Raw genomic sequence first — 72,089 nt, forward strand, 5'->3', positions numbered from 1 at the left:
TCCATGTACTGGGATAGGTTATCTACTGATTGTAATGGCCCTGGAAAATTATTACTGCACGATATGAAATGGAAGATTATTGATTTGGTTAATTTGAGATAGAAGTATAATTCACCTTCTAATGTGAATGACAGTTAATGAAGACTGAATGCTATGCTGCTTTCATAGTCAATTCAGGCACGGTGCAGTTGTTTGTAATATTTTATCTTAAAATCAATTCATCTCGATGGCGTATTGAATTCCCAGCGTTTTCGTGGTACACTTGTTTTTACACATGCTTATCTTTTGCCACAGCTTCCTAATCCTTCCCTCCTCCCTCTTCTCCCTCGTGGACCACTACGGTTAACTCTTCCTTCACGCTCCTCACCATTGCCCCTTCTAGACCAACACGAGCTGCCCTCTCCTTCCCTTTCACCAAACCGACAAATTCCTCCCCAACCTCTTCTCCTGAACACGCAAACATACCTCTCCACCCACCCACACGAGGCTTTCCCTCCCTCCCTCCATCTTTCTCAAACATCGCCGCAAAACTCCACTCCACCTTTTCAACTTACTGCTCGTGAAACCTTTGGGGCACTTTAGCAGTCCATCCATCACCCCTTCTCTCTCCCCTGGACAGCCGACTAGGGGTAGAGAGAGCGCAAGATGTTCGTCTCTTACCATCACATCGCAAGGGTGTGGGCTTGTGGCAGCTTTGGTTGGGAGAGGAAGGCTTTTGTACGGTGGGGACGGGGGCCGGCTGCGCTACTATTGCGGTACGTGGTGTGGGATACGTGTTCTCGCGGCGGGGATGAGGGATGGTTGAACGGTGGATATTTAGTTGCTCCCTGTATATATTTTCCCCTATGAGGAGCGGGAGAGGCTTTGAAAAGAGGTGGATATCCGTGGTTTTTTTCTATCAGGAGTATTAAGGGTAGACGGTTACGAAGCGATCCCTGAGTAGGTACTTCCAGTCAAGTAAAGTGCATCGGAGCTGGCATTCCAAAGACTTTCGGGCATAAAAAGACTCAAGAGGTCCATGTTTGGAGACTTCTCGTCTTTTTTCTCATCTTTCCTCCCATCTCAAAACCACCCCCAATGTAAGAAGAAGTCTTGCCCCTATTTATTTCCATAATTTTTCTGGTGTTCGTGATGGAAGTATATTTTTTGGGGAGCTCCTCCTCCTTGGGAAGACTGCGTTGCCGTTGGGAGTGAGATTTTGAGTTATTCATTCTTATTTTCTTTCCTGATTCTTTTTAATTGGCTGGGAAGTCCTTTTTAATTTTAGTTTCTCTTCCCTTGTAGGATAAAGTAACTGATTTGCCATTTCCATATTTCCTGGGCCATTTGGCAGTTTTGGCACTCACTTCCGCCGTCGGTATATTTTCTTTCTTTTCAAAATTTCCAACCTTATATTTAATTATCTCTTCGGCAGAGTTCGCGTATTTTTTTTAGAATCTTTTAATGGAAAATACAGGTACTGGAAATGACTTGTGACTCAATTTTTTCGTTGAAGCTATGTGGCACGTGTCTTTCGAAAACACTTGGCCGAAATCATTATGAATATGTATAATGCAATTACATGTTTGACTAGAGTTTATTTTGGAGTATGAATTACACTGCTCATAGTAATAGGAGGTAAATTCCAGATAATATGCTCTTATTCTAACGAATATTTTCAGGAAAAAATAATTTGAATAATGAATGGACATGATGCATAATTAATTTGCTGGCACCAGACAAAAATTTCAATACTGAATCGATAACTTGGCAATAGCTTCAGGGAGATTATGCTCTTAAGTGATAATCCTGTGAAAATCAACGAAATTTAATGAAAAGGAAAGAAGAGCCGAAGGAAATATCAACTGTGAATAAATGGTAGCTATATAAATCAATGAAAAAAAGCCTAGCTAGAAATTCCAGTTGCTGATGAAATTCATGGAAATTTTGGGCTAGTATGGTATCTTGAATATTTCGGTAAGAAAGACCAAATCAGTTTGTTAATATAGTTCTATTAATCCTACCAAAATGGTTACAGCATTTTGATAAAAACTACTAAGATCAAAAGGATACTGTAACCGGGGAAGCGTGTGCATATGAAAGATTTTCCACCCAGAAAAACATTGCACTGATTGAAAATCATAAAATTAGTTTAACGTATGTTTCCCAAAATTAATGACAAAAATGTGGAGAAAAAGTTCGCCTTCGGGGCTCTTTCATAAAATTGATCAAATTATTAATGTCGAAATCTTCGATAAAATTTATCAAGAACAGTTGATAAAATTAATCAAGTGCATTATCACTTCCATCGAAGTTTAACTATGTTTAGAAAAACTACTCACTAACATACCAGTTTAATAGTTTATAACAAATATTTATTTCCGTATAGAATAGGTAAGGAAAATGAGAAAGAGTGATGGATCGGAATGAATTACTTTTGCCGAAGCACCCTATAAATCGACACGTCTATGACTACTCAAGGAGACAGACTTTTTTGAAGAAAGCTATTTATCAATTATAATGCCTTTTTCCCTAGCAAATATTCTTGAAAAGATTGAATTGGCGGAAAAAGCTACGCAGTATTATTATCTATTATGATGACATATAATTTTTTATTTTTAGCTTTGATCACAGAATTTTGTGTAGCCTAATAGAATAAATACTGTATTGAAATTATATCCTAATTAAAGCTGATTTATCTTATCATTAATGGCAGAGCTGTTAAAGTGATGCCTTTCCTGAAGGAGTTAGATTTTAATGTTGATGTAGTCAATCGCATTACCTGACAAACATGACTTTTATCAAGAAAATTCCATTAAGGTGTACTTCGGAATGAATTATTTTTGTCGAAGCACCCGAAGTCTACGACTACTCAAGGAATCAAAATGTGGATAGAGAACCGTTATCAGCGATGAAAACTGATAAGATGGAGCAATTTCAAGCAAATAATTAGTGAAGTAATGGAGAAAGCGAAGAGAACTTGTGGGCATATCTTAGGACTTACTTAGCTAATTCAAATCTTGTGAGTTTTAGAATATCGTAATGTTTTTTTTTTTTAAACGCTTAATTACCAGAATTGTGGGCTGAAGGTAGATGTATGAATAATTATCTACGCCAACAGGAACGATTCAAAGCTTCGGGTGTAGTTAATTATATTTTTTAATGTATTCATTGGGTCACTTTGGGTTTTTACTGGGTAATCGCTTACGTGTATTATCTCTCCAAAGCTATTGGTACTTAAAAATGAAGCCTATTGCGTGGCTAAAATCCTAGTCACATCTTATCGATGAGTGATTTATCTCGAATAAGAATCATCGTTGAATTTTAAAATTTTTATCAAATGCTTTTTTTGTAGTCCGCTGCTCAAGGTTAGTTATGAGGAATTTTACTGGCCCATACACATTGATGGATTTTTTTTTCGCTTTGCAAGGCATGGGTGACTGAGGGATTCAATGAATATAAATTCTTTGCATAAGTTGTTAGTAATTATCTGGAAGTTTTTTATTACACACTAGGTGCACTCGACAGGTATGCATTGCAATTTCGGCCTGTTTTATCATTTGTTTTTATTTTAGTTACTTAAATGCCCGGGAGAGGTGATCAGGAATTCGAATTGTTTAATAGAAACTCACGCACCTGGTGATTCATGATGGTTCAATTACTGCCACACGCATAATGTACTCCTCTGAAGTGTTTTTAATTATGAGCCAGTCCATTTTTGCGCTTATATCTCCAATAAATCCATGAGTGAATAAATGGTCGTGGTAAAAATTTCGCCGAGCTAAATCAAAACGGACTCATTCCCTTGGGTAATTTGCCCTAAGAAAATTTATGCCAAAGAATTTTAGAGATCCAAAAAATATTTTGAATTAATGCGTACACAACCACGTTGTGTTTTTACTTTTTCAACGGAAGTAAATGTTAGGAAGATGATTGATCCTTTGCATGTATCTATAAAAACTTTGTCATAATCAATATAAGTTAGCAATAAATGGTAGGTTATAGAATAATTTATCTTAGAGGTCAGAGGTTGCCACTTATTATAAAACAAGATATTCATCTACTCGAAACTACTTTATGCTTAGAGAAGTTGAGGAGTTGACAACCCTGGCATAATGATGATGATGCAACCAGGGAATAGTTCTAGGTTAATGTGAGATATGAATGAGATATAGTTAAATATTTTTCTAAGCATATGAGTATAATGAGCAATAATTGATCGTTAAGTTTTTAAGACAGCTATTTATAAATTACAATGCCTTTTTGCTGAGCAAATATTTTTGAACAGATTGAATTGGCGGAAAATGCCTCATAGTAGTACTAAGTATTATGATGACATATTATTTTTCTTTCTTAGCTTTGATCATAGAATATTGTCTAACCTAATAAATAAATATTGCTTCGAAATTATAGCCTAATTAAAGATGATTTATTTTATCATGAACGATAATATATATCAGTGCTGTTATAGTGATGCCTTTTCTAAAGGAGATAAATTTTAATCTTGATGTAGTCAAGAGCATAACATGACAAACATGACTTTTATCAAGAAAATTCCAATTAGAGTGTTCACCTGGATGAATAGTATTGCAATATATCTCAGAGCGACGAATTCAGTACGGCATAATATAGTGTGTTTTGGCATCCTGTGTGCTAAAAATAAAATGTAAGCAATCCTTCAGGTTATTGTGGAGTTGTGTGAGGCTTCAAACTGGTACTTGTCTCGCTATTCTAGTTAATTTTCCATGTTGACAATCTTGTTCTCGTCTTGCAATTTCCTCGAAATATAAAACTTTGACATCATCTGAACTCATTTTGTTTGCTGATTTCGTGTATGTGATCATGTCTCCTGTTGGAATTATCTCGGATTTTGAGAATTTATTTGCAAAAAATCTTCTTTAGTTTTCCATTACATTTTAACACAACTATTCTAGCAAGGTTTGAATAACCAAATTTATTGAAATTATGTATATGTATACATTCATATACGTTCTTTAGAAGTAGTTTATATAAAAGAAAAAATATGTATTTTTGTTAGTGAGGAGGAAGTTGATAATATGTAATGGATACAATCCGATTATTCAAGTGAGATGGAGTTGAATTTTTCCATATTTAAATTAATACTGGCAATTGCAGTTGAACAGAGAATAGTGCAGTTTAGCTTCCTATCGGCTAAAAATCAATTGTAAGCTATTCTTAACCCTAGTATGAAGTCAGGCTTCAGACTGTCGCAAGGTGAAAATCGTGGAAAATTGCAAGTATTGATTTCAATAAAAATATGTAATGGATTTAATATGAGGATACCTATGCTATTCAGTTCATTTCCACGCATAATAACCGTATGGATTGTCATGTCATTAGGTACTTTTGGAAACGGGAATTTAATCAATTATTATATTTGTTTTACATCATTTAGTAGAAGAGCCTTGCCGTATCTAATTAATGTTTAATTTATTAGTAAACTTAATTCAGTGCTTATCTTTCACGTTTTCCTATTTTTTTGGTATGTTTTCAAAGGTAATTAGAGTTCCGAAGTTCAACTTGACATATTGATTTGAGAAAGGTATTTGCTTAAAATTAAAATTTCAATGATTCATCCGAATGCATTCCACTACCGGCAATTTAGCCTTATGCGTTTTCCAGGACTGTGGGATGTACTTTTGCTACAAAGAAACATTTTACTCTAATAGCATGAATTTTTCAGCAGAATCCATTGCTAATTATTCAGTGCTGCTATTACCGTGATGGGTAGGAATAAAATTCCTAGAACTAATTGCTAAATGGATTCGAAATCAATGAATATTCAGCATGAAAATTTAATGATAAAATTTTCAGCCCCCTGTGGACATTCTCTTCTTTACAACGTAGGAAAAATCTTGGTCTCCTCTTTTTTTTCGTGTAATTTTTTTCAGCATAGAATCCACATTTTTCTGGCGAAAAAAAGTCGTAAAATTCAATTTGAGTCAAAACGATTCTTTCTTCCAGCCCATTCAAGCAAACCAACTGTAGCGGAAGCTCTCCATAATGCATGAAGGACTGAAAAAAAATGACTAAAGGTTGAGGGAGTAGGGGTTGGAAACTTTTTTATACATATATGTTCCTTTCCTTTTCATTTTGACACGCATATTTTGATGCGAGGGTTTTTTTCTTGGTAGTCTGCGTGGAGTTTGCATTCCCTTCGGAAAGGATAACACTGGTATCACTTGGTCGCCTAAATTTTTTTTCCCCGTACATGTTATTCCACTCGCATTGAGTTCTTCGCGAGTGTGGTCAAGGAGATTGCATGAAGCACCGCTATTTGACGTTGAGGATAAAAATTGACCTTTTTTATCCCTCCTTCCTATTCGTCTCTCTCCCGACCAAAATCCTTGACATGAGCAGCTGAAATCGAAAGGGCATAAAAATTTATATATGGATTCAAACCAGTCCTCATTCTTCTTTTCCCTTCGCGCCACCCACTCTTCATCTTTTTTTTTCATTATATAAACTCTAGGGATGGGTGTGGGACGTCCCCAATGCATATTCATTGGCTCTTTGCATCAGAAACCAACGGGAATGGGAAGAATAGAGGGGGTAAGAGGGTGGCGTGGGAATTGGAGCAAAAGTGGAAGGTTTTGCCATAGTAATAAGCGGAGAGATGAAGCGTAATCATTAAATGATTAATTAAAAGGGTTTTTCGCTCCGACGAGGAAATTTTTAAAACTTAATTAGTTTTTCCATTTATTTACTTTTCCTCAAACGTCATTTCATCCCGTAGCGTTGATAATGTAATTTATGGCTGAAGTTTTCGAAGGTTAATGGCAATTTTATTTTAAATTTTTATTGTTTAAAAAAATAATATTTTTGGTTTCCTAATTCCTTTTAATTGTGAAAATATCACTTGTGTCAAAGGTCAATGAGTGCTTGTGGATTGTAATTATTCCGTGCGAAATATATTTGGACTTGAGGAAGTGACTATGTGCCTTTTTTGTCAAATCGTACGCAGCGATATAGTTTGCGATATTTTCTACATATATTATTTTATATTAGGATGCGAAAAAAGCTTCAATGTATTTTATCAAACTCTATCAAACTATTAAAATTCGCTTATTATTAATTCTTTTTCTTACTTCTCCTTATGCCCCCTAGTACGTTTTGCTCAATGTCTTTTAATTAAAGTAGAATTGGTCCATTGGTGATCTTATTAATTACTCCTGAGGTATCGTATGTGTCTCTTTGCGTTTTATTCTTTTTGTCGATCTTTCTAGTATTGCGTATTATAATTCCAGAATGAATAAAAAAAAAGAGTTCGGCCACTTTAAACTTTTAATTAAAACTTTTTTTTTAGTTTAATTTAGTCTTTTCCAAAGTTGTAATCAGCTGTGTCCTTTAAAATGTCACTGTAACTCCAAAAAATCACATTTTCGCGTGCGATTTATAATATACGGTTCTAAGAATTGGAATATTAAGCTCTTATTTTTTAAATAGGAATCGCAGTAGTTACATCTGGTTGTCCCATAGCCTCTACAAGACAGTTGAAAAAGTTTTCCTCAAACGCCCCTTCCTAAACTTCTTGAAACTCTCTCTTGCCTCTATCTATTCCTTCCGCCTTGTCCCTCCTGTAGATCTTTGATCTCACCGTTGAGGATGCCATGTCCCCTTGCACGATTTATGTGAAAATCTTAAAGTGGTAGACCAGGCGTTCTTCCTTGAAACTTTAACTTACTCCTTAAATTCCTTCCGACCCTCTTTTTGGCCTGACACTAGGTTTCTGGTTTGTTCAGCATCTTTGTTCGTCATTTTACTTCACTGCTGTCACCTTTTTTCTATTATCATTTTCTTCTTTGAGGCATTTTAAATTGTTAGCTCTAAATGTCAAGACGAATGTAAATGTAGTAACTTGTTTACGTGACCTCGTACCCTGGCTTAAATTAGAGTAAAAATTCTTAATTGATAGCAAAATGTATCAGTGCTGAGACAGTGAAAATATGTTCCAGAGAACCGGGGTGCTCATGAGGTCTGAATAACCTCCCCAACTGGTGTTAGAAAGAAGTGTAAAGGAGTCAGTGCTTCGTATATAACTCCATTTATCTCTCTCTACAGGTAAGAGGAAGTTAGTAAGCATTTATTGATTTGTCTCATTACAAGGTATTGAGAACAAACCTACAAATGAATGAACCTTACAATTATATTACGAATTAAAATATTTAAAAAATTATAATAATTAAATTACAATAATATTGTCATCGTAAAATTTGAGAATATCATAGAAATAATACATACTGAAATCGAACAATATTACTCAAATGTGTTTGACGCAGAATTATTGAAAAAGAAAAGGTGGAAAAAAACTCATAGGTGTTAATTTATGTTCTTTATTGAGTTGGCAATGAGTTCCATAATCTCGTGGGAATAACTGCAAAAGGAGTAACTGATTTAGGAGGTATGGTGTGTGGGAAAATATAATTTTGAAGTGTTGCTCCTGATTTACACCCTACGAGAACTGGGAAGAGTCTTGAAAAATTAATTTAGATAGGCTCCATACGTGAAAACAGTTGGTGAAGACATGCACTCTACGGATACAATCTTCAATTTTTAGTTATTAACCGCTTGAATTGATCTCTGAAAGTAGAGATAAGAGGGTTATTCCAAAATTGAGGTCCGGTTAAGAAAAATAATCAAAAATAAATTTTTTAAACAACTGTTTTATTTATATTAATTGCATCTTCCTCTATTTTTCTACATAATTTTCATTCTTATTTAAACAGTTGTCACGCTGTTCAACAAGCTTTTGAATGCTTAAGTTGTAGAAACCGGCCGCCTGCGAAGATGACCAGTCTCTAACCGCTTTTTTCACTTCGTCATCGCGCTCAAAGCTCGCAACCACTTGCACAATTTACTGTCATTTCTTATATCAGGACAGTCTTCTTCTAAGTAGTCAACCCTTGGGTTGATTTTCAGTAGTCATTCCATCTCCGTCTATCTTACTCCAGCCTCTTCAGCTCCAGGTAGCTGTTGCAGCCCTTGTCCCTCATCACTTGGGTAATGTAACTCAACCTCGGCCTTCCTCTGCCGCTCTTCCCCTCCACGGTGCCCTCTATAACTGTCTTTACCAATCCATCATGTCTCAGTAAATGACCAACCTATTTATTTCTCCTTGCAGTTAAAATATTCCACAGGTCTGCTTTCACTCCCAGTCTGTCCAGTATTTCTTCATTCGTAACCCGGTCTACCCATGAAACTTTTAACAATCTACGGTAGCACCATAGTTCAAAAGCATCTATTCTTTTTTCATCAGGACAGTAAACTTCAGTAATCTGCAGATGAATTTCTGCCGCTTAAATGTTTCTTGGAGATAAAAACCGTATCAATACGCTTTCTTCACAATCGGCGGGCCGATCACTTAAAATTTATGAACTGACACTCTAAACAGCACACAGCAACAGTAATAACGCTAACGGCGACGCTTTAAGCGCAAGGCATGCTGGGAGTGGGCGCGCATACGATTTTAGTCCTCTGCGCCAAATTCAAGTAGTTACGTCGAATCGGACGTTACATTTGGAATAAACCTTTTTGGTTACTGTATAAGTTTATGGTTTGATCTCTGCATTTCTTCCGGGTTTCCTTCCGTGTCAGATTGTTCGTAGACAACAGTTTCGCTGGCTATCCTGCCAGCGTCTTCAGGTCGAAGGTGTCGGCTGTCGGTTTCTGCCTCGCTTATATACCGTAGGCTGGATGGGAGCTGCATTGTGATTGGCTGTTTGACTGGGCGCTTCTATCTGATTGGCCAAAGGTAATTCTGTCAATGGTATTCCAATCATCAGCCGACAGAGTGGCGCCCAACCTCAAGTGAGCGGATCCATCACGCACGGCGGAACCTACATCAATGCTCCGTGGAACTTTACTGCGCTCACTTGAGGTTGGGCGCCACTCTGTCGGCTGATGATTGGAATACCATTGACAGAATTACCTTTGGCCAATCAGATAGAAGCGCCCAGTCAAACAGCCAATCACAATGCAGCTCCCATCCAGCCTACGGTATATAAGCGAGGCAGAAACCGACAGCCGACACCTTCGACCTGAAGACGCTGGCAGGATAGCCAGCGAAACTGTTGTCTACGAACAATCTGACGCGGAAGGAAACCCGGAAGAAATGCAGAGATCAAACCATCGCCGCGGAAACCTACGTTCTAACATACGTTTATGGCGCACAAATTTTGGGCCAAAAATAAACCTCACACATAAGTTTTGTGCACGTTGTAAAGTTATGTATAATCGGTCGGGTTGTCGTTAAATACTGCTTAACAATGGATTATATGAGTCAAAATTAGTGTTGGTAATAATAATTGCTTAACTTTGGCCGAGTTTACACTTCTTATTTGTATTAGCTGATAAAATATACTCTTAATGTTTTAAAAAAGGAAAAAATGTCTGCCCCGTGACAGGCGAGGGTGGAATATCACAACAAGATTTCTTTCTATTTGCGAGTAGGTCATAATAACATCACCCGTTACAATATGCGGCGCAATGCCATTGAATCACAAGTTGGGGATTTTCAATTATATTGCCGTTCGTTTTAGAGTTGCTTATGGTGAGATAATGGAATAAATCGGAAACGCCGTTATTGATCAATTCAGTACTTAGCATCGTTCAGTTTTTGTGAATGTGGCTGCTGTAGTATATTTCGAAATCATCGGCACAGAATATATATTTATATATGATCAACAGATTCAGGCTTCAATTGGTGGAAGTTAGACATATTTAAATAAATAAAAGATAAAATAAATAAGGAAATAAATTAATAAATTTATACATGTTTTATGATTTTAGACAAGTCTAAAAGGGAGAATAATGTAGGACCAAGGACATAGCCATTTGAAGTAATATTATGTGCAAGTGCCAATATTATACTGTAAATGTTGAGAACAAAGATTTCGCTCGATGCTATCCATCGCGCTTAGGAAACTTTTGAATCCCAATTGAAATGCACCCAAGGTTGCAAAATGTATTTATTCAGCTTAATGATAGCCTTCCTATATGCAGTCTCCTTAGTACCTGTAATAGTTCGCAGAGTCATATATTGGCATCCAGAAGCCAAGGACGGCATATCAAGCACTGGAAGATTATTAATACATTCCGTCCGGTCACCTTGGAGAAAAGACCAGGACCCTTTTTCTTGCGCGTGGCCGGGAATTTTATGAATAGTGTGAGGGATAGGGCGGAGGCAATGGTTTGGAGTGGGACGCATAAAAAAAGAAGAGATAGGAGCAGCCTCGGATCCATGCAAGGCGAAATGTTTAGCGAGGTGTAAAGAAAAGGGAAGATGTCAAGGAAAGGAAATGCAAGGCTGACGGCTGAGATAAGGGGACATGCAGACGGATTTGGTGGCCTTCCCCTTAACGGGTAACGGCGGGCCTCGACTGCAAAGATTCTGATAGCTCCAGGGGGCTGTGGGAGATGAGGGCTAAGCTATTGTTTACGGGCTCGTTGAAACGGAATAAGTCGTGGGATTTGCGAAAGGAAGGTATAGGATGGGTGACAGTCGCTGCTTATTTCACATATTTTATTTATTAATGTCACTCAAATTCTCATCAAACCTAAATCTTGCTGGAAAACCCCCAATAAAATCAATCTAGTTGTTGATATTTATTTGTGCCAATGTTCAGTCGATATATTTTTTGGCATCAAAACGCATCTGCTTGCATAAGGTCAATACTCACTAAATATCTTTGAGTCTAGGCCCGTCTCTGTATGTGTGTATGATAAACGCCACGATGTGCAATAATATTTATTTCAAATGCAATAGGTTTGTATCTTATCTCTTCAAAATTATTTTAAAGCGGACGGAAAAATTTTATCACATGCCAAAAATAATATAAACCTGCCCAAAAATTTAAGTGTACATGCATAAGGTGCCATAGGTGCTTTTTAATTTTCTATAATTAAGAAATATGGAAAGAAGTGGAGTTTTTTGTAGCGAAAATTATGGTAATTACAGTATTAGTAGCAGTAGCAGTAACAGTGATGATAATAATAATAATATTGATAAAAATATCGATATTATTGGGCGATATTGGGACTAGAAAGTCCCATATTCCAACTAACCCCTCGTCATACATTAAATTTTTGTCGTTAAATACATGCAATAAATTATGGCAAAACAGACGAGGAACCTCGCTTTAGCCGTAATACTATAATTATAAAGATCTTTGGTGCATTGATTTTTATGTCCTCTTATGAAGACACACCACATCCGTTCAATCAGTCTATTTACTCAACCCAATTCTCGTATAAAAATTATACTGTTAACTTAAAATTCCTAAGAAACATAGATCACACAATTTTTATCATTTTATCGTATCTCATGAAGGAAAAAAAGGCCCCAGTACTTTCTCAGGTATGAAGTTGTTATACTTGTGATTCAAGCAACTTTTTTTTTTGAGATTTCCTTTTTATGCTGGGTAAATTTCAAGACATAGGCATTACCTTCATACTAGTGAAAAATAACGAGAAAAAGAAAAAAATCGAGCGTTTGATTGCGAGAGATGCATTAATTAATGCTGGAACTTAGTTTCCAACCTCGACAGTGAAAGGCTTATAAATAATCACACTAGTATGTATCTTCCAACAAATGTCTGCAAAACTTTCATTAACTAGCATTTCCATTAACAGTTTAACTGCAGGAAATTAGACGAGTACCCATGCGGACAGCGTTTTTTTAACAGAAAGTTAATCTTCTGTCGATGGACCACCTGATGCTGCGTTTACAGAGCAATATGTCCTTTTGAAATGGAAAGAACTTGTCCCGCTAAATGGTCTAATGCACTTAACTAATCAAAATGACCATCATCGCCTTGCATTTTTCTCCTTCACTTCCCAATCATCCCCTGAATCTATTTTAGAGAAGTGCGAATGTATTCCTTGAAAACGGATTAAATCGTTATTTTTACTTTTTATTGCATAATTTTTTTAAACCTTTTTAAAATGGCGTTGTAAGAATGATTTAAATTCAAATGGTATGAAAAAGACTCGCGCATATTCGATTAGTCTCTCAAACAATAAGAAATACTTTGATATTGAAGGATTATAAGATCTCAAATCCTGCGGAATCGTTATATTGTGACAGTATCACTCAGTAATTCTTGTAAATGTGTAAACATAATTGAAAAAAAAACGTTCCAGAAGATTTCCCTTCATGGATTATTAATTATTTGACTAGAAATTTTAATTTTCAACATTCATAACATCTTCCGACATCAATATTTTGTCAAATGCCTGAACATGAAAAGGAAAAGTAAGCAAATTCACCCCTCATTTTTAATTGTGAGGTATTCTATTATAAGCCTTCTTGGTTAGTTAACTTTTACTTGTACCACTTCATTTTTTACATACAGCAACCCGGGTTTCGATGAACATTCATCAGCCAAGAAAAACACCTCCTTGCTTCTAGAATTTAAAGTCTATAGGGTATTATATATCCGTCTCTTTTAATGTGCTTGATAATGGCGTAACAGCCGAAACCAGTAGTAAAATTTAAATAAATTGTAGATGTAACGAAGTGTGTGTAAATGCGATGGTGGGTGGCGTAACATGGTGGTACTCCTTCATGATGCACAAAGGGTAAGAAAAAAAGACTTTGCTGTACCACAAAATAAAATATACATTTGCGACCGGTTTCGATAAGGCGTATCATCATCACAGTGAAATACGTGAAAATACCAAGTTCAAGAATGTCATCATTTACAAATATATGAAATTGCTTGATACGCCGTATCGAAACCAGTCGCAAATATATATTTATTTTGTGAAACAGCGAAGCGTTTGTAATTGTTGATATGAATCCCCTCCACCATGTAGAAGCTTCAAGTTTCGATTTAATCATCGTAAGTCTTGGGTTCTGGGTCGCTTTATGTAATAATGGAAGTAGTTTTTGGTAAAGTTATCTAACCAAAAAAACTTTTAATAGGAAAATTGTTTTGGTAAGGTTTATTTTGATCTTGAAATGTTTAGAGATTTTTGAAGTTGCATTTAAAACATTTTAAAAGAGATTTGATAAAATTAGGTTAAAAAATAATTAGATTAGATTAGAAAATTAAATAAATAAATTAGATTAGTAAAAAAATTAGATTAGAAAATAAGTCTTGCACTACGTGGCGATTATAATTAAAATATCATAACCAATATGTCTTTAGGGTTAACTGGCCCAGTATAGCATAGTATAAATAACGATGTAATTTCGTTATGATTCCGTTCACTTTGTGAAATATGGCATTACTAAAATATTGATCAAAATTTGAGTAAAATAAAAGTGTTAAAGATAATGAATCACTTCTTTTCATTGTAGTGGTATATTGGAGCTATCCCAAGGAGCAATCTATAGCCCTACAACATCCAGAAAACATCGGCAGCGTCATCAGATGACATCAGTGTAACATCCATGTTAATAAAAATAACGTTGTGTGGATATCTGTCATATAATCAAACTACCCGCCAAAAAACGTTGCAGCGATGTCCAACAGTGGACATGGAGGTTCATATTACAGCATCTCTTACATGTGTTCACGACATCTAATGAGTAGATAATGGGTAACCTTATTATGGTTTTTAGAAATCCCCAAGCGTAAAGGTAAAAGATTTGTTGACGGTATGTTGTCTCCAATTCATTCGGTCCAAAATTTTGGGTAAAAAGTTGACCGTGAATGACCGGCTTTAAGAATATATCACTGATATAAAAACTTGTATATCTATGTAACACTATTTTTACAACTCGCTGTGGATGTTATAAATAGGATACCTATGTTACGTTGTCAAAGTATCCAACGTGCAATAACAACGTGTTTTTGGATGCATCAACGTTATTTAGACATGGATATCATCTGCTGCATGGGGTGCGTATCTTGCGATCCTTTTTCTTTCATGAACCTCATTTAAAGCATTCGCTTGCTATTATCGACCATTCATCGGGGGATGGATCCGCGTGGGAGTTCAAAGGCAAACTCCTCTTAAGAAGTGGGTCATTGCTGGAGTAGGCGTTCGTTTGGTGTACATGGGATAAGAGTAAACAGGCAGGGTGGTACGCCGAAGATGCAGTTTACGAGCTTAATCACTCTTCTTCCGGCCGATTTTCATTAGGTTTAGGAAATATGTGCAGAGAGTGTTTGAGGGCGGTTTTGTGCCAGAAAATAAAATATAAATAACTGGATTCAACCTTTTAGTGCTCAAGGAATTACATTATTTATTCGCCTTTTTTCACCTTTTGCTGAAGAACATTTTTTCTTTGAACATTTTCCCTTCGCTTCTTTCGTTTAAAATATTCTGTTAGAGCCTACCTAATACAGACTGTCCCAAGGGTCGTGTGTCATTTTTGACATACGATTTTAGCAACTTAGCATCGAGCAATATTCATGAAAATTGGCATTCTTATGGGGAAAGATCCTAAGTTTTGTTGAGTGCAAGAAAAAATTTACAATTTTTACCTCATAGTGTGGGTCCAAACCAAAAAATTGAATTTGCCTTATGGGGTTTCAACGTTAAAAAAATCGAGACAGAAAAAAGTCTGAATTTCATTGAGCAAGATGTGAATTCTTAGGTTTTTAGACACGAAAAAAACCGAAATATAACACTTTTATTAATGAAACGTTAACCGTTGACCCAGTAAGGTAACAGTCAAGGTCATAGGGGTGACAAAAAGAATAGCATACCAACAAAAGTGTCGATCCATGGGTTTTAAAGGGTGCCCAAGTCAATGGTGATGTTCTAATACCCGTTTTATCCACTAATTGACCTCAAAGGTTAACACGGAGGTCAAAGGACATAGAGGTAACCGTCGAGCCATCGAGGCAACCAGCGTGTTGAACCATTGGTTTTAAAGGAAGCCAAAGTCGTTTTTTCAGCTAATAGATCCGTATTGCTGATTTTTTGACCTCCGAAGGTCATAACGGGGCTCAAGGGTCAGAATTAAATGTCGGGCCATCCTGACAACCAACGTGTCGAACTTTAGGTTTTAAAGGGTGCCCAAGTCAGTTTTGCTGTTCATAGAGGTACTTCTTCATATTTTATATCTCTCTTTCATCTCACCCTTTACTTTTCATTGGAAATATCATTATTATTTTCAATACCTAGGCCGCATACGATTGCGAATTTTAAATCTTGTAGCCGTAAAAGATTTTTATTCCGATTTGTATTGTCAAATCCATTCCTGCCATGCAATGAAATATAAAATAATAGGTTCTTAGACGCACACTAAAAGATTGTGTTTGGTAACTTAGTTCCCTATCCATAGAGTTAGAAAAACTGTTCGCGACGCTGAAAAATTCCTGCTTTTTCTAATTCAAAAATATTTATTTTTGCTCTCAAACAAAATTTTACCGATGGAGGGTCACAGTTTTAAAATTGTATGTAACAAGAACATGAAGATGTAAAATAAGAGAAAAGCTAAAATTAAAGGAGACAATTAATTGTACATTGGATTGAATTATGATGTCAAGTAATGTTTAAGTCTCCATTTATATAAATTTGAATTTATTTTATCGCGTGATGCATAAGGAAGTGCGTTTCGGACAATGGCGGGAAAAAATCGGAAAAAGTCATTATTTAGTAATGAAGAAACATATTTAATCAATAAAAAGTTCTACGGCTGTGAGTTAAAAATTCAAGCTAAATATTCCATTAAACTATTTGCTTCCTTGTTCCTTCGTTAGAAAATTGGGTTATTATCAGTGCGAGAAGTTTTTTTTTCAGGTCATCTTATGTTATTATTATTGGCTTTCAATTGAGGGTTTCATGTTATCCACGCATGGAGTGCCATAGGCTTGTTAAATATTTGAGTATGTAAGTATAATCATTATAATGGCAAGAAATAAAGTTAGTGGAAAAATAAGTCGTTGTATCTAATTCCAAGGCAACATATTGGGCGAAAAAATGCATTTCTTTGTCGAATGATATATACTTAATAAAAAACTAATAACTGATTGGTTAGAAATTTTATTGGCAGTAACGTATTGCATATGAGGAAGACGTTGAATGAAGTCGTTCAACACTTGTGTCTGCAAGCTGTTGCACTGTATTGGGTGATCTCATTACATTAAAGGAGGAAGAACAAGAAGAAAAAAGAGAGCATGGTTTGCACTTTGTTAAAAGTGAACAATATTTGAACGTTGTAGTTCGTACTCACGTTTATTTTGAAAAGACATTGGGAAATTAAATCAAAACATCCCGACGACTAGGGAAGCAGGGAACAAGTCAAAAATTAGGTCCAAGAGAGCTCCTCATGATGTATTAGAGTCTCTCAAAAGAGACGAAATGGAGGTTGAGAGTGGAGTGATATTGTGATGGAAACAATGATAGCTCAAAGGAAAAATATATCCGTATAGAAATTGGTTTCTGAACATATTGCCACCCATTACTTACCCAGTGAATCGAGGGATCTTGGCAAATTCTATGTCCCTACGCTATTTTTTATATCAATCAGACATGCTGTTATTGATTTTTTACGCTGATTAGGTATATCAATGCTGGTATATTAGTCTGTTATTGTTATTTTTGTTTCCTCTAAGCAGGACATTAATTTTCAACTGCGAACATGAACAGTTTAGAAATATCATCGCATTGATAAGTTACCATAGTTAGGAAAATCTTCTAGCTTTCATTAATCACCACTAAATTAAAGGAAACGAGAGAGTACCCAGTTTGAAAGTGGTAATTTTTTCACAACAATTAATATCTATTCGGACAATGGACCACCTGGTGTCACAATTTCGGAGGAAATTGTTTTGATATCCCGATTTAGTGTGGCAGTCGAAATTATCATCATTTATATGCATTATTTTTCATCCGCTCATTCCTCAAGCAATTATCAAAATGACGAAGAAGAAAGCGCTTAATTAGCAGTGCTGTATTAGGTTACAAAGCAATGGATTTGTACGAAATGTGTACATGTTATGATGTGCTGTTCGCATAATGCGACTATAATCAAACTTTGATTATGTTGTAAGGAAGTAAAGAGAGTGGTTACATGCTTAATCCGATGTAATTATAAAATTGATATTGGTCAATTAAAAGTAACTAGCAGTTTTCCAAAAATACTTTTAAATTAATACGCATCCGGTGTCTATCCATTTTTATTATCTTCAGGTAGCTTCTCAAAACATTCAGTCGGAGAAAAATTAAGTGATGCTAAAAATATTTTACGTAAGAAAATAATTTTTCATGAAAAAGAGAGTTTCGGGCGTAAATCAGTGAAAAACTTTGGTTTAATATAGTGAAATTACTTGTCTATTTCCACGCTTATATCTTTCAACAGGTTTCGGCGCATAATGCCAAAAATCAAGGTCTCACCTCTTCGTGCAGCAAAGGTCTACCTTGTGTGAATTTAGGTGCCAAAACATGGGTCGCTTGAAATGAATTAGAGTGGGAATAGACTTTCATTGTATTAAATATTTGGTCGGTTTTCACTTACCATGAATGAAAGTTACAAGGACTCAACGAAAGAGTAATCAAAACTAAAAGGAGATGCAGTTTTTTTCCCTTCCACCTGGCTATCTCGTTCAGCGCATCAATCATCGCGAATGGGACTTTTTTTGCTACGATATCGGACCCAATGTTGGTGAAGGAGAGGGTGTAGATCTGGTAGAAATGTCATTAAATTGAGTCTATTTTGAATCTTTTAAGGACTGAACGAAGATGTATGCAAAACTAAGAGAATGCGTGAAGGATTCTCCGGATCACCACCGGGTCAGAAACTGCATTACATTGCCCTGAGCACTCGTAGCCCATATTTAAGCTCCAAATATTTTTAAAACTAAGAAAAGTTAAATATATTTCAGTTCCGCAAAATTTGACTGTACGGAAAATAGAAAAGTTTCACGGGTTTTCCACCGGTTGATGCCATCCACGTCTCCCGTCGTTTTGAGCAGCGACTTGCTGTTCATCCTCAGGGGATCTTCCGAATGCCGTTCTTCGAAATTTGTCCATTATATATACACCCCACCCGTGGTCAGTGGTAACCTGATTGGTTTACGTGTTTTGTGCTTTTCCCTCCATTTTTTTGTGTATAAGGGACTTCATTATTAGCCTCCAAGTCAGGGGAAGATCCCCTGAGGATGATCAGCAAGTCGCTGCTCGAAACGTCGGGAGACATGGACGACATCAACCGGTGGAAAACCCGAGAAACTTTTCTGCAGCTGAAACGCCGGGGAAACCTAAGATCATACTTACGGAAAATAATTTCTCAGTTTTCAGTTATTATCAATGAAAGTTATTAGGATCGAACGAAAGAGTTGTCAAATATGAGTGAATCTACGTGCAGTTTTTTCCGTTCCATGATGCTCTCTCGTTCAGCGCATCAATCATAGCGGATGGAACATTTTTTTTGCTGCGATCGCGGACGACGATGCAAGTGTATCGCTTTTCAGTGGGAGCTCATCCTTGAGCGCCTAATGGAGGAGAGGAGTGAACTACAGGCGATGGTCGGTCCCCGACGTTTTCGCAATCCGGAATCGTAAACGCCGTCGCCCAAGGCCCCGAATGCCCAAAGAGAGGCGAAATATTGTCGACCGTGCCGCGCAGGGATGCGCTCCTCGATGCACTTATATTAGTTTATTTTTTTTAAGAAGACGAAGCTAATACCAAGAAATTTTGAGGCTTAAATGGAAATTCTGTTTCATGACGAAGTACAGCAATAGACTACACTGTGACTGACATGCAAAAAATGATGTTGTAAGTACAATGAATATAATGGAGACGAAACCCTAGGGCGGGCTCGCGGGGATACACTCCTGGGGCAGGGACTGTAAGCGCGAGCTTTTCTCCTCTGCACCCAGAAGGGGAAGGACGGGAAGGAGCAAGGAAGGAGGCGCCGCCGCGATGAGACCCCGACGACGCCTCCGGGGAGGGGAAGGAAGGGGAGGGACGAGGAATCCCGCACCATCACAAAGGCGGGCGGGCCCTACTAACAGCGAAACCAAGCCAAACGCAATTAATATTCTACCAATCCTAGTGGATTTCCCTGTGAGGAAGAAAAACCCATCGCTCGAATCGGTAGATATACAATGAATGTAAGTGGTCAATGACCTTTCATTGGCAAAAAATCGCGCATACTTTTAAATGCCACAGTATAATAGTTTAACAAAATTAATCCCTAATAGCCAGTAGGGTAAAATATGGCAGGGAACTCTTCTTCATATTTCTCCACTTTCATCCCTCGTACTTGGTAACTATTTTTTAACCACAATGAAAGAAACACAATTTTCCACAGTTGAGAATTGCAAGTGTGATTTTAAATGATGGAAAATTGAAAGTTCATCTTTCAATATGGAAAATTTCCACTCCACCATGCTTAGTTCTTCTGAATTTTATTTATTAACCATTATACTGACCATGCTGTGTAACATTACGCGCCATGATTCCGTTGATAAGTGGTAATTGACCAATGGCATACATTGTGCATACAATTTTATTTTTCACATATACTTCACAATTATTGAGTACATTTTCTTTCTCCGGTTTTCTCCCTATGGAGTTCCTGCCAGGAGTAGCCTTTTGATCGCTCAGCAGTACGTCTTTTCGGAGTCTCAGCGTGGACGGATCGCGGGTCTTCTGCGCTCGGCCCGTTTGTGTGATACGTGCGATAGGGGATCGATCCGTTCAATGCACCCTTTGTATTGGGCCCTATCCCTCCCTTTTCCCTTCGCTCTTGCTCTTGCAACTACCGAGAGATAGTATGTAGTGGTCCCAAACGTAAACCTGGCCGCTCTGAATTCCGCATTTGCTTGCGGAACAAAATATAATTGGTCAGTCTCTTGGCCGCATAATTTCGCTGTTTTTATAAACTACCATTGAGTTTTGGTTTTATAAAATGTATATTAAATACGTAACCAATGTTTTGACAATTTTTTTGCATTCTGTAAAGCATTTTAACATAAAAAATTATTGAAATGAGGAAAATAAAAATGTCTCACACAAATTATATTGCAAAAATTTAATTTAGAAAGAAAATAATGAAATAAATTACTCAAACATTACTTATACAACCGATGAAATACGTAAATTATAATAAATATGTACAAATTATTCGTAGAAAAAAAGGCTTTAGTAGTTGCAGGCAATGTAAGTATATTTTTCAAAGGGCATTGGAAGCAAATTACGCGAATTTATTTTTGATGATTGATCATTGATAAGTGACCATTTGCTAATTGCTAATTGGTCATTGATCACTTAAATGTATTAAACTAACAGTATTAGTTTATGCCTGTTAGTCACAGTATCGTGTGCCACGTTTTAAGCAACAGTATTTGGCAATAGGTTCTTCTTAAAAAAAAGCTCGATGCCTGGAGGTACACATTTTGGACTTCTGCGCGGCACGTTCGAGACAACCTCTATCGTTTTCTGTCTTCCTCTTTTGCTTTCACTCCCATGGATTTGAGTGGGGGAGGGATTGATGTTATGGTTAGTCAGGTCAGGGCATCCCTCTTTCTTCTTTTTTTGGAGACTCGGGAGATAAGGGCAAGGGCCCAAGCGTGGGAGTGTACAACGGAGAAAGGGATACGGAATCAAGAATCGATCGCCTATAGTTGATTCCGATTCCATCGATTCTAGGAAGACAAATATTTTGTAAATAGACTACAAGCTTGGGGCATGAAGGCCGCCACACACCCGTACAATTATACTCTGTACATTATTAAGTTAGCAATTTAAATCTGAAACTATTGAAGCGTTTATTATTCTATTAAAGCAGAAGATAAATTACTAAAATACTTGATATTTTTAATAAATTAAATTTATGGCCACTTCATTGTCTTTGGTATTTTATTCTTTTCGATTCTTAAATTTTAATCATAGTAATGCTCCTGAAAAATCAATATACCAGCTGTTAGTATGAATAAGAATCGTTGGAATCGAGAATCGGGAATCGATATGAAAGAATCGGAATCGAAAAAAGTGGAATCGACCCATACCATAAAGGCGTGTGGATAATGGGGCGAAGACGGAATGGGGATGTATGAAGGGGCAGGAAAGGATCCGGAACGATGGAAAAATAAATCCCAAAACATATCAACGGGAACAAGCTACTTATTCGAGGAGAAGGACCCAAGGGTTAGGGGATCGAGGCAACGGTAAATGTTGTTGGTCGGATGGAAAATAAATACGATGGATAGGGGAGACAGCCGGTGTTGCCGTACGAATTGATAAGCTCACGTTTATGAGTATTTTCTGTCTTCTTCCACCTGCGTTCTGTTATCTCATGAGGAAATATCCGATTCACCCTTATGAATTACAGCTATTTTAATGTATCTATAAAATATGGAATGTTTTAGACGAAATCATGGCGTGATTACGTCTAATTTATTTTAGGCTCTCATGAAATTTCTACATATTTTGTATTCTTTTAATTTCTATCAAGTAAAGTGAATAAATAATAATAAAGTGTAGCGGTCCTTACCAAATTTTCCCCACGCCAAGGATCAATATATTATTTACAAATTTGGAAAGTGTGGAAATAATATATTAAGGAAGAGTTCCTTATCAAAATTTATACGCGTTCCTTATCTGAGGAGGAAATATTTTATTCACCTTTGAGAATTTATGCTCTTTTAATGCGTCTAAAAAATAAGGTAATTGAAATCGACAAAATCATGGTGTTTGATGTAACACGACTCAGTAATATGGTCAAAAATTCTTACTTAATATGGTGGATGAAAGTGTGTAAATATTAATGTAAAGAAGAGTTCCTTGGAATATTTTACCCTTCTGGCTATTACGTATCCATTTGTTAAAATCTTATACCGTGCGATATTAAGTATGCGTAAGGGTTTTGCTAATAATTGGTCATTCCACCCACGATCATCTTAATTACGATATTAATTTTTTCGTGTTAATCACAGCGTGGTATGGCACTGTAATTCATCATGAATCAGAATATTCTTCTAGGATTCAACATTGGCTGATAATGGTTTCGTCTTCACAAAATGAAGTCGGTTCAATTTTTGATACCTAATTCGTTAAAGTATTTTAATATAAATTATATATTAAATTATACGTAATTTTGTCTATGTTTGATCAGTTCAATAACCTATTTCATGCGTTTTACTCTTTTCGCTCGCTGGGGGGCGAAAAAATGGCCTGCTACAAAGGAATCTGCAACTGCATTCTAAGTAATTACTTGAATGTTAAATTATGTATGTCAACATCCCAAGTTAAATGTTTGACTTATTTGTTTGATACAATGCTGTTAAAAGAGTATTAATTTTGTGTCATAGCAGAAATTAAGCGTTGATTTAGAAATTTGAGGTAATTTTTAATCAACTTTTCTGCCGAATATTCGCTACGTTACATGTTATTTAATTTCAGTTTATCACTGTTTGAAGTAGCAACAAAAACATTATTTTTAATTTTATGGTAATCCTTCAAACAATTCTCTATTTATCCTCGAGTGAAAAGACGACATAAATCGCGCTTTTATAGCAATGGCTTGATTTTGCTACCGGGGCGGATTGAAGTTGTCATTTGATTCATTATTTTCCCCGGCGCCTTGGTGGTATTCTTACCCTCTCAACAATAATTTGCCTAAAGTCTGCAAAGCGTTAGCTTGTGGCTTTTAGATATTCATAATTTTAGTTTAAATATTGTTTTGTCAATTTGGTGGAATATTAACATTCATTGCACAGCCCCCATAATGAGTAACTTATTTCAATTTTTTCAGATCTTACGGAGAGCTGCCGGTCACCACCCTTCCTATTCCACCACTGTGTTGTAAGTACATCGTTTAAATTAATAATTGTGCCATATTTTCTCGATTAATGATGTCTTTCAGCAATATTGCATAATATATAGCACGATATGGTGGAAATTAATAAAGTTATATAAATTATACATTTCAATATATCCACTGAATTTATTTAAGCGCGTCGCGTCACGTTGTTAAAACAACATGCATTTGCGAATGTTGTTGTAACTACAAAACGAGTCTTGCTCTAATAACTACAGTGGAAATAAAACCATTTTTCTTTAAAGAAATATTTATTGCAACAAGTTTAATATTAGGCCAAATAACTTCCATAAACACAACGGTTACCTTTATTGTTACGTAAAATCAGTCTTTTTTGAGGTGAGAACCAAAATTATTTTTATCTACTGAGGTTGAAACCTTTGAGAGACCAATTAAGAATTAACAATTAATGATGCAAGTCAAGTAAGGAGCAAGGTTTAGTAATTTTTTCAAGTATATTCAACGTAAGAAAATTGGTTAAAAGGTTTGAATCGAGATAATTGGAATGAAATGCGAGCATGTTGTTGCATGAAATGGATATTTGAGACAATGAGAAAAGTCTTAAAAATGCTCATAATCCGTTGGTTATTTTTCTTACGATTTGTAGCATCAGCTGGAGAAAGTGTAGTAACATTGGCGTGACACAATTTTTGTCATCTAATGTCTTTCGTACATATGACTAAATTCCTTGCGTTATAGTGAAGAAGTGTCTATGAAAATTTTCAGTTCGTGTAGCCTTGTAACAGTGACTCTTTGTATGCAATTTCGTTTTTCGGGTACACAGTTATTGCAGATAAATAATAAACTTCGAAAATATTAAACTCAGGTAATTTAATCCGGAGTTATTTCTATTTTCGGTAGTAGAGCTTAAGTATGACCAATATTTAGCTGATTGTGGTTCATTAAAGAATATTACCCCTTCGTGTATGAAAAGGAAAAGTGTTACCTGATTGGGTCGCTGACCGAAAGGTCTCTGGTCAAAACCCGGGAGAAGCCTTCGGATTCTACCAAGTCAAAATCGTGTAAATTGCGGGGTGGCCCAGGGTAGTATCTCCCCTCCTTTCCTGAATGTAAGAACATCAAACGCCTGTGGCTCAGTCTAGCTTGAGCTACACCCTGTTATGTAAATAACGTTCAGGTAGGTACAAGTTAATAACAACAGAATATACCTCGTATTTACACTGAAATATACGATATAGTGTTAGAACTAGGGATGGTCGGATCGGATACCTCGGATCCAAATACCCGCGGATATTGCCCTTCATCGGATACATCGGATCCAAATACCCGCGGATATTGCCCTTCATCGGATACATCGGATCCAAAGTCGCGGAAGACATCGGATCTGGATCCGAAATTTTAAATAATAGCTTTAGTGAATGCAATGCCCCATAAGGGTGGAAAGAGTTCCGATTCTCTCTTCGAATGCACCGTCGCATGCGATTCTTGTCCTACTCATGAACCGTTTCGTTGGAAAGCTCTCGCAGAGGTTATGCAGAATTTCAGCCGTGGAAAATAAAAAAGGCAAAATACGACTGGCACAGATAGTGTGACTCTTTCCGAGAGATTGAGCATCAGGGGAATCTCAGCGTCGCGTCGTAGGATAATAACCACGTAAAAAGTAACTACGTCGCAGATTTCAGAAAACCATCCTCGGCCGTCCATCAGCCCGTGCCTCCGTTGTTTTTTTGTTTTGTTTCCGAAATCACGCAGACCATACTTCATTGTCTTCTAAGGAAAATATCAAATTACGGAGACAATTGAAGCGTCTTTCATCCCTACCCCGTCTCACCAACGGACCTTTTTTGGCCTACCTGCTTCAATTCTCCGTTTCAAGACGACAAATGCTAGGTGAGTGACTTTCTGGGCCCGGAGATGTCGCGATAGCTTCGACAATTAGATGACATGCACGACATTTAAAAAAGAATTCTTCCAAACGCGACGCATTCCTGACGATATTTCTGTTTATTTTTCAGCTCTAATTGATTGCCACTGAGTTTTCTGTTTAAATTTATGCTGTACTAACATGCAACATTGTCTAAACAGCACAAATTTCAATGAAACAAGCGCAGCATTAACCCCTCAAACAAGTAGAGACGGATTGGAAACGCCAACTGCATATATCACGTAGTTCGCCCGGCTTCGCTTTGAAGGCAACGACGTCACTGATTTTCGTCCTTGACTCCCTCATTTGTAGCCTTTTTGCTTGAAAAATGGAGGAAGCGCGCTCCTTCCCTCACCTCTCCTTTACGCGCTTCTGCTGAACACCCCTTCCTCATGCTAATCGGTTGAGCACCTCGTCGCACGTGACGTTAATGCTGTTTTAAATACTGTTAGTTTTGTTGTCGATTGTGCAGTTGCAATTTAATGATATACTGATAAAAATGTCATTCATTGTGTAGAAACGTTTCCATTGAGATAAGGAGAACCAATGTATGCCATGTGCGTGCACTGTAGCGTGAAATTATTGCGAGGAAGTGCTAAATCCACCTGCATGTGGATCCGAAAATATCCGATCCAAAAGATCCGGCTCGGATAATACTGAAGCATTTTCGGGTGAAACGCAAGTCGGTATGCGATGAGAAATTGACAAAATCCAGGGTTGACGTGCGTGAGGAAAATTTGAATTCAGTCGATGGCAGAGGGATAGCCAGGAATTTCGTTAGGAGGGGGTCCAAAACCAGGGGGATAATTTTTTAAACAACAGGATACAAAGTAGAGGGTTTCAAACTAATTTAACAGCCTTCACAATCGTAAAAACTTCATTTCTCAAATAAATTATTGTGAATTCATGATTTTTCAATATTTTGTTTCCTTTTATGAAGGAAAGTAATTGTTTTTATATTTTTGGGGGCCGGACCTCTCGGACTTCCCCTTCTCGATACGCCACTAGTCAGTGGTTTATCCAAAGATTTTTCCTATTTTCATTTCCACATCCAAGCGTAACAGTTTATGTCCTGAGCATGTGAAGATGTTTTTAAAAAACTACATTTAAAGCCTATAAAATGATTTTTAATTTATAAAAATATTAAAATGTGTATGAAAATCTAAAAAGCATTCCTTTGACTGTATGTACCCAGACTAAACTTGAATAACTACTTCGTTTAAAAGCCGGAATTTGAAAATGCATTTGGATCCAAAAATATCCGATCCGAAAGATCCGAATCCGATCTCCAAAAATCAAGGATCCGATCCGAATCAGGATCCGAAAAAAATCCTGGATCCGTCAATCCTTTGCTAGAACGAATAAACGTCCAACACGCGGCATGGAATAACTTTACATACCACACTATCAAACATCTTTCTACGCTAGGTCTTTCCTTGTCACCTTCCATGCCACATGAATTATTTGTCAGACGACGTAAAAAATCCGAAAATCCAAGTCAATTAAAAGAAATACCATGAAATGTTACAAGTGATTAAAATAACACATTTACTGGGCAAAATCAGATGTGTTTTATATGTGCATTCATACATTTGCCTTCCTGTTAAATATTATGTAGGATTCAGTGATATTTACGCAATATTTAATTTTCTCTGTTGTATGTACTATCTATCAATCTATTACTTGTTGACTCAAAGATAGGTACGTATAATGATGCATGTTGCTAAGGGACCCTCTTGTCCAGTAGGTATAAATATCCTTTCATATTTCTATCCCTACCAACCTTCGAGTTGAATCACTGAGTGATTATAAACGTTTTCATATTCCTCACCACAACAATCAGATCTTTTTTCGGTAACTGTGTTAATTATATATTTATTGGTTATAATTAATTAATTTAACGGTACAAAGTACTAGTCACCGTGTTCGGTAATGAAATTAAATTTCAAAGCTAACATTGACTCCGAATCTTTGACATGGTGCTAAATTCAAACCTCGTTGTTCTGTTTGATGAGAACTTTCCTGATTGTAAAACTAAAAGCTTAAAACCTGCTCGTGTCTTTGGCGCAATAAATCAAACCTTTCAGTCAGCGGAATATCCCTTTTTGACTCGACTTCAATACTGCCCTACGATGAAAAACTTGACGAACGGAGCAGTGAGCTTTACGAAACCAAACGCAGCATTTTGGTACCTTCGAAAAGTCAGTCACTGCCCCGTCGCGCGCGTAAAAAGAATAAAAAAAAAACTCTTCCAGACCATCGAAAAATGACTAAAATAAACTTTCCGCGTCCAATACTTTATTTCCGATAGTCATTTTACGACGACGTAAAACTCGACTGTTCAAGTGCGCACTTCAAACTTCCTCCCTTCTATCTCTCACTCAATCTCACTTCAAGTTACCCCACCCGTACGACTCTGCTCCAGCCAGTCCTACCAACCCCCCCCCCCCCACGTTTTCCCTCACCACGCAGCCGGGGACGTCCAACCAAACGCACTTGAAACTTGACGTCACCCGGCATTCGTCTATTGTTACCCCCTCCCTCTACAAACGTTCACCCTCTCTCTCCGTGATTTTCTTTTATTTCTTTTTGATACTTCCGCGAATGTAACGCCCTCCACGTGAGCAACAAAAGAGGTTCGAAATGGTAGGAGTAGAATTTTTTCGTTAAAAGGAGGAGCATCGAGTTCTTGTCTAAAGCACAGCTCCATTCCCTCTTCATCCCTTTTACATCTAGTTCTTTACGCGCTACTCTTCGAAATCGTGTTTCTGGCTTGCCTCTCACGAGAGGAACTCCTCATCCCTAACCTTCTTTTTTGTCCGGAGTGATCTTCTTTTCAGCCTATGCAGTTACTGTTGCGCACTTACTTTCATCCTCCTGCTTGTCGATTTATCCCTGGTGAAATTGAACGAAAACTGGAGATTGCAAAAGCATAGGTGTTTTGTTTTATTTTTTTTACTGCTCAGTATTTTCATATTTACTATGTGAGAATGTGTCGCATTTCTTCGTTAAAAAAGATCCCTTTATAATGACGAAAAACTTACCTTTTCAAAGTATTATTATTGCTATTCAGTTATTTTCTTCCGATCGCTACCTTTTACATGTTTGTATTACGCATAAAATACCTTAAAATAAAAAAAATGTTAAATGCCATATAAAGAGCAAGGCAGATGTTTAGCTTCATGACGTTACATGACAGTTTAAACGGACTTTTTATGCCTTTTAACATCCACCACCACTGGAATATTAATGTTTTGTCTTTTTTCCCTCTTCCTTCTTTTCCTTGCTTGATCGTCTAAACAGTGTAGAAATATCGGAACAAATTAATCTTAATGTATGAAAAACTAAAAATTGGCGAAAATGGTCATTAGGTATCCTACATCAATATCCAATCCTACTAGGGGAACATACCGTCATCTTGGATTGCCTACCACGCATCCATTAAACCGTTCAACTTCGTGAATAGGAGTGCTAGAAACACTTCGTTTTCTTAGATGCTTTTGATGGAGTATAGGCAACAATTTCATGCAACAAAATACAGTTTTGAAGCTTGGAATACTTTTCCAAGAAACGCCAAGTTGCCAAAGGAAACGCTTCATTAGGGAAGCGTCTGAGGTCACCAAAGCAGTTAAAACCAACTCTCGTTCTTTTCCGTTAGTCGGATCGATAACAGTGTCCAAATTAAGTGGTAGAGGGCGTTAAAATGCTTCGACCTGGGCAACTAATTTTTCGCTAATTCAAAAAATGTGCCTCTGAGAACATACCGAACATGCACGTTTATCCCGTTACGTGGTGAGCTGCAAAGCTCTGGCGCTCGCTTGTAAGTTCTTTTGACTTTAAGGATTCTCATTTCGAGCACCAAGCAACTATTTCCACCAATTTTCACTTAGTTGAATTACTTTTCCGAAGTTAACCGCCTTCTTCTTACACGAAAAATAGTATAAGTGTCCTGCTTGATGACATTGTTCTGTACTTGTGGTAGGTATTGTGGTGAATTTATGTTATTTCTACATGCAGTTGAGTGAATGTAACATGGAAGATATATTTATCGTAAGATTATAATTTTTGGTTATTTTTACTACTACCACTACTTTCGCCTTCCTAAGTCCATCTATTCGTTGTATGTATTTAGATTAACTTTAATTTAGATATGAGATTAAAGGACAGAAAATTTTAAATTGAAAAAGTTACGGCGATTTTACGTTTAGCTATCATGATGATCAATTTCATGCCATCAAATTAAACTTTTCTAATTATCGAATATCTAATAATAAACGAATATATCGTATTGCCCAAAATTTATTAATAGAGTGCTATACGTGTTTCAATTGTTATACAATCTATAATATACAATTGTTATACAAAGTTAGTTTCTGTTAGTACCTGAGGATGATTGTATAACAATTGAAACACGTGTAATACTCTGCTAATAAATTGTGGGTAACACGATATTTTCGTTTATCATTGGTTATGTTGTTACACGACCTCTCCTAAGATAGTTCACTTAAAATTTTTCTAATTGGAAATTTGAATTGCAGAAATGTTACGGGGGTGGAGATATTTCAGTTCAACTTTGGGACGTGAGTTATTTAACAGAATGACAATGGGTTGAAAGTTATTTGACGCCAGTCGTTGACGGATGAGTTTTAAATGATTGATTTGGTAGCTGTTAATAAAGATGACGGAGTTTCAATCCAAGGCACTATTTACCACTCCAGTGGAAACCCGGAAGTTCAGGAGACACGGTAGCCATACCGCGATATTTGTACGGCTTGTGCAAACCTTGTTGGTTGGATGATGTCACAGGAAGTACTCAATGGTCGAATTTCCGTGTGTTTTAGAGTTATTTCTGGGATGGAATTGAATGTGCGGCTGGTTAATATATCATGTCCAGAAAATTGATTTAACAAAAAGGTGAACAAGAAATGTCTGTGAAATAATGTCTTGAATCTGTTTCCCAAGGTTATGCATTAGTATTAACATAATTTGAAAACATAAAAAAATAATTTTGCAACTCACGGTCATTTGATGATGAAGGATCTATGATTTAGTTTTTTAAAGCTGTAATGAGAGGAAAGTTGAAAGGCTTTAGTAGAAATTCGTTTATATTTCTGATGAAAGTTCTAAAATTCAATTTGTGATTTTTTATTTATCCTTGGTGTTCTTCATGAAAACATGCACATTATGGCCATTTTTGTACGTCGGAATGGCAAAGTGTAAAGGAAATCGTTTGTAATTGCTCAATTGTCTTTCAATAGAGTATTTGACTTTGAATATAGGCTAGTTGTTTCAGTATCTGGCGGAATTCTAACGCATTAATGCATTAAAATTTAACGTGCGAGTACCTACTCGAAAATTCGAGTCGAAAGGAGTAGTTGGTACTCGACTCGAGTATTTCGAGTAGCATTACGAATGTTGAGTCGAGTAGTTTCGCTGACAGAGGTTTCAGAGCTGTCGAGGCCAGTAAGTTCAGAAATCTCCCAATAAGAGGCGCATTCATTGTGGCATTTTTTAGTGTCCCCCCCCCAGAAAAATTCTGGTACCCCCCCAGAAATTCCTCCGAATTTCTCCGAACTTATCCGCAGAACTTCTCCCGCTAAGGACTTTTCGCGCTAAGGTTTTTCGCGCAATGGATTTCCGCGCAAAGGCTCAAAGGCTCGACTCAGCTTCGACTCAAAGGCTCGGAGACTCTAAGTCTCGGAACACTTGTCTCCGAACTCTGCCCTTCGAAATCTGCCCTTCGAAATCTACATTCCGAAATCAGCCAATCGAAACAGCCTACCGAACCATCCATACCTGGAGATCAATACTTATATAGATTGCTCGACGGAGATAGGTGATTTCTGCAAAATCATACAGCTTGCACTTAGTTTTTGGCAATGTTTCCTATGAGAAGATTAGTTATCTTCGTTTTTTTCTGTAATAATTCTGATTTTGAATACTTCTACTCCTAATAGATATTGATTTGAAAATGACTCGTAATTTTGTGACAATTGTTTCCTGGAGTGCAGATTATTCTTGCTTGTGGAGTCTTTCCCTCTACCAGCTAGTGACAGACGATCGGAGTTCCCTGTGTCTGGGGCTTGCGTTCAGAATCTGGAAGATTTAAAGATGTAACGCCACAATAATTGACGTAACGGTTTCAATAGGTCGTGCAAATGCCTTGGCCAGGGAGTGCCAGCTTGCTGTATACGTAGCAGTCAACCGCTACGTTAGTCGACGTGGGCGCCGAATCCCTTTTAGTACCGGCTGACCGTCTTCTGATCCGGCCGCGTATTTTGAGAAAGTGGAGTGGATCGCTGCATCGCTCATACTTCCTATGCGATACAATTATACCCTACCCTACTTTCTCTACTTAAACGCCGAGAGGAAACATCTCCTAATTCTGATAGAATTACATTCAACGTTCCTCATTACCTTTTCTGTTATTATTTTTTATTATTATCTTTATTATTATATCCATTATTTCATCAGGCTAAGAATTCAGAATAGAAAATGCGCAAGGGTATTGAAAAAATGGAAATGTGTTGGAAGATGCATTGTTGTACTGCCTGGTCCAGGAATTACCATACTCGACTCGACTAGATAATCGCGAGTAGTTTTCAACTCGACTTGATATCAAAAAGTACTACTCGCACATCCTACCTGTGACTTTTTATTTAATAATTTGGCTTTGAAAACTAAATTCATTCTACAAAAATATAATTGATAAATTTACGGATTCATCAATTACTCGCTGTCTGGTGTCTTTTTTCCTCTTCACGTATTTTAAGAAATGTCGACTTGAGAATATTAGCATTATTATACAATCATTTTTATGTTTAAGATCCCGATAGTTACAGCGGTTGACGCTACTGCTGTAGCACCACCTGGATCTAAACCTTTGATATTACGAAACGTCCTTGATTTTGCTGTTTTCTGGGTCAGCAGGGATCTTGGATAATTAGCCCGCCTTTAATGTTTATTAACCATATACAGAAAACGCGTTAGATGAGATAGTTATGGCTATCACATGGCATGATTGAAGTGATTTGTCTTTGAATATGTTATAACAAAATAATATCCTCTGCATTGGATATTATTGGTTTCTTCTTGAAACGCAAAGCTGCATCTCCATAATAACATCCCTACGGAAACCTTTTATTTATAAGGAATATATTTGTAGCATGATTACATAATATGGGTATTCAATGGATGAAATTGAAGAAATCAGCAAGTTCAAAGCATCTTTACCGCATTATCTATATTAATTTTTTAAAAACTGGTTTCATTACCATTTCTCACCTTTATTTCACAATTTTTGCAGCCTCGTTGCTAGAATTCTCTTTTGACTATTTAGGCGTTTAAAATCAGCCATTCTACCTGGCGTTAATATTGATAATCCTTTTTCATATTTGAATTGAGGAAAATTGAGATGAATGATTTTTTTTTTCTTCGTCACCTCATTTGAGTCCTACCACGTCTATTGAAAATATATCATTTTCGTATACAACCAGCACTCTGTACCAATGACGTATGGAAGAGTTTAGTATTTTATTTATGTTCAACAACTTGCGGTGTGAATAAAGATAAGAGCACATTATCTTCTAAAGTTAGGAAAATAGTGAGCTGCTAATTAACTTACTCCAAATTAAAAATGTTATCTGCGAAATAATTACAATGAATATATTTCATGAAAAAAGCTTCCAAACATAGATCAGACAAAATTCAAGTCTAAGGGTTGCTGCTTGGTCACCTTCTTTAATTAATATCAAACAGTTGATTGGAAGAATTGACTCTACGTCAAGTCAAGCCAACGAAGTCTGACGAATATTGATTCAGCGTACTAATTACCACAGTCGAACTTATTAATTTTCAATTAGCTACTTACCTTTTCATCACCCGCTTATGATGAATGCTGGTACTTTAACTGTACTCTTGCTTTGATGAAATGTTTGCCCTACAGTTCGGCTACACCTACCGTCGAAAAATACTCCTCTGTGAAGGCGCACGGTGACCCGAACAATCTGTTGATGCAGCAAATTGCGCTGTGCAAACGAAAAATAAATGAATCCCTCCTCCCATAAAAGGTCGGAGCAATTATAATTTCGTACTTTTCCTTCCCCTCCAACTCATCCTCTCATACCGCCCACCTTCAACGGTCACCTGCCATCATCGTGGAACAAACAGAGGCGAATCGCTCCCCTTTTGCCCAGCCATCATATAGTAGGCGGTCAGGATGAGGGGTGGGCGGGCGGTCCTTTGCCTCCATTGCAAACACTCAATTGACAAACTTCGTTTGATGAAAAGTCCGTCGGCCTCCTCACTCGTTTTATTCCTTCTGCTTTCCATGATTTTCTCATACACAGATATGCCTCTCCTCTCTTCCCCCGCGTGCTTCTGCTGAATGATGGAAAATCAAAGTTTTTTTTTCCATTTATTTTCGAAGTTGGAAGATTTTATAAACACGGAGAGTATACCACAGTCCTTACGGAATGGCTGTGGGTGTGTGATTCGTCCCTAGTCCTTTTTACGTCTAGAAATTCTTCTTGCAGTCGGAATTCTACTATTGTTCTTTTGTTTTTTTTGCAGAAGAGGGCTCTTTGTATCATGCAACCTTTACATTTCTCTCTCTGCCTTTACTCTATTTTTGCCAGATTCTTTTCGCTCTTTATTTTCTGCGCTTATCTTCTATTATCTTCCATTAGTGGTTATACTCCGGCTTGTGCACAAGTGGTTGTTTTAGAGGTCGATAAAAGACTAAATTGATGATGGTTATTCGCTACATTTGGAGGATGTTTTTACTGAAATTTTGTTAGAGATATATCTCAATTTATGGGATGCAATATTTTCTGAGTAATAGTTTTGAACGACGAAGTTTCATTACCTCGTTTATTTGTGCTATTTATTGAAGGTATTTTTAAAATTTGCAATGCCCAACCAGGGCACGCAACGGTTGTTTCCTTGTAAAAGTCAAATAATAAATGATTGAAAACTGATTCTGAGGTTTGTAGCTTTTTTAAGGACTCTTATTATACACTTTGAGCCGCTTTGACGAACATTTTCCCACGTCATATGTGAAGACATTTCCTCTAACGCAAGTAAATATTTAATTTAGAAAAAAGCAGTTGGAAAATCTAAATTTCCCGGTCATGATGCTATATTTTTTATAGAAAATAAGTGCAAGGACTCTATAAACAAGTTAACGTGGAGGAGAACCCGAAAAAGTACTTCAATTTCATTTTCATTTCCATATTAAAAAACTTCCTTCGCCGTCTTCTAAGCCATCATCATTCAACTTCGTTCATAAAATCACTGGCTTTATGGCATTTCTGCTACTTATCTTCCATTTGGCAATAATTTAACCGTGTCTTTCACCAATACCAAGCATATCAATGAAGGCGCGTTAGAAGATATTTTCACCATGGAGTATGCTGCATGGTTTTCATGTACACTTTTTAACAAATTGTTTGATACTCATTTTTACGTGTGAATTTACCCAAAACATATGAAATACTTATGATAAACTTTCTACGGGCGTGGAAATCAAATATGCGATAGCCTTCAATGACAAGAATGGTAAAATCATCATTCGTATGGATTGATGGCCTTACATAGCCTAAAATGCGACGACTTCGAAAGATTGATTTCCCCGAACTATTGCTTCTCTTTTCAGTTTTTGATGGCATAATGACTAGATGGAATAAGTGTACTCTGCATCGCGAAACTGCCTAAAATCGCATATGATTAGTTGCTAGATATAACTGTTCTTTGGATTCAGAACGTCTATAATCCCTGATGTGTAAGTACCGTTTCTCAGACAGCTCGTTAAAATGCTTTTGCCCGGGATCGATTGAATGAGTGGGTACTTAAAAGGGAAATTTGTGTCCGTGTATGCACTTCTAACCTTTGTTCGAGCACAATTGATTAAATATACTGGGATATTTCACCCTAGCATTGCGATTTCATGAAATTGAATGATTTCGCAGAATGCATGCTGTCCTTTCATGCAGTTGCATGATGATACATGGGTGGCTAATTGCGTTGAATTTCTTGACCAAAATGTTTATTAACAGTTTTTTACATGTGTAAAAAAATCACAAAAATCATATTTCTTATCTGTGATTACCTACTTTTATAGCTTTTTAATGAAGCATAGAAGTATTTTTTAAAGTGAATCGCACGACATGTGTATAAAATGGTCATTAATTATGTATTTTCAAAATTGGTTGTTTTCATCACTTCTGTAGTGAGTAAGCGGTTTATTCGATATTTTTTCCTACACTCGCTCTCTAGTAACAAAAGATCAATACATGTTACGTTGTTAAACTTAGTTTTTTGGTCAAGTGTATATTTATTTTTCAAGCAATAGCAAAATTTTGTGGCGTTTTCCCATTTGGTAACCTGCTTGAAAACGCATGTTAAAATTTTTGTCCGGGTTTTATTTCATAATATCCCTGAACGAGTGAACGAGTTCTCTTACCTGGGAAGCCGAATTACCAGCGATGGACGGAGTAAGAAAGAAATACACAGTATAATAGCGCAGGCGAAGAGGGCTTTCTACAAAAAGAAGAATCTTCTTACAGCTGAAAATACCAGCATAGAAGTAAGGAAACAATTCATCAGATGCTACATATGGAGTATGTTTCTCTATGGAAGCGAGGCTTGGACGTTGACAGCAGCAGAGAAGTCAAGAGTGGAAGCATTCGAAATGTGGTGCTACCGAAGAATGACGAAGATAAAATGGATTGACCGTGTGAGTAACCAGGAAGTGCTAAGGAGAATGGGAGAAAAAAGAAGCCTCCTAAAAACATTAAGCAGAAGAAGGGACAACTTAGTTGGCCACATTTTGAGGCACGATGGTCTGATGAAGACAATCGCTGAAGGACAAGTGGAAGGGAAAAAGGGTAAAGGGACGGCCCCGAATGAGTTATATAGGTCAGGTTATAAAGGATGTAAAAGAGAATAAATATGTAGCTATGAGGAGATTAGCGGATAGGAGAGAGAAATGGTGAGCGGCGTCAAACCAATCTTAGGATTGTTGACTAATGATGATGATGATGATCCCTGAATAAATTGTGAAATAAATAGGATATGCAAAAATAATAAGAATCAGTAGGTACATTAGTTTGGTCTGTAATGGGTTAATTTGACTCCTTCAGCTTTCAACATGAATGAGTTTTATGGAAGATGCTATGGAAAAATATTTTTAGAGTCGCAGCTTCTAAAACGGCTGGCGATCGTCACTGTTGTGGCAAGGGTAGTGGTATAATTTTTACATGGGGTGTTATGGTCCTGCTACTATCACGAGTCTTTTTTTGTCTTATTTCCCAAATTCTACGTTGATTAAGTTATGTTCTAAAACTTTAAACGCCGAAAATTAAGAAATTTCGTGCATTTCTCTCAGTCCTTTGAAAATTACTAGATCTCCTGACGGCAGAAGGCCGTAAAAAAGTTTGGAGGGATATTTTGTGTAACTTTATTATACTTCGTTGTTGGTTTTAAGAAAATGTTTAGATTTAGGGGGTTATGATGATAAACAGTTGACCAAACACATTAAAAAATTCTTTATTAGAGGTCATTAGGTTTTCAACTTATTCTCTTTAGTAACCACCCTACATATATGAGTGTGAAAATAGCAGTGCCTGAAAATTCCGATTTTACCGGATAATTGTGTCTGGTATGCTCTTTATGCAGCTAAGAACAATAAGACGGTTGTGAATCGTATTCATGGAGATGTAGGCTAAAAATAGGATTACTAAAGTGACTATATCTGTCGTGGAGTTAACTTAACCGTCGATGATAATTACCCATGAATATTTTATATCTGTTCATGCTCTTTACGCGAAACTATCCGTTAACTAAGCTTTAAACTGAATGCCAAAACACTAGCAATGAAGGCAACTCGCGCATTTCGTTAAGTATTTAGAAACTCGCATAATACCCTCAATTACTCGAAGCAGTAAAGGACTATTTTTGGGGGTATTTAACATGCACCTTTTTTTTTAACTTTGTCGTCGGTCGGAAGAGAATCCATTCCCAAAAATCGAAGGCGTCCTAGTTAAAAAGAACTCATGCCTCTACACACTTTCATTTCCATTCGAGAGAACTTGCTGCACTTCGCTCTGAGGAAGGAAAAGGATGCTGTATACGTATCTGTGTGGGTGTGATCGTACAAGTAAGATATGCACTAAGTTGGCAATTACGTACGCTTGAGAATTGCAGCATCGTCTGCGGAATGAGGGTCTCGAAATGGGTCAGCTGTGAATCGGAAACGGCTGTGAAATGCTTCGACTCGAGGCAACAACCAATTGAGTGCGCCAACATATCCCCCTCAGCGAGGAGAACAGTGTTGTCCCCTATTACAGACGAGAGTACCGGCCACATATCGTTCAAACTACTCTGGAATAATTGCGGAGAATCCTCCCTTTTAATTGTCTAAACGGGTTTTTAAAGGAAATTTTCTTCCATGTCTTGATCCTCGTGGGCCTGAATGTGGTAGCTTCTCTGGAAGTATATTTATTTGGTAATATCCATTTTCATTTGTGCAGTTGATGATGTAGGAATGAAGTGATATTCTTTCCTAATGCCAGTTATTTCAATTTAATTTCAGCTTGCATTAAGTGGCAGTTTTTTCAATTAAGAATAGTATAGTATTATAAGTATATAAGTAATATATTAAGTAATATATTAAGTAATATAGTATACTATAGTATTTGTCACATTCGAAGAATTTCCATATCTCAAATTGCCTTTATTGAAATGGCTTTTTAAATATGCTCCATAAAATGTCATCTTCTTGTTATCTAATTGTTCTGATTTTTCAATAACTTTTGTGTAATAAGTGACATGTTTTTTAATCTCTCTTATTTTTATCCCTTACGAAGAGCTAAATTATTTCCACCTCCATAGTTGCTTTTCATGCTTTGGTTTCTAAGTTGGCAACTTAACAGGTCACCTTCATGTTATCTAATTGTTTTGTAATCGAAGTAAGTACTCTATTTCTCTTATAGTTATGAAGTTCTAATACTAAAAAGGAATAATTGCGGAGAATCCACCCTTCAATTGTTTAGACGGGTTTAAGAGGACATTTTCTTCCTTGTTTGCTCCTCGTGGGCTTGACTGCAGTACAATTGTCTCAAGGAATATTTATTTCTTATTATCTGTTCCTCACTTCTTCGGTTGCTAGATTTTTTTACGTTATAGGAATGAAGTTATGTTTTTTATTAATATCAATTATTCCAATTTAATTACATCTCGTATCAAGAAATAATTACCAACAAGAGACAATAATGACAGCATTTTCTTATTTAGAAGTTATATTTTCATCCTTTTAGAAGAACTAAGTTATTTCCACCTCTCAAATTGCCTTGCTTGTAATGGTTTTCGAATTGGCTTAACGACAGTTATCTATGTGTTTTGCAATTTTTGTGTGATCGAATCAAGTACTCTGTTTAAGTATTAAATTTCTACCTTTTTGATTACTTATTCGGTTATTAAAGTTTTATGCTAGTAATTTTTATTACAATAAAATGCTTAGATCTCCGAAGCTGTTTTAATACTTTGTTATCTTTTAGCTTTTATGATATGATATATTCAATGTCTTTATTGCCAATTTACCTTTTTCGAGTGCTAGCATAACAAGATTTGGAATTTTTATCTTATAGCCTTTTGCTCCTATTAGCACGGATACAATAAAACGCGTTTAATGGTGAAAAATGATTTTGAATAATGTTTCAAGTAGGTACTATAGCTATATACAACGGAGATAGTGGCGCTAAGTTGACATTTTCCCTAAATAACTAAAATAATCTCTATAATTTAAAGCTAAAATATGACGATACGCAAGAATGAACACCTTGTATGTTACAAGAAATAATCATTCGCCTTGACCAGGATTCGAACCCGGATACCCGATTTCCGGTCGAGTGCTTTAGCCAGATAAGCTACCGAGGCTAAAGCACTCGGCCGGAAATTGGGGGATCCGGGTTCGAATTCTGTTTAAAGCGAATGATTTTTTTCTCTCTGGATTTTTCGTACAAATATTTGAGAGGCACTCATCAACGTTTGGGGCGACGCGTATCGTCTTGACGTGAGCCGTGTGATGAATAATGCGCGCATTGACTCTTTCACTTAATGCATGATTTATAGCTTTAAGTTTTGTGTAAAAAGTATAAGAAAACTTTAAAACCCCGCTATTCATTTTGAAATACCCGGAATATCATCGTCAGAAAATCTTTTGAGGTTCAATGATTGGGGAGTTTAAATGATTTTATATATCTTATTTAAATTTATTATATATTTATATTTTTGAAATTCATAAGCTGCCAATTTATGAGGGCTCATCAGAAAGTAGCTCTAGTTTATATTCCATTTTATATCAGCTAACTTTTCCGTTTTTTGTGCAATTTTTTTTAACTTACCACGTGAGCGTTGGGAAAACGTCCTTCCATTTCTTTGACTCTCACCCATGGCGTAGACCACTGTCTTTTGGAAGTACGAAGAAAACCTCCCCCTCCTTTCTCACACTCTTCCTTTTTTTCATTCAGTTTGGCAAATCAAATCTGTTCCCCCTCATTCTTTGAAGTCTTCCTCACGCCCTCCACAGACCTTATGTCTTCACGACGTCCATCTCAAGACTCGAGTTGAAAATTTTCCTCGTTTTCCTCCCACTCTCTTTAAACTCTACCTTTACGTCCTCTTCCCTTCCTGCCCCTCTAACGCCAATTCCTCGCACTTCGCTGGCTTTCATGGGTTCCTTCCGCCCCCCCCCCCCGCAATAAACTCTCCCTCTCCGGACCCTGGCAGAAACCAACCTAAACTCCTCCTCCTCCTACTCCTCAACACAGCTCCGTAGCCCTCATACCTACCTACTGCTCAAGTCCTTCCTCTCCGCCATCGTGATAGCGGCGTGCCCGTTGATCTTCATTTTTTCCTTTTCCATCTCGCTCTCGCTTAGTCATTCCAAACGTCGCCGCATTGTCATGCAAATAAGATTACTGTGGGGTTGGAGGGGTGGGGTGGAAGGGTCTCTCCCTTGGTTGAGGTCGAGGGAAACGAAAAGGGGAGGTCAGATTTTTTGAGGCCCGCTCCTCCTCCCCCCTCGCGTTATGAGGAGAGGGATAGCGAGAGAAGGAAAGGGCCTGAGATACGGTTGAATTTTGTGGTAAGATCATTGAGTGGGTACTTGTCGAGGTGAAATAAGAAACTAGTCTTATCCATACGCTATAAAACCTACTTAGTGCCACTGATTGACAGACTGACTGATATATACAAATGCTTGGGTTTAATGACACGAGTTACTGCAAAAAGTCATTGACCCTTCTAAAACTTTGAAATGAACACTTGCAATTTTCAATGCGATTATAAAATTTGTTTTGACTTAGATTTCGCTATTACTACAGCATCTACAAATGATGAAGTAACAGCAAAACCTAGGTCCTAAGCCTATATTAATTAAATTTTATCCTACATCCTAATTATATCCTACAACTTTAACGTGTAGGTATAAAAAATAAACTAACGAATATAAGTATTATAATCATGGGAAATTGTTTGTTTTATTTCTATGTAGAAAGATTCCACTCCATCATCGTTAGATCTTCGGATTTTATTACGTGTTAAATTTTGTGAAACCGTGGAAAAATTCGTCGGAACACTAAATTTTGTAAATTACAGTGTTGCCAATTACCTCCAAGCATCTACTTTTTGGAAATCGATTTACGAAAGTGTCATTTTGCAAATCTATACATCGTTATAAGTCGAGAAATTAATTCGAAATTCGATTATTCTAATACCATTGCCGTAATCACTACGGCAAACTATCGATATGATACTCGCGGAAGGGTGAGAATATATTTTTGGGAATTCAAATAAATTTATTTTCTGTCCTACCTAATATTTATTTGATATCTTTACCTCACCGCCCTCGTTGGCGGTAGGGTAAAGTACTTGCCTTCCAAATCAATCTTGGGTACTATTTCCACATGGGTATATTATTAGATCGTTGGATTCTTTTTGTAAAGGTCGTTACGTGTTGTTGTCGGGTAATTGAAAATTGTGAATACAAATAAATATCAATATTTTGATTTTTTATCAAAAGATAATAAGGAAACCGTATATTATAATTCAATTAATAAAGGACATTTTCTGTACAGTCATCGAGTATAAAACTTTCAATAGCATAATATGTTTAATTAACATACTAACTTATGCATATGTATTTTTTGGATAAAAAAAAATATTTTCCTACAAACTCTATACAGTGGGGTCGTTCACCTGAGTCCAAAATCGCAATCCTTTGTTTAGCTTCGGTTGACTGATACCATCTAACTAACGCTTTTAAGTCAAATCCAAAATCCTGACATTGGCACCTCGACGCCTAGTGGATCCCGGCGAAACTGTGGTCAATCAAAGACAGCCAACGCGGGGAAAACTTGGAAGATTAAAGAGTTCTACGAATACATTACACCCAGAAAAACTATGAGCCAACATTGACCACCTTCGAATAGCGAGTAACAGCTCATTTAGAGGGCTCATAACCACGGGACCCGATAATATACATCGGATGATTGTTATTGTCTAGAGCAGTGGTTCCCAACCGGTGTGCCGCGGCACTAAGGGGTGCCGTGAGATCTTTTGAGGGTGCCGCCAAAATTTCGGGGAAAAAATTGCACTAACGTCATTCTCTCTTGGCGGGAGGGGGGGAGGGAGATTTTAAATATCTATTTCCTTATAAGGGTGCCGGGAACTTTTGAAAGGCTTTCCAAGGGTGCCTCAAACAAGAAAAGGTTGGGAACCACTGGTCTAGAGCAATGAATGACTCATTGAGCGGTTCATTTGAAGATCCAACAGATCTCCGAATGTGGTAATTTTCATACAGAAATCAGAATAGCCCCCTCTGGTTTCGCTGTATCCTAAAACCTCCACCACTCGCCTATTGAGACAGCTTAAAGGGTAGTATAGAGAGGCGGTGGTTGCGCTTCCGATAAAAGTAATTCATCATTTGCAGGCATGTTCAATGCTACTACGGTCACATTATGGTCTATGGCTATTAAATACATTATATACACCCGCTAAATGCAATTAATTTTATTTGAAGGGTACCTGATGAAGCTGTAAAGCGAAACCGGTAGTACCAATAAATTTAAAATTGCGGACATTGCTCCTGCTTTTTTATTTTTCATTTCTCCTCCATATCGCCTGAAACCTCAGATTATGATTTTATTTTATGTATACATTTTTATAGCCCTTAATTTTTAATTATAAGTTGTAGATTTATTATTAAGCATTAAATTTAATGATTCATTTCATAAAATTAGGAAAGTAGTCATGAAAAGTCTTGTAATTTCAAGTTGATATTTGATAGGTATCCACCCTGGCTAGTTAGGGCGGAACGTATCCTCGTAAAAAAAAATTCCATTCGTATATCGAATGATTTCCTAAGAGTGGTTTTTTGGATATGTACAAGCACGAAGTATTGGCAAAAATGTGGAAACATTCAGATATTGCCTATTGATCTTGTAGATAAAATGACTGAAAAATGTATGACACCTCTAGGGTCCAGGTTGAAGCATTGTAAATTTTGATTTTGTCTCTGGAAATTTTATCCTTCCTAGATTTGGGTGACTTTCTAACAGTGTGAAAATTTTTACCAAATTTTTACCGAATTTTTTTTACAATTAGAGTGAAATAGGCATTTAGGGAAGTGGATGCCTTAGAATCGGTCGTTGTGGATTTCTGCACAATTTAACGATTTTTTCTTAATTTACGTATTCGTTCAGTTTCTTGCGGATTCTATCCAGCTCAAATCTATGAGTGAGAATAATACGTAGGAACATCCGATGACAAACAAAATAGAGTGAAGTATTATCAAGGATATCGGTTTGTTCACTACTCTATAGTTGTTAAAAGCAAATGAGTAAATTTGTACGCAGTGATTGAAAATAGATTTATGCACGTCTAGAAAATCGCCTCAAACAAACACGCGGTATAAATTTTCAGAGGAATTTAGTCAACATGGAAATGAATATGGAATGCGAATGCTCGTCGGGAATATTACGTGTCGTTAGGCGTAAAGGAGAATAATATGCTATTTTTCCGCGCATTCCATAAGATACTGCAGCATTTTTAAAAATATCGTATACCCGAGTTGGTATGGATTACAAAAGCTTCTCTGGTTATTCTGTCATCAACGCACCGGCCAGATATTTTTTCCCCGTGTTGCACCGGACCGTACTTGATATCACATTGTGTTTCCACATGATTGAAGGATCTGGGGATTATTACATTCCATGGACTCTTCATCCGTTCTGGACGTAGAAATCCAATTCAGAAAAATGATTTTTTATCATTTTTTCAGCTATGTCTTTAATTAGACTGGGATGCTTTGGAATCTAATTCACTAACATTTGCACCTCATAAAATTCATCTCATTCCGTGGTGCTAAAAACATAATTCATGTTACGATTGATCAGTCATCTACCTCCTTTTCCCTCGTAGTATTGCGTGGTTACTCCGCGTCAAAAAATATATCAGAACCATTCCAATTGCACTAATTATTCTTTCCCATACATATCAAAGAAACTTGTTATTCGATCCCGTAACTCTGTAATTATCTTATGCACGCTGTAACTGGAATCATCATGAAACCAGTACTAAAGCCTCAACAGACACAAAATGGATAAAAAAAGTCGAGGTTTTATGTTACATTGATGTTAAAAATTTCATCGATGTTAAGTTTGCATTTATATTTTTAATATTTTATTAGTCCTGCTCTTAATATTATTTTGCATCATTTGTTTTTACTGTCATTAGCGTTTCAGACGTCAGTTTCAGTCAATGATTTAGATAGGAGAATTAATTTAATATCGATGATATTTTGATCTTGATAAAAGAAAACGACCCTTTCCAAAAATAGAGTGGTAACTTAAAATGGTATGATACAAATAAGCAAAAAAATTTAAGAGTGGAAATATAAAAACAAGTTTCGTTTTTCTATAAAAACAAAGGAAGCACAGTTTTAAACACGGAAAAAACTGCTCGTGTAGTTTTTATACCTCTTCATTAATATCATGGTTTAACTTACTGACTACATAAATTTCTTGGATTTTCCATTGTAATCCGCTGTCCCCCAATGTAGGCAGAATATTTCATTCTGTTCGAGAGATGCCTCGGATACTCTGATATTTGTGATTTTTTCTTGCCAGATAACCATACATTTTCAATCTTACGGATGCAACCCTCTACGTTGGATCACCATAGTATATTTTATGCATGCACTCAAAGTGGGCTTTCCTCATCGATTGTAGTGGTATCCAGCCCTCCGCTTCAATCATCTTTGCTACATCAGCCTTCTTTTAAAACGTATAAAAACTTTTATGGAAGTTCGATGTATCCATGATAAAAGAACACAAACGGTAATTTTCACACTTTTAATTAAAAACTCAACAACCAACCATTGTTTCAACTTATTGTGCCGTTTTCAAGGTCAGTCAACACAATGTGTTGAAACCATTGTCGGTTGACCTTGAAAATTACTTATTGTGTCATTTTCAAGGTCAGTCAACACAATGTGTTGAAACCATTGTCGGTTGACCTTGAAAATTACTTATTGTGTCATTTTCAAGGTCAGTCGACACAATGTGTTGAAACCATGATCGGCTGTTGAGTTTTGAATTAAAAGTGTGGAAATTACCATTTGTGTTCCTTTGTCATGTGCACAGCTTTTAAAAATTACCCAATGAAAATATTTTGGTTAAGCTTTAAACTTTTTATTCAGTTATCTCAGTTGTTTTATTGTATCACCTCCCAACAAGTATCTCGGACTGACCGTCCGCTCTCTAGAATAGGATGGATGCAATGGATGAAGGCCCAATGGATGAATTAATACATGTGAAATCTTAAGTTTTGCTTCAGTTTGCACATAAGATTTTCGTGAAATAATTAATTTTATAAAAGTTTTCGATTTATTTGAAATCAAATTTAACCATACCCATGAGTTGAAAGGCATTAAATTAAATCTAGGAATGCGGGCGAATGTGTGAAACGAATTTTGGCTTACACATGATTTAAATATTTGACGGTGGATTTATTGATGGATAATAAGCACGAATAACTTATTCATGGAACGATTTATCCAGTGTGTTGAAAACATAATTTCATCTCTTTTAAAATGCAAAACCCCTTTAATGACCCCAAATACTTTGAAATTCATATGTTTGTGCCATGTATCCGTCATGGTTTTTTAATTAATGTGTTTATCTTTTTGCACGGTCAGACCTTTATGATATAACTTTTATTTACTGCATCAAAAACAACGGAAAACTAACTATTAATGCATTTTATTCAATTAATTAAAACCTATTTTATAGCTGCGATTTATTAAAAATATTTTTGGCAACTAATTCGAGCTGCCTATTAATATCCTATTAGCTTTCGCAACGAAGCGGAAATTCTACAGCTCAGAATTCGTACAAAATCTCTTAATCAACGCTGGAATCTTCCACGCATGTACCAGCAAATCAATCGTTTAGAACAATTTGAGTTCGGATGAGTGTTTAGTCATCAGACTATTCGTTCACATTGAAGGACTTAAATTGAAAACTGATTGATTCAATTCAAACTCATGACTCGTTCACTTTCAGGGAATCATTCATGAACGACACAGTTTTAGCACAGATCCTTCAAACCAACTCACTAAAACCCTCATAGCTCCAACAAAGCGATATTGGAGAGGTTCCGGAGTGCAGCTGCGTTCCACGTATTGCTCGCCCGGGGAAAGGCATTCTATGGCGTGTGTGTGTGTTGCGCGAACGTTGTGCTCACGTGTTCGTAAAGGGTGGGCGTCGGTGTTCCTAGGTGTGTGGCATGGGTTGCTTCTAAATGGAAGTGGAAGGAACGGGTACCTCTCTCTCTTGGGAAGAAAACTGGAGCAAATGAAATTCGGACTGCTTGGGAATGGGATTCAATGGGATGGTTGGATATGCGGTTTTGAGGTTGGAGCGGAAAGAATTGGAAAAATCCGTTGTCGACGGTACATCGGTAAAGGGTTTGTGGATGATACGACCGCATGTATATGCTATCCTATCCATTTGTGGATAACCTTTCGCAATAAACAAGGCTACTCATGTTTAAAATCCACGGGTCTCGCAGCATGCCATTTTAAAGAGGATCAAGGTCACCCTCAATTTAGAATTTCAAGGGAATCGATTTTTAGGAAACCCAGTCAAATTTATTCCGTTTTAATCTCCTATTGTGTTGAAAATCAGGCCTTTAAAAACGATGAAGTTATTTCCCAAAGTTTTCTTTGTCAATAATTTAAAAGATACGATTATGAATGAGCCCAGGAACGGACATGACTTTTGGAAAAATCATGCGTTCAGTGCTTCAATCCGACGTATAGAATGTATTGTAGGTAATGGTAGACTTACCACGTAAGTACTAAACAAAGGACTGAAGTACAGGCTTGCGAAATGCATTAATTCAGATTGGGTAGGCCAGTCCCTTTGTCTGGGCCAATTTGCGCATTTTTTTCTCGAGGGTGTCGAAAGTATTCAATCGGGATATGCGACCTTTCCATTGGTCCCGTAAGTCTCAACTCATCAGTGAAACGCGCTAAAGTATTAAAGTTGTAATGCCAGTAGTAACCATTTATTTAGCGAAATTAATTATCCAAATAACATTTCTTTAGCATTTTCGTTAGAATTGTCATTTTAATAAGTTATTTTATAATTGTGGGATAAAAGTTTTAGAATTTCAACCTTAAAGTTTCATATAAATGTTTTGAGTTATTTATTATGTGATTTCCTTAAAATCGATGTGTAACTTTTACGTAAAATTCCTATATCCGTGATAAAAAGCCTGACCATAACCTATTCACAAATGCACGCAACTGGGTTTCATGCCTGTATGTTGGAAGGGTTTCGATATTTTGTTTTTTGTGCTCATATGGAAGTGTGGTTTTCGATAATAGTTTTCGTACGTTTGGCATATTATAATATTTTACTGATTTAAGAGACCTAGTGTACAATTAGTTTATGGGGTGTTGATTTGCACCAAGGGTCGAAATCACGGGGAAAAATTATTCCGCTTAGCTGAGTTCGTACCCATATGTCCTGATTGCTAATGCTAGTTATACCACCGCGCCCTGACCAGAAGTCGGTTGATCCGGGTTCAAATCCCGGCTAAACAAAATGTTTTCTTTTTCACGATGAATTTAATTTTCTTAATGAAATGACTTGACAACCATGTGCAATACTAGCATCATAACTTGCCACATGCAGTACTCTTGAGTACAGTACAGTTGAGATGTTAATGTTCTTATGCACAATAAGAATACTCAAGAAGCGAATTTATCATCATTGAGGTTATTAAGCGCGGCGTGTTGCAACAAGGCCGCCTTTGATTTCTTTACCTTCGTAAAAGTTTTATCATGTAAAAAGTCCATCTTCATCACTGGTAATCAATCCCAACATTGTCAACTAAACTCTCCTATCAAATAATCTCTTGGGACCTCCGTATTTATTCTCTTGAGCATCCTTCTTTACTTTTTCCATACATTAAAATTCGTGGTCTTCCTTTTACGTTCTTGCCATCTATTTTTCCCCCGACTATTGTCTTCATCAGACCATCATGTCTCAAGATATGGCTTTAAGGGTGTTCCGTCTTCTTATCAATATTTTCATGAGGCTATATCTTTTCTCTTGTATCCTATTTTCTTAAGTTTTCATCAATACTTACTCGGTCGATCCAATTGATCCTCTTCTTTCTTCTGTAGTACCACATTTTGAAGGCCTCGACCCTTGAAATATCCACTGCTGCAATTGTCAATCCCTCAAAAAAGTCCATATGTGACATAAATTCACTAACTATGTATCTACCGGAGTTTGAAGAGAACTGTAAGCGTATTTCATCCCAAATTTTCTCTATTACCTATCTACTATATATTACTATCGTTCTAGTCCAGGTGGGAGTGAGAATTGTAGCGGTCAATTATGCAAATTTTTTTATGTCGTCGGCACTAATTCGTAGGAGTTGATGTTCATATGCTCGAAAAAAATACTCTGGAGGAAATTTTCATTGCGGTGATAAAGATTGGCGTGCTGTAAGTGAGCCTTCTTTGATTTATCCAGTTTTCTAAAATTTTTACCGTCTAAATGCCCATGTGCCACATGAATGCTTTAATTACACATGTACCATAGTTTGAGAAGAACTTTAAGCGTCTTTCATTCCATATTTTCTCCATTACCAGTTATTGTTCTAGTCCTGGAGGGAATGAGAATTGTAGCGGTCAACCGTACGAGTATTTTTTGTCGTTGGACGAAAGTAAGGAATGAGGTTTAAAGCTTTGTGATAAACCGAAATCAACTTTCGCCCGTGTCGCCTTTGATTTCTTTACCTTCGTAAAATTTTTATCATCTGAAAAGTTCATATGTGACAAGAATACTCTAATTATACATCTAATATAGTTTGAAATGAGTTGTAAACCTTTTTCATTCCATATGTTCTCCATTATCAGTTATTGTTCTAGTCCTGGTGGGAATAATTATCGTAGTGGTCAATGACACCAATATTTTTTGTCGTCCATATGTGATATGAATTCTCTAATTATACATCTACCATAGTTTGAGAAGAACTGTAAACTTCTTTCATTCCATACCTTCTCCATTACCAGTTATTGTTGTAGTCCTGGTGGGAATGAGAATTGCAGCGGTCAGTGATACAAACCTTTTTGTCGTGGGACGAGAACAAGAAAAGACATTTTTAAAGCTTTGTGATAAACCCGACTAAACTTTCGTCCGCACGCGATAGTGCTTCAGGTTAAATCGGGGCACATTAAAGCCTTGGGGTAGCCGTATGCGCGACCACGGGGTGCCGGAAAATGGGAGTCCGTTGGCTACTAAATGCCCCTCGCGGGTCCCATGAAATTGCCAACATCGCTACGTAGCAGCCGGGTCCGCCGTGCGGTCGAGAGCACTGAATTAAATTAATATGACACGCCACAATAGCCACAGTACTCTTCGTGGCAAATGTACGGGAGCGTATTTTAAATGGTTCATTAAAAAATCTCATCTAGACGCCCTGCTTGTAACCCTACTATTTTAATTAATTTACGGATGGTAAAAGTTGGGAAAGAAAGTGGCCGGTGATGGTGGATAAATGCTTTTATTTTGTTTCATTTCTGCTCAGCCTTTATTGCACAATTTCCCACTTCATGTACTCGATAACCGTACGTGTATGTGGTATTAAACATTTGCGACAAGCATTGTTTGCGGCATACGTATAGATGGAGGTTATTGTATCTGATAATCTTTTGTCGTTATCTGGACAACTGCGAAAGGACAAATGAATTGCATGCTTTTTTAGTAATCATAGAAAACGGGTATTTTATTGTTGAATATACCATGTAGTAGTGTGTGAAGTGTGATACACAAAAGTTTTTAAATAGTGAAGTAGTATTTAGTTTTAGTTTGAAAATTCTAAATGGAGGATGGATATTCAAATCACCTGATATTGTGTGGTCGTGCAAACTTGATAAACAATTTTCGTTGGAGATGATTTAAAACTTTATATAAAGCATTTAAAGAAAGCAGGTCTTTATCATTTGAAATTTTTGACGCATCAAATTAATAATCCGGAATCTGAAGCTTCTAGCAATACGGGTTCATCCGTAATAATTCGGGGAAACCGACTTAAGGGTAGATGAAGATATTGGGAGGAACAATGTAACAAGCAACACGATCACAGATAAACTAATATTGTGTGATCTATAATTTTTGATAATGATCTACCTCAGGATTCGTTATCGTACACCATGTCATTCTCAAAGGTTTTTGAGATGGCATTTTGAGAATGACCTAGTGCTGCGGTTTCCAACCTTTTTCTCCTCCCGTGCCCCTCCATATGTATATAACTTATGTTTGTAATACTCCCAACAATGTATATAATGTAATACTCCCAACAATGTAGAGCAACCATTTTATTACGTAATTTCACTAAGGGTATGTGGCACTTTCACTTTTTTTTAGTTTTCACTCAGTAGGTTTTCGCAGGTTTTTCACTCCCCCCTTCCTGCATGGGTGTTTTCCTGCAGTGGGCTTTTTCTCTGAATGATACTCTACCTTTATTCTCATGTTTTTCCTACCAACAGAAATATTTTTTCTTTTACGAAATTTTCACATCTACTTGTTTACTTGATATTCCACTAATAGTGTATGTTGTATATTTTTTGTATTGTAAACGCTCATTTACCGTTTTAAATATGTTTCATTGACGCTATCGAGGATTTGAGTGGAAGAGGGAACTTATTAGTCTCAATCTCGCCCGAAAAAGAAATATTATTATTACTTTAAGTCATGCATACTTGTGTAAATAGAAGCTTTGTTTTAAATACTGCATGTAATATATATGCATATTTCCTGGTTAAGAGATGCATAGTTCCTGGCTTCCGCCGTTACTGATTATTTTCAGCGTAAACCCCAATGAGTACGCGCACCACCGGTTTGGAATCGCTGGCGAAGTGTACATATGGTGTCGAAAACTGGGTCAGACCATCATAAAAAATTCGTGTAACACACAGTATTAGTGTACCTGTAATTATGTTTCCAATTCTGGGAAATATTAGGACATTTTTGGAAAACTAGTTACATTGATCGCATTCCGATAACTCATATACGGCAATGCGTAGTGGAACTGTGTAACAGGATACATAATCTTAGACAAGGGCGGATCCCGGATTTTTTTCTGGGGGAAGCACAGGAATGAGCAGCAAACGATCTTCTCATATTTGGGATTAAAGATACTGCATGCAACAATTACTCTAAGAAAGGGTCTAGCCGGTTTAGATGGTGAAAAGTGCCCCCCTGATGTTTTGAAAAATAAAAAATATACACTTAAAGAGCATCAAAAATTATGTTTTTTCCCAAAGTTTCAGGCCTTAACAATGGAAAATAAGCCCAAAAAAAATTGAAACACGATTTATAGTTTTTTGACTATATCTCCAGTTTTTATTATTATAAAACCATTATTTTGATTTTAAAATGTAAATGCAATTATGTTCTACCACCATGATTTTTTTTCAAAATTTTTAGATTGAAAACGAAACTTTTACATAAGTTTGAAATATTCAAAGCTAAATTAAAAAATTTAGGAAACAATAGACACGCCGAAAAAAATATATGCTGTCACCCCTACATCAAAATATATTCCTAATTTTTTTCAGATCTATAAAATTGGTGAAACACTGTCAAAAACACGAAAAACTGCTTTGCGCCATTTGCATCTATGTATTCCAGGAAGATATTTGAATTGATTGTTGAGAGCAACGATTGTTGATCAGTTTGTAATATTATTGATTAAGGCTAAAAATCTCGCCTATTTTTAAGCGTCTGGTGGGGGGGGGGGGGGGGCACGAGTCCTCGTGTCCCCCTCACCCTAAATCCGCATATGATCACAGGTACCCTAGGATTTTATATCCCGCAGTTTTTTTATCATGGTGTGACCCAGTTCCGACACTATGGACTGTGTCATTCTCAAAGGTCTTTGAGAGGGCCTTTGAGATTGACATAGTATATAGTGTCGAAACCTAGGTCTAGATGTTTTATTAGAATCTTCAGCGGTTCTCTCAGGGCCAACGAAATTCTCCCTCTTTTTCGTTTATAGTGTTCCTCCTCACCCCTTACGCAATTACTCTATCCCGACGTTTCGAGCAACGACTTGCTGTTCATCCTCAGGGGATATTTTGAATTCCGTTTCTCGCAGTGTGTCTTGCTGTCAAACGGTTCACCGATTTTATTTTGTAATGTTCTATCTTCTTTTATTACCCTTTTTTGGCTACCTCGACCAATATTTTCAAACAGGACTCTGTCCGTGCATGTTTGTCCCAAGTACTAGTTTTTGATTGTTATTTCGTCAGTATTTTTTAGTGTTTCATAGTATGTTTTGCAATGTTCTCTTATTACTAATTGTACGTTTTGAATCCCGGCTTTTTTTATATATTCTTTCGTTGTCACAATCCTTTGTCCCAATCCCTAAAATTTGACACGCATAAATACACCCCATTCATTGCCAGGTGTAACCTGATTAGTTCCCAAGTTTTGTGCTTTTCCCGCCATTTTTGTTGCAAATAAAGGATTTTATTATTGGTCTCCAAGCATTTCTGATTTTGAACCCAGTGCCTCTGTTGATGTCGTTGCGGTTGATGCGGATATGAATGGCTTCCTTGACAAGGCGGTCCCAGTTTCCATGTGCACGGCAAAGCAGTTTCGTCTCCTTCCGAGGCACTTATGGCTGGTCCAATCGGAAAAGTCTGCATGGGCGGAACATAGCATAAGTTAGGACCATGCCATACAATAGAGATTATTAACTGGTAGAAAACCCGAGAAACTTTTCTGCACTTTGTTTTTGGTGGTGAATAAATAAATAAATAAAAATTATGGAACATACAATGTTAGGGTCATCATTATCATCATCACGGATCACTGGTCAACAATCCTAAGATTTGTTTGACGCAGCTCTCCGCGCAATTATTTTATCAGCTAATCTTTCACATCCTTCTTTACCTGTTCCACATAATTAGTTCGAGGTCTTTCTTTTCCGTTCTTGCCAGCTATGTGTCCCTCAATGGACGTCTCCACCAGGCAATCTAATCTCAAGTATGGTTGAAAATATTTAAAAAAATTGTTTCTGGGAAAATATGGAGGTGAAATTTTCAAATTGAAAGGGGTAAATTTAACCAGGATGTATTTCATACCCCATCAAAATTTCAAGGATATTAAGTACATGTCAAACAGGTAATACAAAGCAAAAAAAAATCACCGGTCAAATAGGGAGAATCATCCTCTTAAAGCCACACATTCCTACACACAGATAAAAAAAAAACAATTCACTCTATCTCGATCCGCCATTAATACTCCGAGGCTGTAGAGGAAATTCACGACGCAGATAAACCCCTTCTCATGTCCAAAAATTTTGTATTCTCTTTGTTTTTTATTTATTGTGGTATAATTAAGCTGTTATTCATTTATTGTGAACACCCGTTGGGAAAGCCTATGTGCCTTTTCTGGTGGGGAATAAGTAAATAAATGAACATTATTGAACATACAATGTCAGGGTCATCATTATCATCTTTATTACTGGTCAACAATCCTAAGATTGGTTTGACGCAGCTCTCCACTCAATTCTCGCGTCAGTTAATCTTTTCACACCTACGTATTTCTCCTCTTTCACATTCTTCTTTACCTGTTCCATATATTCCATTCGAGGTCTTCATCAGGCCATTATGTTTCAATATATATCCTATAAGGTAATTCCGTCTTCTTATCAAGGTTTTCATGAGACTTACCTTCTCTCCTACTCTTCTTTGAACTTCCTCATTACTAACTCGGTCGATCCATTTGATCTTCATCATTCATCTTTAGTACCACATTTTGAAGGCCTCTATCCTTGATTTCTCCGCGCGATTTGTCTATGTCGAACTTCTATATAGGAGCATACGAAAAATGTAGGTTCTTGTAAATTGTTTCCTCTCTTCCATATTTTAAGTTTCCCTCTGTTATCAGGTCTCTCTTTTGGCGGAATACTCTTTGTGATTATAATTCCAACTCTGGGAAATATTTGAAAACATTCAGAAAACTTAACACGTTGAGATTTCGATCGCATTGCGCAAAGTCAAAGTTACCCTGCTGTCGATGATTACTGGCTGATGGCCACGATCTGTTCCATTTCGAAAGGCTTTCGATCACGGCTCTTTGGAGAAGGAACAGGCTGCGCGTGTTGCACTCGGAGAGCCCCTTCTGCTAGGACTATCCGGCAGATAGACTTCCGAGACGAAGAGATTACCTTGCACGGAGATCGGGAGACGAGAGTGAAAGGCCAGACTGTGAGGGGTTGGCTAAAAAAGAAATTTTTTTTTCTAATCCAAAATTTATCCGAGCATCCCTCGTCTGAAGATATTTGAAGCAGATGTTGCGCTTCGATTTCAAGAGACTCTCGCTTTCTCTGCAGGTGCGTTCCCCTAAAAGATGTGTCTGCACCGTCGGTGTGGAGTCCGTGTGTTTGGGTTTATCTGCGTCGCGAATTTCCTCGACATCCTCGGAGTATAAATGGTGAATCGAGATGGAGTTGATTGGGTTTTACTGGTTCTGTGTGCTAGGGATTTGTGGCTTTAATAGGGTGACTTCTACTTCCACGATAGGTATTTTTACTGACATATGACACGTTTGAGTCTTACTTCATAGCTTTGGCGGTGTGTGAAATACATCCTGGTTAAATGCACCCCCATTAAAATTGAATATCACACCTCCGTATTTCCTGTGGTATTAAATTTTTTGTATTTAAGGTAATGGAAAATGTTGGAGTGAAAAGAGGGGAGATGTTTTAAAAATAGTAACAAAAGAAAAAGAATTTAGTTTTAAATCAATTAAAAAAAGACTAGAATTATGACAATGCTCTTTTTCCAATAAGTTGGATTTGTTTACTGATGTATATAAGCTAATACAGTTTATATTTAACTAAATATTTTGATTTTTTAAATAATAAAAAATGTTGCTTAAAAATTCAGTGTTTGATCTTTTATTACAACTGTTTTTGTGTTTCGAAAAAATGTATAATTTATTTCAATAATCTTTAGTCATTTCTTCAAAATTAAAACTTCTGACTCACGTTAATGCATTGGTCACAGTTTAGTTATCGTTGAATACCCACCGCAGTTACTGTATAGAAGGCATAGCGGCAGGATACTTTTCCATTTAGGTCACGATATATTAACGAATCACAAAAATGCATAGTTGTTACACATTAGCTTATTACTTATCAAACAATACATTTAAAGAAGTTGAAACTCATTATAATTGGACTTGAAGTCAACGGTAATTTCGAGACTTACACTCGCAGTCCATACTGAATGTGGTGTCAAGTGTTGGCACTAAAAATGGCGAATGGATAGCATTTCTCTTTTTAGGGGAAAGGAGGAAATTCAGGCTACGTGAGGGGGTTGAGGCACCGAGGATTTGCTTGGGGACCGTGAGAGAGAAAAAAAGCCGGGAATTGAGGCCAGTGGATCGTTACATTTTTTTGGTAAACGATGCCTGTTCGAACGTGATAACGACTTTAAAACGCGAGTTGACTCTCCAAGGAATCGGCAGAATGCACTGTGGTGTAATGGTGGTGGGAGGGGTGTTCAACAGGGATCCAGGTGGTGTTCCTACTATGGTCTCTTGGTGGTTCTGTGTGAGGGAGAAAGGGATTTTTGGCAAGGCCGGGTTTGTTTGCGGGAGAATATGAACTGGGAGCGTAGTGGTTTCGGGTTGCTCTTCTGTTATGAAAAGGCGATATTTGGGTGGTGGGATTCTGGGAGAGAATGGAGAAGAGAATGTTCTATTGCAGTAGGAATGGGATCTGGAAATGCAGAAAACGGAGTAAAAGATTGGCATGTAGAATTAATGAAGTAGATTTTGTTTCCATCATTTCCATAGTTTCCAATCAATTAAAGCTGTATAAGTTTGTTGTAATAAATATTAGAAAGGCTTAAAACCCTGCTATTTATTTTGAAACACTCGGCATATTCCACTGACCAAGCTTTGAGATGTATGGCTAAATAAAATCTTGAGTGAAAAACTAGCCCTAAAGTTAGGCTACACAAGAAAAAAATCAATTTTGGGTTTATTCTTTTAATTTTTGCATTAGATGTTGTCTTAATGTAATGGTGTGTAATGTAATAAAATTCAAATGAGCCTAAAAATTGTTTTAATTTGACTTAGATCAGTATATTTTGATATTTTTCTTTTTTTTTCTAATATGCAACTTTTTCGCGCTATTGCTACTTCAAAATAATTAAATGAGGTTTTTCGTCCACCCCACTGCAAACATGACACATTCGAAATGCTATGGTAATCCATGGTAAAAGTATTAGAAATAAATTAAACCTAGTAATAATATCAGGGGTTTCAGAATTAATAACGGAGTTATAATGCTTTATTATAATTATTACTTACAAATTACTGCTATTAATGATACATCCAGTGAAAGAGCAGCTCGTATGTGCAACCATTGTTTTTGCCGCCGTCCGTTAGAGAGCGCTGGAAGATGGCGAATAGTAAACATAACACTTTTGTGTTTTACGGCTTGAAAAGATTGCGATATGTAGTTACGATGCAACGTGCGTTTCATATTAAGTTTGGTTACGATCCTCCCCGGTGATAATAACATCCGTAGATGGTATCATCAGTTAGAAAATACCGGCTGCCTTTGTAAAGAGAAAAGTGTTGGAATACCAAAAGTTAGAGAAGAGAGCGTTGAACGAGTGCAAGGGTCGTTCACTACGCTCTGCGTGGCCCAAAGAAATCTGTTCGGAAGGCTTGTCGTGAATTAGTTATTCCTATAACGACTGTTTGGAGAGTTTCACGAGGACGCTTATACAACAAAGGGGACTGCATAGAGGAGACCTAATTCAATCCCACGAAGATCTGGTTTCTGTTGCCATTTTTATCGATTTTAATCGGCTTTCAAAAATATCCGCGGAGCGGTGATGAGTGCAATTCGATCCACTTTATCATAATATTTTGCCATATTATCTTTGTAAATGTGAGGAATAACATTGAAGAGTTATGAATTTCATAAGTAAAATCATTATAAATTTAAGTTTTAGTTGACACCGTTAATTATACTTTATTTTCCCGTGAAACTCGGATCAGTTCGTCCGTTAGTGACGCGAGTGGCGACTTTTGTAACCTAGTTTAATGCGCTGTGGTTGAAAACACATTTAGATCCCGAGTTTATGATCCTCTATTGTAGCATTCGTGCTTACAACAATGCTTTTCTGTCCAATAGTCGCCATACTTACTACTAGCGCTTTTTGACGAATGGCGGCGGAAACATCGAGTGCACAAGTATATTTTTCCCAAGAAACGAACCTTTTTAAGTTGCTTTTGCGTTTGAATCGTACTTTAAAGTTGTAAGTATAGGTTAATAAATATTAGAAAGCGTTGAAAACCCGCTAACATTTTTAAACGCGGTATATTCCGCATAACAAGTTTTGAGGCATATCGCTAAAGAACAACATTGGTGAAAATCTAATATGTCACTTCTCAGGAACATATGTTGGTTTATTGGGGTAATTAATTCATTTTTTATTAGAGAAATTGTATTTTTTCAGAGCCCTAATAATATATATATCTCTAATGAAGGAGGCAATTTTTAGCCTTGAGAATTTTAAATTTATTTAACGCCACCATTTTTATGGGGTGGGTAAATAAGTATTCAAGAATAGGCTCATTAGCAAAGGTAGATAATTAACCAAGATGTTGTGATCATCTTTAAAGTCGTTTTACGATGCAAGAAATATGCTATCATTTATTGAAAAGAAGGTTTGCGTAAATGTGGAAGATGGACAGGAGTAATTGAGAAATATCTTTGAACTGGAGAGGATTTATTTGAAAATAAGTTACTGAGAGAAAATCCAAAACGCTCCCAGAGCGAATAGTTGTGAATAGTGAGTGTGCACTAGTAAGGAAGATATGAATTGACTTCAAGACGTAATAGCGTAGAATTATTGAAGAAACATTTCTCGGGATTCCTACCGGGTGTGGTATTGGGTTAATTCTCCCAACGTTTCAATGGCTAAGTCTGCCATCGTCTTCAGGGGTTCACTTGTAATGGTACTTCTCACGGTACTTATATATAAGTACTTGTAATGGTACTTGTTACGGTTACTTATATATAAGTACCGTGAGAAGTACCATTACAAGTGAACCCCTGAAGACGATGGCAGACTTAGCCATTGAAACGTTGGGAGAATTAACCCAATAACACACCCGGTGGGAATCCCGAGAAACTTTTCTTCAATCTACACGCCGGGAAAACCTAAAATTTTACAGTGTAGAATTATGTTTGGTACCGTAAAAATGGATGTTATTATTATAAATATGGCAGTGTGTACGAATAAAATAATTATTTAAAGGTGAAAATATCATGGATTTTTATATGCATTAGAGGAGAAAGCGAAAGTTAGGAGTCAGGACATGTACGGAATATTTATTTTAGGCATAAAGGCAATGGTAAAAATTTGAATGTGTTAAGTTTAACTTTAACAAGTTAAGGTTCGTGATGGAAAACTGAAATGTCTCCTCTTGTCGCTGGAGTTAATCATGAGTATTGCCATGGGTCTGGCATTATTTCCACCATGCGAGCGAAGTTACTGAAGTAAGATCATTATGGTTGAAATAAAGGGGACGAATATGGGTGGAGTTCGGCTGCTATAGTTCTTGCGTATTTCAATTATCGTGGAGATTTTCTTTGAACGTGCCTTCATTATTCTCAAAGAGCTCGATAAGGTTAAGGAAGGAGATAAGGCTGTTCGTAGAATTCAGCTTTGAACCAGTTAGCGCTTAAAACGAATTTCTGAGAACAATTTTCAGTCCAGTAGTACAAGTTTGCTCTGCTCCTCGTGCTGTTTAGAAGTCATTTAAATTTAACGCGCATTACTGCATTTGGAATTTGGTGCACTTAGAAACTTCGCCTAGACTTGAACTTTAGTTAATTCCCCTTCGGTAACCTGAGATTTTAATATCCCTTTATGTGTTTATAAAATCGTAAGGAAATCTACTCACTTTTAATCCGTTATGATTCAATGATGCTATTAAGTAACATCAAAAATGTATTCATTTTCAGCTCTATTTAGGAAATATCTAAACTTCGTGTTCTTTTGTGCTTTAAAGTTTAATGACGAAATATCTAGGTTCCACAATAATTATGGTTGAGTGCAAAATTTCACATTTTTTCAATGGGGTCATGAAATTCAATTTCTCCAAAAAGCTTCTCTGGGTTATTAAGGGTTAATCAAAGGAAATCTTATCTACAATTAATAAAACAAATTCTTAGAGTAGTTGCGTCGGATGCTTTTAATGAACGTCTTAAAATACAAGTTATATCATCGCTTTATACAGAAATATAGCGTTAAAGTAGTGAACTTTGTCTAGAGTTAAGGTTTAATCGGTAACTGAGATTTTTAGATCCCTGTATGAGTCTATAAAAACGTGAGGAGAACTACACACTTTAACAAACGATATCATAATTGAACTTAATAAATAACAGTATAAAGCAGTTACAACGGATACTTTTGGTAAACGTCTTCATAAAACAGAGTACATAATTGCTTTGTACAAAAATGTAACCTTAAAGTTGTGAATACTGGAACACTTGGAAACTTTGCCTAGAGTTGAACTTGAGTTAAGATTTATTCGGGAACATGAGATTTTAAGATCCTATATGAATCTATAAAGACGTGAGCATATCTAAACAGTTTTTATTCAGAGGAAATCATATATAAAGTGAAAAAAATAACTGATTTTGGCAGAATCAACGGATGATTTTAATGAACGTCGTAAAACAAAACAAACTGCATCATCGCTTTAAACAGAAATCTAACCTTTAAGTTGTGAATAATTATGGGAACTTACTCATGATCGCGCGGACCATTTTATTGGAAAAATATCTCCGTGCCATCGAAGAGGCGTCGAAAGAACTCCTTTTGTGTAAATGATAGCAGAGAACCCATTTTTCTCCCCTAGAGAGCCAAACAACATGGAGCCGACTTTGAAATCGTCAGTAAATGACTGGATCCAGGTCGCTTTGGTGATTACACTTATCCCGTCCTTGGCGTTTTACCCGTAATGTTTTTCTCGTCTAAACTGAATCCTTTTTTTTAGCGAGTTCCCGCGAAACCAGTCGTTAAAATCCCATTGAAAGGCAGCGGTGAACTCTCGAGCTGGTTCGGTATCGGATTCTTTGCTGAATATCTATGTTCGAATAGAAAGAAGGTTTTGCAGTTGTTCCCGTTCGCGTCCTACTTCTCACCTTATTTTGTTGCGGAAATTCCCAGAAATGGCCGAACGAGTTACGTCTTCGACATAATATGGCTACCATGAGACAATACATTTTTTTCCATGACCCGGTTACTAAATCTTCTCTACATTAATTTAATCTAAATTTATTTTTATTTTAACTATGAACTGTATTATCTTAGTTACCATCTATAAAAAATCCATTTCATCACAAAAAATATACGTTCAAATTCTAATCTCTTCTTTTTATTAACTTTAGAACGGAATTCTTTCTGCTTTTCTTTTTTTTGTAAAAAATATATTGTAAGAATTTTTATGCCTTTTTGTACTTAAGATCTCATATTCATTAATGGCCCTGCATAAGGTGTATAAATATAGGGAAAAGTTGGCATAAATTTAATTTTAAATTTATCCATACCTACTCCCTAAGACTACGTCGGGATAAAAGAAATATTCAATTAAAATTAATTATTTCACCTTCTAAGAGGATAACCTGCTTTTTTAATAAGCTATTAAAATTTACTATGTACATTTGGCACTAGAAATTTTTACCCTTACAAGGCTTCAAGGATATTATGTCATTATCGAATCGTAAAAAATTTGTATTTCTGTGACTTGATGAAGTGATAAATTATTTTTGTTATGAAATTGGCATAGTATTTTCAGACATATTCGTGAATAAAAAGCGTTGATGTGGAATTTAAAAAATGAATTTTCACTTCCCATTTCATGGTTCCGCAGAGATAACCTATGATACCACTTAATATTTTTTTGTATCTTATTTATTAATCTTTATACACTCGTTATTTTTTAATTAGACATACTTATTTTTGCTGCTGTACAACTAAAGGAGATTATTGAGTTCTGTCGCCCTGCTTGATAATCACAACAAAACAATTTGGTTCTCTTTGAGTTTCAATATCTAAAGTACAATCTGTGTGCTTTTATTCTATTTCACATTGGTGGTAAAGTATCTAATTTCGATGCGAAAATACCTCTGATGAATTTTTGCTGACCAGGATTCGAAAGCGGATGTTAGTTCAAGTGGTAGATTACTAGGCGCAAAATTCGGGTTATCCGAGTTCGATTCACCATCAAGGCAGTTTTTTCCTTGGATATTCAATTTTAGAAGTTTAAATCTTAATATTTTGACGAAGAAAATTTCTATTCTGCACATTTGGTACGCAAGGCTACGTTGCCATTTTGATACATTTATTTATGCCACTAATAATGCCATCATGTTAAATCAATTACTTTCGTGTATAAATATGAATTGATTCGTCATTCACATATTCTAATTTTGTTTTATAATATCGATTAATATGCATCTAGGAGTTGGACATCCTAGGAGTATCCTGAGGACAACGGAGAAGTCAGTCGAATCGGCATGTTTACCTAGAAATGGGCATATTCATGTCGTTCGCTAGGTAGTACTGTTTGAAGTAAACGCATACTTATTCCGCGAAATGAGACAAATAACCGAAGTTGAATAACCAATGGTTAATGGACTACCTTGAAAGATGATTTGCACATTTGGTACGTAAGGCTACGTTGCCATTTTGATACATTTATTTATGCCACTACTAATGCCATCATGTTAAATCAATAATACCTGATAGAATTGTAGCATGAGGAATGTTTATGGATTGGGTTTTTAGGAGAAGATGGATGATCATGCTAGGAGTGGTGGATGTTTGGAATACTGCTATCACAAGATAAAAAATTGGAGCAAAACATTTTAGCAAATTCAGGGGGAATTATTTATGAACGGTGAACTAAATTGCGCAGTTATAGATTTCTGGGAAGATTTGATTTATCGTGGGTCTTTAACCATACTGGAACATTATTGACATGATGGCCATCCATAGAAACGCTGGAATCTGTGCCCATTATTATGTACGGAACCGCAAGGGAATTCAGGTTGCTATGAAGTTGCAACCAGTGCTGAAACTCATATCACTGTATCACTAAATTATGGCATAGCTGTGTATTCAAATACGTTAAATATTTCGCGTGCTTGACCATGAAATTAAACTATATGAAGCTGGCAAAATTCCGCGAACTTTGAATCATCTAATGATTAGTCTAAATATGACTACACTATGATTCATGGATACTGGATATTGTATTGGTCTGGTTATTTTCTCGGGCAGACAAAAGGAGGTAGTTTGATTATCAGTGGAGGAAATTTGTGGATTCTTGTTAATATATATATCCGTAATTTCATTGCACATTGAGGAATGTTGAAAACAGCATAGAAGTAGAATAAAGAATGACTTGTGCAATTTTTATGCTCTCTGTTTGTTGTTTTCAACTTATTATTCATTTATTTTGGGTAGCGAGTGAAACGTTCAAGTTAACGATTTAATGGGAAAATATTCATGATATGCATCCCAGCGATCCCCGTGTTATCCTTTCTCTGGCCTTAAAAATACTCATACCTGTTGAAAAACTGACTTATTTGTCATCGCTTGCTAACGTACTGGAATTCTGCAGAAAAAAAGTATATTTAAATCTTGTCATGATTAATTGATGGTTAATGCTAGCCCTGCATCGTTTTATACTGAGAAGAAAATGCGTGTTGTGTTTTTAAGCTCAGGTAAACACCCGTATTTATACTTGTGGGGCATAAAATTCTGAACTTTTACGAACCAAGAAATTACGTCCAACCAAGAAATAGACTGAATGCCATTTTTGTGAAAGTTAAAAATGCTTTTTTTATTATTGCGCGCAACAGACTATCGTGAGAAAAAACTTCGACGACTACGTTATCCCTAAAAAATGGCAGCCTCTAAACATCCATAGTTTCCTGTGCACTCTATGGAACTGCTTTCTGATGCGTTGAAACTAGTGTTTATATTGAAAATTAATTTTGATTTAAAAAAAAAGGGTTTAGCTATATAGGTATCCAAGAATCGAAGTAAAATTTCAATTTTTGCACCTTAGTAAAACTGTTTTTTATTTCATGCTTTTTACTCCTGTACATAGTGTCACCGCAAGTTTTGGAGAGAAAAATAGAACCATTTCAACTGGAAAAATTGAATGAAGCGTATTTTCTTTACCTGAACCGTTAGTTTTTGTTAAATCGGCAATGTTAACCCTTAAGTAGGCGCGTGGGGTCTTTAAATACCCCATGGGTGTAGCAAACACAATATTTTATAACAAAAATTGCTTTCGAAGTTGACCTTTTCAGTACCTTCCTAGGACACCTACATACAGCTGATAAATAAAAAACCTCTATTTTTTAATGGATCAATTTCACGCAAAATAATATTTTTAAGCATTCGGGTCTTTTTAGACCCCACGCGCCTACCAACGTTACAAATGTAGTGTACCAGGGACGCCAGGTGGTGCGTTCGTCTTCCTCGTACGCTACCCTCCTCTCATTTCTAACTTAAGTGCTGGTCATGAGATCCTTACTTAACCTAATAGTGGTTTCAAATTTAATTAAAATGTAAGCAATGTGACGCTACGAAGGCCTGCAACATTGAAGATGGAATGGTTAAGTTATATCCAGATCAAGTAGAATCTTGCGGAGTCAGAGGAACACCGCGCGCTCTTTCTCGTGTATTACAATTTATTCATGGAAGATTCAAAAGCGAGGAGGGATAAAATCAAACCGACACATTGTAGAAAATAGGTGCTTTGCTTTGAAAGAATCCCCTCACCCCATCATTCCCTCCTAACCAACCGTAGGCTTTTAGATGACCCCCTCCTCCTCTGATTTAGTAAGGTAGTTAATGCTCATGCCCATAACTACTTCCTCTCTTACCGTGAAGAGAACGGTGCTTTGCAGGGGAAACACATCTTGAGTGAACAAGAAAACTGTGGCTGTAGTTGAAGCTTCCTCGGAGTAACTCGGGAACCCGCTGAGTTTTCTTCTTCTATCCAGGGTATGTATATGAAGCGCTTGTTCATTTATGGTACTCTTGATTAAATTAAATAATATTGGCAATTTCCACAAAGAAATCTTTACTACGACCGATTTCGAAGTGATACTTCATCATCAGGAAAGATTTATTTGTGGCAAATTGCCAGTATTATTTAATTATTTTATTTCTCCACATCACGCCTGAAACGACTCTTTTTTACTCTTGATTAGACTCATTTCTTATTTGTGCTGTTTATTTGTTATCAGTTTCATGCCGGCATCGAATTCGACACATATCCTAAAAATATTTGAGTTTGCTCTTCGCGGACAAGATGAATGAGCAAGAGGAAGGAGAAAGAAACCGCATCCTTGACCTTCTTCGGGATATCCCCTCCGAGGATGAAAGAGATTCTACTGCTTCGGAGGAAGAGGATCATCTTAGTGAGTCGGAACATGATACGGGGACAGAAGAAAGTGGTGCATCTGATGATGAGGTGTGTAGTGCCAACGACTCTCCCAATAGGTCATCCTCATTAGATTTTGTTGGAAAAGATAAGGTAACGCGTTGGAAAAAGCTTCCACCTTCACGCAGAGTTAGGACCCCACAAGTGAACATTGTGTCTAGTTCGTCGGGACCATTACTGCAGGCAAAAAATGCAAAAACCCCTATCGAATGCTACAGACTATTTTTAGATGATGCTACTGTAAGTATAGTGACCATATGCACAAATATTTACATCTCCCAGATTACTTTGCTATTCAGTAGAGATCGAGATGCAAAATTGACTGATGAAGAGGAGATGAAGGCTTTCATAGGTATTCTTATTTTGTCAGGTTCCATTCGTTCTGGACATCAAAATATCCGTGATTTATGGGATAGAGACGGGTTTGGAATCGAAATATTTTATACTAAAATGAGTATGAAAAGATTTTTGTTCCTATTGCGTTGCGTCCGCTTTGATGACGTAAAAGACAGACCACAAAGACGTGAGCATGACAAATTCACTGCTTTCCGTAATGTTTTTGAAACTTTTACCTCTAACTGTGAAAAATATTACAATTTAGGAGAGCTAACTACAATTGATGAGAAATTGGTTCCATTTCGAGGTAAATGTCCCTTTCGTCAGTTCATCCCAAGCAAGCCGGCAAAATATGGGATTAAAGTTTTTACTTTGACGGATGCCAGATCGATGTACACAAAGACTATGGAAGTTTATCTTGGAACACAACCAGAAGGACCTTTCCGCTTGTCAAATTGGCCATGCGATGTTGTGAAGCGTTTATCGAAAACAATGGCAGGCACTGGACGAAACATTACAGCTGATAATTGGTCAGCAGTATTCCCTTGGTACAAGACTTGTTAGAGAAAAGGATAACATACTTAGGTACCATGAGGAAAAACAAGGTTGAAATTCCGCCAGAATTATCTAACGCTAAGCAAAGAGCTGTAGGAACTAGCATTTTTGCCTTTCAGAAACACTTGACACTCTTATCTTACATTCCGAAGAAAAACCGGAACGTTATAATGATTTCTTCTATGCATCATGATGCTTCAATTGACGACAGATCAGGAGAAATGCGTAAGCCTGAAATCATTACTGACTATAATTATACCAAGTCAGGAGTCGACACTGTAGACGAAATGTGTGCGACGTACAGCACTGCGAGACGTTGCAAACGTTAGCCATTAGTTATGTTTTTTAGGATTCTAAATATCGCAGGCATCAACGCGCAAGTAATTTATATGTCCAATAATGCCGAACGTAAGTTGGTTCGGCGGTTATTTCTGAGAGAGGCTGGTCGAGAACTCGTTCATGCACTGATTAGAAAAAGAGCAGCATGCAATTCTGTACCTAGATCTCTTCGTGAGAAAGTTTTGAAACTTTCAGGGTCAACATCTTCGGGGCACAGTGAGTTTGATGTGAAAATAAGAGCTAGGTGCACCATTTGCCTTAGAAATATGGACAAAAAAACAAACAAATTTTACAGCCGCTGTTCAAAAACTATGTGTTTAAAACATACGAAAACTGTATGCCCTCATTGTTTTGATCATTCAAATGAAAATAATAAATGACTTACTTAAAAATTTTCATTGTTTTTGAAATTATTGCAGTAACCCTCCATATTAGTACAGAGTATAAAGTTTTATGTGCAGTATATAATTATATAAAACCTTCAAATTGCGATTTGAAAAAATATGTTCTAATAATTAAATAAATAAGAAAAAAATTGTTTACATATAGCATAATTCTGAACAATTGATATTTTGATTTGAATACATCTTTAGTCGATAATGAACTACTCCCTAGATGTTAAAGTATGATATTCAGAGATAAAAAAGTGAACATAATTCGACATAAAAATTTGCTATATAATAACAATATAAATTATTTCTTTCAGCAAAAATTATTAAAATAATGTCTTTAGAGAAAAATATGTTGCATTAAAATGTTATGTACCGTTTAAAACGTTTGTAAATGATAAAATACATGAGTTATGTACCCGCACATAGTGAAATAAGCAAATAGAAGAAAAGAGATCATATTAATTAGCTCAACTAATAGGAAATAATTAAAGGTACTTACGTCGAATTATCCAACATTCAGAATCTATCGTAAAATATAGCAGTGTAAAATAAACAAATTTGGCGAAGTTATAAACAATTCCGCATGGGGTATTAAAAGACCCCACGCGCCCACTTACGTCACAAAGTGAGGTGCGCCTACTTAAGGGTTAATATCGATGTTTGTCTGGCATGAAAAGGCGTCTGCTAATGGAGGCTGAAGTTACGTTTTTAATATAAATCAAGTAATCGTGGCGAGACATTCTTAAAGCTCAGGCCAATAACATCTGAAATAGCCTAAAATTCGTAAATATTTGTCTTAAACGCGCCAGAATTGTGTCGTTAGATGAATACTTGCACGTTAAGTTGCCAGAATTTGCGAGTGCCTAGTACGTTATGTAATTGCTTCACACTAAATTTGGTTGCAATGCAAAGGTAATGAAGCGTGTTTACTGTAACAAATAGCATGCTCTGAACCGTAAGTTTTTTAAATTCTAATATCGATGGCTGACATGCATGAAAATAGCATTTAAAAGTATCTCTTATTGGAGGATAAAGTTATGTTTTTGATATGAATCGAGTAGTCGTGGCGAAGCTACCATAAGGCTTACGTCTCCTAAGGTAGCCAAACCTCCGTAAATATTTAGTTATATGAATACTTTAACGTTATTTGGCTAGAATTTTCGAACAATGCATGCAAAATATAATAACTACACGCTAAATTTGAGTGTAGAGCGAAAATGAGTCGCCATGCATTTTTTATGTGATCCGAAAAGCCATTGTGAAACAAGCTTTGGGGTCGGTAACTTCATTGTGAAGCAAGGTTGGGGTCGGTAACTTCTGAAGTAGCCAAAACCACGTTTTTGTGTTGTTAGATGAATGCATTCACGTTAGGTGGTCAGAGTTTACGAATTCTGCGAACACGATATAATAGTTACACACTAAAACTGGCTGGAGAGCGAAGATGAGCCTCCATGATTTGGGAAACAGGGTATTCATATCAACATGCAAGAAAAGGTAGCCGACCCGTGAGCCATTGCATGCTCGAGCTATTTTATTGTCGGCTGCGGCACTGTGGAAGAATGGGAGAGAGTTGGGAGTTGCTGGTGTGTGTCTAGGGATGAGAATCGGACCCTTTTCATCCTCTAACGCCTTTTCGCAGCCCTTACCTTTGACTCACAACTCACGACCCTGAGGACTCTATAGAGAACCCACCTCATCTGCGCCGCCCGGATGACTGAAAAGGAAAGAGGGGGGGGGAGTTGAAGTCTGCCAACTTGTGCGGATTGAAGTCCTGGAATGGCAGGGGGGGAGGGGTACACGTTCGGACCTTGTCAAGGGAGAGAAGGTACTTTAGGGGTCAGAGAACCGAGGAGTAAGGCTTTAATGGGCGAGGGAAATCTGAAGGACGAAGAGGTGGAGGAAGAGATTGCTTGTCATTGGACGGCGAAATTTCAGAAGCCCGTTTGAGGAGGAGTAGGCAAGAGACTCACAACCCTTCTCTCTCTCTCATCGTCCACTCACCGGACGGTGCGGGGGCAAATGGGATTTCTGCGAAAGTTTCGGCAGGCTGGGTGGGGAGGCCATCGTTAAGGTCCATCCCGAAGGTGGTGGTAGCAGCTCTGGAAGAGGCCGGGGGTGAATGCGGGAACGAGTGAGAGGTCGCTCGTTGATTCCTCCCGAGTAGAATACCTCGGTCTCCGTGGTTTATGCGTAGGTGAATCTCGATGGAGAGGAAAAGGGTCGCAGGAGTGGAGTTGAGGAGAGGGTTGGGGATATCTCGAAGCCATCTATTTCGTTGAGGTGGCGGTCACTATTTTTTTCCCCCTCCCGCTTCGAGTGGCCCGATGAACGAGGCGTTTCCTGAAGGAAAGATTGCGGGTTCGGTAGTGGGGGAAGATAATAGGAGTGGAGAGTGTGGAGCTAGTGGAGGTGGTCACGCGAAAGGAGACGCAAGTGTGGGAAGTAAAGAGGAGACAAAATGCAGAGACATTTCATATTGGAGATATTCATTCATATTCACACGCATAATAGGGTAGTTTCCTTCATCAAAGAAAACGAAAGGCATTGATTGCGATTCGTTACCCACCATTAGTGTATTCATAATACACAAATTATTTGGTTTTTGAAATACCGGTTTAGACGAATGGCAAGGGTCAAATTTTATCCTCATTTGAAAAAGGCCAGATTGGCGCCCATGCGATTCCACTCCGCATGACGTCACAGGGACCTAGTTTCTACACGAGAGGATAGGAGTTATGCATCGTCTGAGGTTACCAATGCATGCATGAGGCACAGAGCTCAGGGAAACATGTCTTAATAATCACCTATTAAAACTGGCTAATGTCGGAAAGTTTTCTTCGTTTGATAAGGTATTAATAAACCTTTTTTAAGCCAAGCGCTACCGTTCAGGAAGGTACTCAGCTATCCGCTAGCATCCTGCGACGTATCAGAGCTAAGCCTCGCCTCAAGGTCACCTCACCGGGCGGGAGGGGGAACCAGAAATACGACGTACGGAGATATTTCCCGACATTCATACTTAAGCGTCTCGTTTTCGCGCGCTTGAAAATTTTCACTTTTCATTTAATCGCGAAAAATAGATGTTGTCATTTAAAAATCTAAAAGCGCGAAATACGTACTCCAGGAGTAATAATCTTTCGATTAAGGCAATAAAAAAATAATAGGAAACCACCCTATTTTTGCAAGCAACAGCAAAAATATATAACGGCATAAATAATGCATGGAGAAAAAATTGCCTATATGCGTCGTACTCTTTCGTACTCTAAACAACAATTGAGGAACCTAGAAGCCAAGGGAAAGGTGCAAGTGCAACTTTGATAATTTTGGATATGAGTGCAGATAATGGTTGATGAGGTACACAATATTGCTTTGTCCAAGGGATACAAGAGAATCACTCATAAGTATATTATGTATTTATTAATACATATAATATTTCAAGGGCGGGTGTCTTCTTAAAGGACCTTAGAAGCCAAGGTTTACAAGAGCAACTTTTATAATTTTGGATATAAGTTCAGATTATGGTAGGTGAGGTACACAATATTGTTATGGCAAAGGTAACTTTCAGAGGAAATATTTTCAAGTCATCGGTACGAGACAGTGATTTAATTTGCTAACACCTAGATCACGTGAAGAATCTGATGGGTTTAACTGGCTAACTATACTATGCATACTACTATTTATATTTATAGAATTATTTTCATGATCACCCTGTGCAGCCTTCTTTGCACTTACAAGGCGCAAGCTAGCTTACTTGGTAAATATATTGGGATTTTATGAAATTTAGAATTTTAGAATTAAGTAACCCTTTCCTCAAATAAATCTTCATTGTCCCCTGTATATTTCTAATTTGATGTATAGAATCCTTTTCATGACCATAGAAGTTGATCACTGATACTTATATATAAATATAAATATTTATATATAATTATCTGTGATTCAATTGTACCCCATTGCCACCGAAATATTATGTGGAAGCCAAATATCTGCACTTATCTTCAAAATTATAAAAATCGCTTGTACCCCTCGGATTCTAGGGTCCTCAATTGTTCTGGGACTACAGTAAAATTGGCGCCGAAAATAGCTGAAACAAACTTAGAGCTTCGTATTTGTACCTTATTATTGGCTTGGTTATGCTGTCTTTTACAGGCATAAATACAGTACACAAAAATGAGGACGGTATCGTTAGAGGAGAGAAAAATATATAAAAGTTTGACATTCATTTCTTGTTAAAATTTTACTTCTTAGAGAGTTATAAAATAATTTAATGGAAATACAATTTACAATCTTGATAAACAACGGGAAAAACCTATCTTCGTGGTTAGCCAATCATACCCATCTTATTCAATAGGTATATGGTCTTGGAGTTTGCCAATGAAATCATTAGCGCCCTTGTAAATATTTCCAATGAGCATTTAAGCCTCGTTATACGATGCATTAACACGTAGTAGTTAGTGTGTGAACCCATGAACGATTTTATGGAGAACGGGAAGGAAGCATTTGAACCAAATAAGAACAGGCTCTATATTCCAGTCATGCAGTCGTACAAGTTGGGCGGCTTTTCGGCGCATTTTAGAGTTCATTTTCGACTTCATGCATTTAGAAAATAGCTTCTACGTGTTAATGTACCGCGCAACCAGTGTTTTTAAGCTCCTATTTGTAAGCAAGCAATTTGAGGTATAAATAATACGTAGCCAAATTTCTGCAGCTATATGTATATTTCGCACCCTTTTTGGTGCGAAATTGTATGTAATTATAATTGTCGCCGAAAATAACAGAAACTAACTTACTGTATCACAATCACACTTGTTATTAGGTTTGTCTTGCCGTCGTTGACAAACATAAATATAACCCACAAAGCTCATTTTCTCCCTTTCGACCTCAAAAAGAAAAAAATCAACTTTTGGTGCCTAAATTGCTACAAGCAGGCTAAAATTACGTATCCTTGAGTACAAAACGTCCAGAATAGAAATTTTCTTCGTCAAATATTGAGAATAAATACTTTAGAATCGATTATTCAAATAACAAATTGCCTTGACCGTGAATCGAACCTAGATATCCCGAACTTGTGCCGTATTATCCAACACTTGAACTACCATCCGCGTTCGAATCCTGGTAAACAAAAAGAATCTTTCTTCAGAGGGATTTTCGCATCCAGCTCTGATAATTTACCGCTTATGTGAGATGAAATAAAAACATGCATAATATACAGTATATATTGAAATTCAAAGAGAACCAAATCATTTTCTTGTGATGATTATGCTGGAAGTTATACTTCACCAAGCGGATTTGGTTGCACAGTATCAAAAAAATATGTGACATTAAGAAATAATGTTTATATCGTAGGATCTTTAGAATTAAAATAGCGCCTTCTATCTGTGGAACCACGAAATAGGAAGTCAAAATTTACTTCCTCTTCCGAATCGAATTCCACAGCGAATATGCTTTTGAAAATACTATGCCGATATCACGGCTAAAAATTATTTGTCACGTCGTAAAGTGAATGGCAAAAAATATTCTTGCAACTCGATATTGGCATAAGTAATATTTTCGAAACCTTGTAAGGGGAAAAAATCATTAATGCAAAATGTGCGAAGTAAATTTTCATATCCTATTAAAATGCAGGTTACGCTCTTGGAAGATTAAATAGTTAATGTTAAATTGAGTTTTTTTCTATTGACCTCTATGTTTAACGTTGATATTTTGAACGCTGT

The sequence above is a fragment of the Ischnura elegans genome, chromosome 10 (assembly GCF_921293095.1).
Source record: "Ischnura elegans chromosome 10, ioIscEleg1.1, whole genome shotgun sequence".
NCBI lineage: Eukaryota > Metazoa > Arthropoda > Insecta > Odonata > Coenagrionidae > Ischnura > Ischnura elegans.